We start from the raw sequence: 60948 nt of genomic DNA on the forward strand, positions 1-60948 counted from the left end.
TCTATTAAAGAATGAGTTTTTAAGCCTCGTCATTACGGTAAAGAAAAATATATCGTTGATATTTACAAAGAGCATTATAAAGACCTTTCATCACGTTCCTTCTTCTTACAAGGGATAAAATATTAGGAAGTAGCTAAATAAGAAGGAATGGCTAAATAAAAATGACCTCAATTTGAAAAAGGATTCAATCCTGATTCTTTCATTGTGGTAGGTCAAGAAATACTAGCCAAAAACCAGCCAATTATTACAACATCACTTAACTGTTAGCAAAAATTGTTAATTAATCAATTTCTATTTGTTTAGTTGTTACAACAAATGTTTACATATTATTGTTTACTTTCAAAACATGGAATTCAACAAATTTCTTATTAAATAACTGTTTGCACGTGATTCACGCCTGAACCGTTGTCAGCAAGTATGTAACTACGTATTAATCACGTTTGAACGTAACATCGCTTTGTAGGAATCAATTGATTCTTGTTTTAGGAATATATTTACTGTTTTCTTTTTACATTTTATCACTCACTAAGGGTTCAAAGTTTATCAGTTATTCTTCGCCTACTAGGTGGAGCAATTTTAATAAATAGGAAAATTACAAATTCGTTAATCTTCCGTACGTATAGTCGGGTGGTTGAGGTCACTACCAACAATGCGTGTCGTGTAACGGGTTTGATCACGGCGTAAGACAAACGTTTGTGTGATGCACGAATTTTTGTCCTGAGTCTAGGTGCCTCTGTGCATGTTTAGGAAACCCCCACGACACAAGCTTTAAATTCCATAGTGCGAGAGTCGTTTAAAAAAATGAAAAAAATCAAATCTGAGTAACTAGCATTGGATAATTGCGCGTACCTATACAATTGTTTCTCTCTTCATATTTTCGGATAAAAAGCGTATGTAATAAGACTGTATTCTGAGAGGTCTGTCAAAAGACAAAAGGCAATCAATAGTGAAGAAAGTTTCTTCTTTCACTTTTTCTCATTGATTCATTGTAATTAGTTACTTACATTTAGGACACAATAGTATTTTGTCATATTCTTTATTTGCATCTCTACCCTCAAGTTAAAATTTACCCATGGAAATAAAATGGTAGGAAAGTATCTCCGTGTATTTGTTCTGCTAACTGATGTTATTTGTTCTGTGAATCAGGTAGTTGGATATCATATGCCCATAATATCACCTATCTTGTGCACCTCCTTGACTTTCAAAGCCGTAGTGATGTGAAACAGTCGATCGATTGAATCAAATGAGTCAGAGGATGAGTAATCGATAACAGTGCAACTCGATCTGACTTCCGGAATGATTGGCGAGCCAATTAATTTAGCCTTGTTGTAATCAAGTGGATGATTACATTTATATTTAAGTGTTTAACAGACTCCGGTGATCTTAAATTGACGCTTCTGTGCAAGTGAATAGTATTTAGTCACTAAAAAATATATTCTTCGCGTACATTTTTTTTTTTTGATAAGAATGTCTAGTGTAGGAAAATCAAAGTCACACATTTAAAACTAAGGTACAAAAAATAAAATTAAAAGCTAAGATAGAGTTATATTTTCGCTGTCAATTGTAGAAAAAGAGCTACCGAGGTTTTGTGTCTAAGAGCTGCGTAATATTTCCGTCAGACATTTTTTTAACAGTTTCTACATTTTCTCTCCTTTTTACTTATTTTGCCCAACTTTAAATTCTCTTTTTTCTGGCTTATAAATCTAAAGTCCCAGTAAAAGTACCATTCGTGTTTAAACTGAAGCTTAATTCAACAGAATGTAAACCGCAAAAGAGGGAAGAGAAACAAGGAGATCGGATTAGAGAGAGATCAAATGTTTGAGTTGTGCCGGTGAGGCGGCCCTGCAGACGAACATAGACTTCTAAGTGACTAGATAAGGCAAATGCTTTTTTGTTTTTCAAAAATGGTTTAAAAGAGGGGAAATCTTGAAAAATTAAAATCTCTTGTTGTGATTTAAATTCCGTGTTTTTTTCGTTTCTATGCATGGACATAATCATTTTTTGATTCTGTTTGTGGGTTTCCCATACAATGTCAATTTCGTATAATCTTTTTCGTACTTTAAAAGGATGTAGTCCAACTTTGCTTGATCAACTTCTATCATATTAACTGGAATTGGATTTAAATCCCTTACATAAAAAAATATTTTTGACTTACTGAATTTTGACTTTAGTACTTTAAAACTCACCTAAGTGAATTTACATAAAATTCAATAATGCAGGGTGGTTTCCTTTAAACATAGTAAGGCTTGCCTTGTCTATAACCACTAATGTCTGTGAATTTGACTAATATTTGTGGCCCTCGTCGTTACCAGACAGACCACAAATACGTGTACCTATGGGACTACGGGAGTTTACCTACTCTTCAGGTACTTCAATAGTAAGTTTATAACTCGGCAAGTCCCTTATTACTTGAGAGATAAGGTCGAGTTTTGTAAAGCTTCGTTTCCACTAATTGCTTTTTGAATAGATATTTTTAATTTTTTAGAAGTAAATTATTTGGCATGTAATTCTGTGATGTTAAGCATGTAAAACTGAGGCTATACAAAAGGAAATTACAGTAAAATATCGTTTTGTCCTGAGCCAAATTTCAAAAGAAATCTTTTCATGTCAGTTTCATTAGAAAGCCTTACGTACTTTCATCTCTTTTTGCCTTCAGGAATCAAGCTCTGTCGTCATACACACCCAAATCGACAGTGTTTTTTTATGACAAATAAACAAATTTCCAATTGCAATAATGAAATTGTTAACAACGACAAAATAATCCAACATTTCAATAATAGAACAATAACTATCTCACAAAATCTTCCTACGACACCAAACAAACAAACATCCCTAGCAACAATAGCAGCAGAACAATTGTGTTTACTAAGAGTTAACAAAAGGTGTCCGAATGACCTTCACACTTCGGCAGATTCATCTGTGATTCAGTGTCTATTTGTTTATTCCCTTCTATCAATTGAATATTCACGTGTATAGTTACTCTACATAGTTAGACATAGTCGATGTTTTCAGAATTTTCCTTCTTATTTTACGTCGATTTTAAAACAGATCATCATCATGGGCCTGGCCTTTTCCCATGTATGTTGGGGTCGGCTTTCAGTATAACCGGAATCAGCTAAGTACCAGTGTTTTACAGGCCTATCTGACCTTCTCAACCCAGTTTTCTGGGCAACACGATACTCCTTGGTTAAACTAGTTTTCATACTTTCAAGCTTCTGACTACCTGTAACGACTATCAAAGATGTAGGAATAACAGCCGGGACCCACAATTTAAGGTGCCTTCCAAAACACGGAACTCGTTATGACAAGGATGCGCATCCATCTAGGGACCAACTGCGCCAAGCTCATATATTATAAGTATTTCTTCAAGCCAGCACCTCTATATTTAAGGACCGGGTGCCTTGGCGTAAATTGGGAGTCCTATCTCATGAGGTGATAGTGTGAGTTGATTGACTAAACTGATCGTAGCATCGCAAACATTTGATAAAACACACGGAACTACATACTATAGTTAGAGCCCAGTTTCCCACGTGTTTGGTATCGATTGACTCTTCCCAATCGGGAATTCCCTTTGATTACATTCCTAGCATCGCATACTACTTTGTAACGCGTGTTTACCTGGCAAATGTTGACTAGGGAGTAGACATAACATAGTACGCAGCATTTCCTGAGAGCTTGCTGACTCACGTCTCGCGTAGTACTGATAAGGTATGTAAATACATGTCACAAGGGCTCAAAGAAAGAATAATAGATAGTGTAGATGTTACCGTATTATAAGTCGTCGTTATATTCTACTATTTCTGGTGTAGAAGTATACAAGTTAACCTAATTCCTTACTCACTATAAGATCTTATTTAATAATAAAACTAGCTGTCCCAGCAAACGTTGGGCTTCCATACAAAAGAGGTCTAGGGAACGAAAAAGAAACAAGAGGTATCAAAAATAAATATGCGATTCTGAGACCCACCCAATTATGTAAACAAAATTTCATGAAAACCGTTGAAGCCGTTTCAAATGTTTTTATGGGTCACTATTCATGTTTTATCAAAATCGGTCCAGCCCTTTTTAATAGTTGTAAATTGCATTGCCATCGGGTTTGAAGCTACTCTGAAAATTTCAGCCTGCTAGCTTATCGGGAAGTGCCTCAAAATTGAGTTGCAAAAATCGAACCGGAACGACAAACAAACAAACAAGAAAGTGAGTGGAAAAAATAGCTAAAAAAATGTTGTTTTTTCCACATGACCTAGTTCTTAGCGAATGGTTGTCAACAGAACTATTAATGTTTACAGTTTCCTGAAGGAAAAACTCAACAACATTGGATTTTACGACGGACTTACATTCTTTATACCTGCATACTGAACAAGAGAAAATAAAAATACTCTATTCCATTCTATTAAAAAACTTGACTTCATGTATCGACTCATTGTGGAGACGGAACGCGGCGGTTTGATTTACGACCAGTGACAGTCTGATCAAACCTGAACTGCCGTCCTTGCCCAAGGAGGTCTACCAGATGCCTCTTGAAAAAGGGAGAGCTGAAAATTGGCTAAATCCTCATTCATGATAATTCGAAGAGTGATTTAAAGTACTGTCAGAAATAACGTAGTTAAAATAAGCTATGTGTGCAAATAATAAAATTTTATTATATTTTTGCATGATAGCTGTGCAAGTCATGTATAATACTTAGATGTAGTGTGCAATAAAATACTATTTATTAAGAACTTATTTAGAGTGATTATCTTTTCTTTTCATCAGCTAACAAAACTATAAAACACACTTAGCTTAAACTTGCCTTCCCTAGCATTTTACCTAAAGTCTATTTTCTAGAAACAGTAGATAATTACCATTAATGAAGTAATTAATTCAACGCATGTGGGTCGCAACCCACTTAAGTTAGATTTTTATTATCTAAGTTTAACCTTTATCATGATTATCAAGGTATTGATGGCTATCACCAATTTGCCTCGATAATACACTACTGGTAACAGTAACATTTTTTGTTTTTATAGTCTGTTGGGACAGCAAAACCGAACTTAAAGAGAGAGATCTGGAGGATTACTCCTGACTTCTGACTCCTAAGATTGGAGTTCTATTTCAATCAAATTGGTTTCAAAGTATCATTACAGGCCCGGATCGAAAGAGGAATCAAACTCTAACCATAATTAAAAATAAAACCAAGCTAGTATCGGTGAAAGTATGCTGAAAGTCTTTTCCCATCGACGCGGACGGTAGAGAAATAGCAATTATTTCAACCAACAGCTGCAATTGGCAGTTACATTATTTTATGTATCTTGCAGAGCTTATTATCTTGCGAGTTTTAATCTCCCGTCGCCAAACGATTTATTATAAGTTTAATGAGTCTGTACAGGCTATAGAATCTTACATAGCTCCTGAAGTAATTAAATGATTTTAGTTCAATTCAATCATATGCTAGTGTTCATAGACATGTTTAATAAAAATCCGTCGAACCATTTAAAAGTTGTGGGTCGAAAAGTTTTACTGCCGAAGGTATTTATCAGATTTTAATTTTATTCCTCGATCTATAAATGCAACTGCAACTTCCATAACGACTATTATTTTCATACATCATGATTGTAAAAGATAACAGAAACACTATATTTATTATACTTACAATGGACATTGTGGCAGCTCTCGTCATCACGAAGACCCATCTTATTCTTCACACGTTTGTTTCTCGAAATCAAAACAATCAGAAAACCTACCATCACCTTTTGTACTATGTCTCTTGCAGGTGTGGGAGCGAGAGAGCGTGATACACATCTTAGAGCGGTGTCTCTTTTCAACAGCTAAAGATGGCCGTGCTAGGTGATGGTAGACCTCCTGATTCGTGTCTCCGAGTCGTGAGGGTTTTTTATAAAGTATTGTTTTATTACACCATTATGTTGTTTTGTCTTAATAAGATTGTGGTTAATATCCAGATATGTACAGGTTGTTATTTAGATTTAATTTTTGAATATTTTGTACAATTTGAAAATAGGTTTTTTAGCGATGGTTCTTGACAACATATTTGTGAATCGATTCAAAGTATTTACATTTTCTGTTAACGGTTGGAAGAAAGAATTTTTCTATAATATAATTTATGCTTTACTAGATTTTGTATCTCTGAAAACCTTATCTGTATTCAAAATGAAAACGGTATTCGTCACGGTTACCAGGTAGATAATCGTACAAAAATAAATTTTAAGGGCCCGCCATTAAACAATTAAGAACATATTTAAATACTTTATTAAGTTACGGATCAACTTTGTTTGGAGAAGAAAACTAGAATATTTGTGTTTGCGATATATAAGCTCATAGACTAATCTTTCAGAAATTTGACGTACGTGTATCTACGTAGTTATGTGAAATTCATAGATTATGTTTCATAGCTGACATAGACTAGAGAAACAAACAGAAGAACCTTTTTAATGGAAAGGAGAATTTTCCTTTATTCGGATATTAAATCATCAAAGGAGGCCTGAAGGGAGTGTCAGACTTCTACTGACTAAAACCTATCCATGTTCCTTCCTTTGCCCTTCGTGTGTTACCCTTTAGAGGTAACCCTTTCGGACAATCCCGCTACGACGGCAGGCAAGAGAATTTCACCCCCCCCCCCATAACATATTAAATTATTTCTTTTTTATAATGCGACGACCAAGTCGGTGAAAATAAGGAATAAAACTAATGAGTCAGGGTTTTTTGCCTTCAAAGATGTTTTTATTTAATATAGGAAAAATGTTTGGTTGAAATTTTATTCATTACATTATAATTATCTGTAACCCAATTTTCTATTAAGATAAAATAAAACAAGTTCAGTTTTGATAAGGACCTACTTTTCTATTTCATTATGTTCAAGAACATATTAATATTTCATTATGTTCTTGAACAACGGTGAAATGAAGTCATAAGCACAGCATGTTAATTAAATAGAAAAGTAGGTCCTTATCAAAACTGAACTTATTTTATTTTATCTTAATAGAAAATTTTGTTACAGATAATTATAATGTAATGAATAAAATTTCTGAAAGGTTTCTAGTGAACTGTGAACACTCCAGCTAATAGGACTTCAATATAATTGTATTATCTTTTTAATATAAACTCTTAAGTAAATAAAGTTTAGATTAATTTAATTCAACAATCCTTCAGCAGTAAAAGTTAAAACTGCAAAGTTTATGAGCAAATAAACTAGAGCAATGTTTAATGACTCCTTAATACCATGATAAGATTAATTTAAATATCCAGGCGAATCCGTGTGACGACACTAGTCGGTATTACAATATAAAGTTCACGGAACGCACCGCTCTACCAAACTATAGTCAACAATCGACCTCTATAGTATTTTATATTGTCATAATCGACTCGCACGTGGTGTCGAGCGCGCGTCGGTCCCATCACTAAACACGTCAAAAATTGGCGCGAAACGTTATTTTATTTTTAAAGTATTCTTTTCTTGAATTTGAAAATTGAACGTTGAGTTTTTTTGTTGTTGTTGTTTGTAAAATGTTGATTTAGTTTAATGGAAAGGAGTTTTTAAAGGTTTTAGTGATTAAAAGTGTTTTTAGTGAAAATGAAAACTTTTTTGTTTATTTTTTTGGCGGGCTACGCTGTGAGATGCGATGATTCGAAGTAAGTATTAATGAAATAAAAATGTTGTTCGTTGTTATAAAATAATTTTTAAAATATGAAATGAAATAATAAGCGTAAAAAAATAGAAAAAACGAAAACAAAGTTCAATATAGGTAATAAAATGCTAATAAAAAAGATTTTTATTAGAATTTGTCGAGCATGTGAGAATTAAAGTTTTCCTATAAAATATTTTTATTCCACCGAATTAAAAAAAGTCTTTAACAAAATTAATAAAATTTTCGATAAGATACTTACGAAAAAATAACAAATTAAAATATTTATCGAAATAAATACGAATGCCCTACTAAAATACTATTTGTTTACAAATTCTGAGAATACGACTCGTAGTTGTATCGTTCTCGTACGTATCAATGGATACCTATATCAACATATCGTTTATCAGTCGGTAAGTACTAGGTACAGTAGGTACCTATTTATCACATTCCAAGTATTTGTTTACTATAAACACTTCATTGACTAAACAATAAGGTTTGTTTATATTTCTATTTATAAACTGGCTGCAACTATACAAAAAAAAAAGAAACAATAAGGCAAAAAATTAACTTTTTAAATCCTCCGATGTGTTTTTTTAAGTATTATAAATTCAACGATCGCTAAATTATATTTATTTTATTTTTTCAAAAACTTTTCTCCGCGAGAAATGCGGTACTTAAATTAATTGCTGAATTTTATTTTATTTTTGTTGTGGATACATTTCATCATGGAAAATAAAAAAAAATATGCCACAACTTAAAGATTTATTTTATATAGATTTAGGAAGGACAAGTCAATTATTCTATTAAAAAATCTATAAGTACCAATAAGTACAAATAATACATCTGATAACAACAAAGACGTAAATCTCCGAGAAAAAACAAATGACACATAAAATTAATTCTAGCTAAAATCATTAGGTAGGTATCCCTTCATCGTAATAACGTTCGCTCATGAAATAATTCTAATTAACTAATACGCAATCACAATAACTTGACGTAACGCTGTCACAGAGGCATTTGCCGCGACTGCGGTTTTACAAACGTGATTATGTTGACTAAATATCACGTAAACAAACATTATTTCCTTTTTAGTTCAGCCTGTTGTATGGAAGTACAAAGTAAATGGAGAAAAATTGTAATTATAGTAATAATGGCAGGTGCTCCGTCTCATTGTAGCTATCCCGAGAATAAAAAAAGAAGAAGAAATTATGTATTATTTTTTAAACGCATTGACGTTTGTGCAAAAACGCATACAGCATAATATACTAAATATTTTAAGTAATAATATGTGGAAGGCTTCTTTACCAAAGTGACAATCACTAATAGATTTAATTTAACTATATAGCTGTGAAGCAATGACAACTAAAAAATAAAACGCGCCTGAACAATGGGACATTAAATCATTAGGACTTTAAAAAAGTACATTATAACCAGCAATAAGTATAGATACTTCTTCGATTTTAAAAAGCAGGATTCCGCTTTAATGTGATAATCGATAAAAAAGCGGGCAGAGCCGCAGACAAACTGCTAGTCGTTTTTTCAAAGGATTCACTTGCAACATTACATCACATAGTGCCTCAAAACGTGTATTATCATTATTTAACTCAAACAAGAAAAATATCCCCTCTATATTATAATCTTCGTTTCTCGGAAAGACTTAAACGAAATCCTGACACCATACCATTACGTCTTAGAGTAAATCTTTAACTGTTGTAGAAAAGAGACGGAGAATTACAAAGCCTAGCACGGCATCCCGCTCTGACATCCATAAAAATCTTACTTCGGTAGCTCCTGGTAGGCCCTCAGTAAACCTAGCTGACGTTCCCTACGTTGTGGCCGTTTGGTCAATATGTTTACCGAATCATATTAAATGGATAACAGTTATAAATAGGACACCATGGCGCAATGGCGACGAACTATGTCACCACGAAATATAGTTATAGCATCTGTTTATCACATGTTTTTATTATTTTATATTTCATGTTTAACATCACTGAATTTCTCATAGATGTTCACTGAACCTACGGGTCTTGATTGAATTGAAACTTTATTGAAATTGTTTTAAATTTACTTGTAAATAGTTGTAAAGATAGCTTTATACTCTATCTGGGCTCTTTACAAAACCTTCCACATTTTTCAAAATTAACCAAAAAAAAGTTAAAACAATGAGTTTGCTTATTAGATTTTTAGTGAAAAATATAATCCTGATCGTATTTTAGTAAAGAAAATCTATAACGAAAGAAAAAACCTTTTCATTTGAATTTCTTGCCGCTCAGGTGTAGTAAAAGTTTCTCTCCCCTTTTTCGTACAACCATGTCGTGAGACATGATAACTTTTAAATCAAATAAACCGTCAGTAGTTCAGTACTCACGCGAGAATATTGAAGGTGTCCCGACTGGTTACAAAACGACTTTTTAATCTAAATCGTGAACTCATTAAGTTGTTTTTCCACCCGATGTAGAGACTCCGAGATCACTACGAATCAAATGAGATCAACCAGAGTCTTTGAAGTTTTATACTGGGCCCCTGTGACCATCTCCATATTCTGGTTCCAGCATAAGTCCAGTTAAATTTTAAGATTTTTTTGCATTTTCACGCAATTTATGTATGCGCTCAAAATTTCAGCTATACCAGAAACCAGAAAGTGGGTTAATTTTAACTTGCCAGATTTTCCTGTAGGTGAAGAATAATTGTAAACTTGTAAAAAATTGCCGCAACCCACGCATTTCTTGTAGAACTGCAGGCTTCGTATCACCTCTATTTCCAGAAAATACAGGCTGCTATTTATGATCGATTTTTTAATACGACACTCGCACTTAGGAATTTCAATGTTGTGCCACGGGAATTTTATAAAATACATAAAATTATCAGGCTCAGAACAAGCATTTAAGGATCACCAAAATAATGCTTTTCCTAAGCGGGGATCAAATCCGCCACACATCGCGCGCAGTTGATAATGCGTGGTGGCTTGCACCACTGGTTTGCAGACTTAAGTCAGTTTGTCTGTAGTACATTTATACCACATAGCAATACCATCACTCATACATTTTATACAGCCCAAGCTTTTATTAAGAAACATATTTATCTAAATTGCTTATTTTATTCACGCTTTTAAACCGTAATAGAGTCTGTACTCGTTTTTCATTCAGGGAATGACGTATACGAAAAAAAGACTTAGTTGCTCAGCTAATATAATAGTATTACCGTCAATGTAAGAATCGTACGCCAAAAGGGGTACCCAACACCAGTTGATAATTACCTGTCGGACTGTCAGCCAACAAAAATATGTGAGTAATGAGAGAATCTAGTAATGTATTGCGTGAGATATAACGGCTCTTTAAGCAACAGATGCCATAATACAGAAAACACTATTAGCCTGAGTCTTTGAGACTTACAAATTAGTTGACAATTGTCAATATACAGTTGCCATCCAATTATTGACGAAAGCAAAAGTTATTTGACACCTTTATATATTTCTGGCTCTACACTTATTGCACAGGCGTATGAAAGATGTACAGCCTATTCTCAGATCTAACGAATAGAATAGCTTCATATAAATCGGTTGTTTCGAAAAAGTTACGTTAAGATAAACACTAGAAAGTACTAAGACTGCCTTTGACACATCACTAGTATTGAGTTGTATTACTTGTACCTAATTAAGAGACAAAAACTACTTAGAAGAGTTTCTCCATACTAGTAAACCATAGAAAAAAATGTGGGAAGGAATGTACCCAATCAAAATGCAAATGTATAAAGTATGTCAAATAAATCCCATGGCGTCTTTTTATGTGGAATGGATTGCATGAACCGTAAACTATAAATTATCATTATCAAAATTACGGAACGGGTAGGAATTTTGGGAATACATTAAAAACACCGTTCAAAAAGCGACATTTTAATGGCCCTACACTAAAATGTAGTTATGTACTTTGATATTTTTACTTAATTATAAATTCAATTTTATTAATTTGTACGATTTGGACTCGTTTTTATTATTCATGAGATGAGGCCTTTGCCCAGAAATAGAACAGATAGAGATCTGTTTTTAACTTAACTTACTTTTGTTTTTGAATAATTATATATAAGATATAAAAAATAAGAACACCCTTCAATCTCTTAATAGTTTTAATAACAGATACAATAACGAACCAACATACAGAGACAACTAAAAAATCTCTGATTCGGACTAGACGATGTTTACAAATGTCATATCAAGTTGCACAATATCAAAGTAATTAAAGAGACGAATTGTCTAGATACGTCATACAACTATAGTTCAACTCTAGCTAAGCAAAAAACAGATATTACATCAATTATTTCTTTAAACTTGCGTGTATGACGGACTGTCATTCAAATTAAAACAAAACTAGCATAATTCTCAAAATAAGATATAAAATATTAGGTTTCAAAACTTACTTCCTCGCCTTCAAATAAAAGTACAGTAAGAAAATCCACGTTGCAGGACTAGTGATGTATACTTCCTTGTTCATTGTACAGTTGATCTCACAGGTACACAATTACACATACTCATGACGTATACTTCACACACAAGACTTCTTTGTCTGACTGTATTGGCAATGTGGCGGAATTTATTTTTATTATGGAGTCAACGGCCCGTGAGTGCTCATTGAGAAAGAAAGCGGTCAAGTTCGAGAGGTAATCAATACTGCACTCGTTTTATTTTAAAGATTTACTATCTTATGGTTACTTGAGGCATGTTAATAAAAATAGATCTTTGAAATGTATAAACGCGTTTAACTCTTGAACCACCAAACAGACTGTATGATTAATAATTTGTATTCGTTATTGGTAGAATAAAGTTAGTGTTGTATACCAAAAAATAGGGATAGAAGAATGCAAAGTGCACATTTAATGCAAAGTTTGCCAGGTCACCTAGTTCATTGTAAAAGTGATTAAAGAAAGCCTATTTGCAAAAAGCGATATGCAAAACATGCATGGAAATGTATAAAAATCCTCAGACAAGGCTCGTTCCCACATAAAATTAGAACCTTCATAATCAATTTAGCACATAATAATTTGACGAGAACTTTCTCGATAAATGTTGATACTGAAACCTAATTAAATTGTTATAACAACCCATCAATATACTATTTAGACCTCTAGGTTTAGTTCACACTTTTGTTACCAAATAATTTGCCATAGGTACATCATCTAATGCAAAAAGTTTCCTCCAATAAACTCAGACATATTTAAATATGTCACCATTATTATTCCATGGCCATTTGACGGAATATGAGTTTCACCACAGGGTTATGACGTCAAAACAAAAGAACCACATCATTGAGTCATTTTATAAGTCGTCAAAACGGGAATGAGTAAGATTCCTTATAATATAATTGAAGGCTATATTGCGTATAGTTATCAAAATTATGGTAAAAACAAAAATATATTTTATGCGCCTGGTGGTTAGAACTACGTATATGAATACAAAATGTAAGGAAAACTGAAAAATATATAATGAATCACTTCAATTTTATTCATTGAAAAACATTTTATGTCAATAGATTAAATATCTAGAAAATTTATTATTAATAAGGCTCTTCATTCAGAAAGTCCTTTTTAAGTTATCGCGGTCTAATGAGCCATTTCTTAATTGTACCTCAGAAAAAAATCCTCCGCCTTCCGTATCCAATACTCAATCATTTATTGCATTCCAACTCATTAGAGCAAAGAAACTAGCTTTTAAACAAATAAATCAATCACATCAAAATCCAGTTCTTAAACTACCAAGTTATGGAAATATTCTTCACTCTTAAAAATAACCATTTCGTGTACGATTGGAAAAATACTGGCAATACTGGAAAAATACATCCGTATAAGTAGGCTAACAAAATATAAATGTGAAATAAATAAAACAACAAAATATAAATATAAAAAATAAGCTCGTATCAAATTAATATCCCTAGCAGTCGATGTTGAACCTCGATTTACATTTGTCGATATTGCTGCAACAAAATACATCACTATGAAAAAACATCGAAATAGTATAGGTATGTGTCACAATCCTTGGCTGTTTTCAGACAGATACTGTCGCTGACAGATAAACGGAAAGCTTTTACGTTACAGGCCCCCTATACTGTCATTTAATTAAGGACTCTAGTCTCGGTTATATAGAGCTTGTTTTTCAGCGTGTTTCTAACATCGAATCAGGATTAGTCGGCTCGTTACAGCAGCGCTCCCTGCCCTTAACCTTCTATTATAATCTAATCTGATTACACATTGTCCGGCTTCATTGATTGACGGGGACTCTCATTATTTACATTCACAACGAATTAAAACTAACTCGATTGCTATAAATAGTAAATAGTAGCAGTGAGTTTCTTTATGCCCATGATTATTCTGCATGTGTGTGGTACCGCGACAAAATGATTCACTTTTTTTTTTCGTCAGGAGCCTTTTTTTAACAGTAAGCTCCTGATAATCTTCTAAATGCTTTAAATTCAGAACTTTTCTGATCTCCTCATGTCAAATATCTATTACTTCTTCATCTAATGCAGTTATTAAGTATACCTATTTTAGAGTTAATACTGAATAGCTTTTCGCATTAAAATATTGTCAGTCATACAAAAATAATTATGTAGCCAAGAGTCGCAGGTTTGCGTCCTGGCTGTATACGCCAATTGTGTCTCTTACTCGTGTCTTCTTGACAATTATTCTCTTAGTTAGGACTTTGCAACCAAAATTTGGTAACTTATCCATACAAATTGAACCTGTAACAATTTGCAAAACATGCCAGCTCACTCAACCTCTAAACAACAACAGCAAACAGTAAACAAAAACAAAAAAACTCTCAATCATTTGTAAACATTATCAGACAAAACAATGCAAAATTATTCTTTAAACACACTACAGAAATGTCAATCTTATGACTACACAGTTAAGGTTAAAAATACCCTTCTAAAGTGCAGTCCTCATTTAATTCTGAATACGCTAATCGAATTTGACTTTTAAAACATGGCATATAAAGTTGAAATTTAAATGTGAGATCTGTGTTCTAGTTTCGCTAAGTGATTTGTCTCGCGTTGCCTAGCAACGCATAAACAAGGATTTTCTTTGTGTTCTGACTTTCAAGTGACACTATCAATTTCCGGCTTTCTTTGTTCTGATTACAGTGCTGAATAATATGTGGCAGTTTCTACATTTCATCGTGTTATTTTATGCGAGAGATAAAAACTGTGATTGATTATAAATTGACCAATAAAAATTACCAAACCTTTTAAGAGTTCAGGGACCCATAAAAGTTATAGGCAAGCATTTAAATGAGATAATAGGGATGATGACATTTTTTTTTTGCAGTGTCCGTCTTGTAGTTTTTTGTATAATAATGGATACGTATTTTTTAATTTGTCCCGCAAACATAAATTTACCAAATTACAGTGAATGAAACTTACGCGTGACGTCACGATTGAGTATAAATTTTACTCTATCGTAACGTCACAAGCCCGGTCTCCTAAACTTTAAAGCAGTTAATCTTTGTCAATTCTAGTTTTTCTGAAAAGGGAAAAAATACGTGTCTCATACTTTTCAATTATCTAACTGAGGGACGAATGAGATTTTTTTATACCCAGTCATCATCCCTATTATTAAGGTAGAGACAAAACTAGAAACTAGTCTGGTTATGTTCTCCATATAGATTCGGTAATTGTGATATCGAACCAAACCATTATCAAGTAGCGATTGATTTTTATCAACGAACATCGATCGAGTGTACTAGTAAAAGATTGCGAGGATATTTGAAAGTATAAATGTTTGCTAATTTTTCTGAAACTGTTAGACCAATTTTGATGGAATTTGATTTGAAGTTCATCGACCATTTTAATCCGGAGTAACAACGCGGGGGATAGCTAGTCTTACCGTCTTAGATAAGATAGTGAGCAACAGTAAATTTTAAAATGACTATTTGAAACCAAAAAGGTCTTAAACTGCCAACCTGTTTGGTCCCCACCACGGTAACAAAAGCCTAACGAATATAATTCATAAGTCATCAATTATAGTTAGTTCCCGTGTCTACACTCGAAGCGAGAAAAAATAAACTAATAAATCACTACCTATACGAATAGTCGCTTTATCTGTCTCGCGTAGGGTTGGCACTGCGTAGATGATGTATTTATTTTTATACACTTACACATACGAGGGTGCTTTGAGTTCGACATTACTGTCAGTGGCATCATTTAAAGTAACCAAAGATGTTTTTTTTGTGAATACAAAATTAGTCATGAGTGGTCTTGACTATTTGATAAAAAATGTTCTAAGATAGTCTCCATAAAAGGCGCCCGAGGTTTCTTTATTTTTTAAATATATGCCGTACTATTGACCGGTTTCATAAACAGTTTAATTTAACTCCTTCCTTATTGCCTGCTTTGCACATAAAGAAACAAGTTTTTAATGTGATTGACCAATTAACAAGGACGGTAACGAAGTCGCTTGTCCATTTATGCAAAACCCTATTAAAATAATACTTGATTGGAGTGTGTGACAGCCCTACGGCCGACTCCATTGTCAAGGCCAACAAAGCTATGTCGTCCACGCCCATACATCACAGATTGCCGTCAGCTTTGTATATCTGTGTGTCACGATACTTATTATACTTATATCATTTGTGTACATACATTTAAGGTCATAGCAATAAGCATCGAACAAAAAAGTCTCAGACTAAAAGAATTTGTTTTACCTAGTACCTGTTCTGTTGTTCTATTTTCGCCCCTGTTTTGCCATTGCTGGACAATCACTGTACTCTCTACGCATGTTCCTACTACTTGCAAAGCTATCTTTTGATTCACAAATTAAACAAAAATTGTGACAGCATTACAGCAAGCAACAATCCATGCCTATAAAGTGTTCTAAAAAAAACTTCTTAATAATCCTACAACCGGCAGTTTGGCGTCCTCCTAAAGCAGTCTTAAGATAAATCCTTTCTTAGCAACTCGAGAAAACAATCAAAGAGATCTAAAAATCCTTATCGCACTTTCACAGTAAACATTGCTCTTATCTTATCAGCTAACATAGCATTTGAATTTATTTTTATTAAACAATCGGAGCGTTTAACAATAGTTTTATTTTTAGTTCACGTCACCACGCCATACCCACGTATGCGTGGGTCACGGGTTCGATCCCCGCGTAGGACAAGGAATTGTGTAATCCACGAATGCTTGCCCTCAGTCTGAGTGACTGTGTGCATGTGACTCGATCGTTTTTGAAACACGCTGCTACACAAGGATTAAATACCTCAATTCGGAACTCAGGATTAAAAAAAAAAGTTAAAAAGTCCATATTTTAGTACACATTAACAATGGCTTAAAATAATAAATTAGTGGCAATAACGGCAGCAAATATTGATTTAAGATATCTAGATACTACGACAGTGCGGTATCTTTGAAACATGGTTCTGCACTCCAATGAAGGCGTGGAGAACTAGATAGCATTTTATGTGCTACTTAATCTTCACTTATATTTCTAGGTATAAAAAAGGACATCTAAAATGTTCTTTTTGAGTTTCGTGCCATTGAAAACCCTTACTAGATCAATTCGGTTTTTTTTTCTTTATAATTGGTGACAAGTTACGTGCAATTTTAATTTTGATGCGATGTCAAAGAAAACTATTTACTGAGCTAGTTTAACTGTTAGATTTGTTTTTAATGGATATAGTTATAAAGTCTGAATTCACTTAAAGTATGTTGATTATTAGATGTATGTCTGGTTTAAATGTGATAATATACGCGAAAAAAATTATTAAGATAAGAAAAAAAACTCCTTTTTGTTTATAATCCTAACAAACAAAGGATTCCTTATAAAACTTTTAAATACATCAAATCTATAAGACCTCCTTTCAGTAATACAGTGGTGCTTACAAGTGGTTCGGTCAATTAACACCCGTAATGAGTCGGGTTAAGGCTCTACTGACCTACTAACGTCAATCGATAGAGTGCATACACCTATGTGTTGTACACTGTATACGTTTTACATTGAAACTGGATTCCTGCTAGCAACTCGAAACACTTTGTAGAGCGGCATCTCAATTCCATAGTTATAACAGTATTATTTTAAGAGGTGGTGCTTTCCTCTAAATATTCTGTGAGATGTGACCATCAAGTTTAAACGTTTTTGTCCCCAATGGGAAATCAAAAAACTGGCCAACATCCCATGTTCCTCCCTCTGTCCTTTGTGTACCGAGGCTGCCGTTTCCTGCCTCCGAGCCCTGTTGCCCTCCCCCTGAGCTTGGTGACATCTCTTTGAAGCGTTCTCGGAACACGAATGCGCGGTCCGGCACTCCTAGGAACATCCCTACTTTGCAGGGAAGAACAGCTGAAATTATACAAATATTGCAGTCATTCACTTTTAGAAAAAATTGTGATTTCGAAATCAAAAGTCATGAATGGTTTTGATGAATCCATGGTTGTTTTTGATGTGGCTTAGCGTTCACAAGTAATAAGCTCATTTTACATAGAATCACTTGTAATTAGTATATCACTAATTACTTTTAACAAGACCATGTAACATGTAGCAGTTAGTTCAGAGTAAAGTTGACCACTAAAGTGTCAATGTTAACTTAACTGTTGTCGGCGCTGTTGAAGTTATTTGGGACACTAGAGTGTTTGCTAGCACGTGTTGTTTGCGTTGAACTGACACGATTAAAACGGGTCAACAATTAGAATTTTATATTAAATGATTTATTTAATAAGTTGTTTTTAAATCGCTTATTTCACTTTATCTATAAAACCGTCAACAAAATCGGTCACGCAATCACCCAGGGTTCTGATGAAACAAACATAAATATATCTTAACACCGACAAATTGAGGTCCTGCTCCTTTTATAGTCGCGTAATTAAGGCATTGAACAGCTAGACTCATTTCGATTTTTCTAGAATCAACCTATCCTCTCTAAAAGCCATATTGGGTTTAATCTTTTTTTTCCCGAGGAAATACTCAAGGACTTCCTCTGCCCTGCGGCATGGTATGCCAGACTCTTACCGGCTAAAACCACCGGAGTGCTTCACCCTTCCCTTGTAACTGAGACCACCGAAACGCGAAGCAAACTACAAAAAATATTGAGTCTGACCTAACTCAACTATACCATTGACTAAAACGCATTCACTCTGTACTCCAAATAACCGACTCAAATAACTGTTTATTTGGACCAGTGACGTCACAATCCATGCCTAAACAACAACACTCATTCTCTTTTTGTAGCACTTAACAATGTTTACCAACATATCATATTACAATAAAGCATTTAGAGACCTTTGAAGTGTCAAGTCAGTTCCGTACGGGTGTCGACCTTGTTTCAGTTGTAGGTATAATAATAGATATTACATAATATTGTTGTAGTTAGTGTGTAGGCGATAATTGATCTTCATTGTGCAGGTGATTTGCAGAAAACCAATAATTAATACAATTTTCAAGTAAGTCTAAAAACTATCTGAAGAATCTTCAAAAACAGACATTTTATTTATTTTTTCCTTTTCACTATATACATATCTGAATTTTACAAAATCATTAAAAGTTCGTATGATACACAACGATAAAGTCCTCTAAAATCCTCAAACCTTTCACATTGCCTAAAATACGAGATTTATTTTCTAGGCAAACATTCAGCAGTAATCACAGACACGAGCCCATCGTATCCAGACCTGTTAACCTAATTACTATGATTCCAGTCTATACCTGCCGCCATACCGCCTTCGTGACTCCATCAACCGATATTCGTGCTTTATAGCCTCCCTAATGTTGGATCGACATGCTATTTCGTAACATCTTTTTCATTAAAACTATTGAGATTTATTTTGTTTACTGAATGTGTAACGATAAAGTGTGGTCTTTCGGTCCGGTTCAGGTATAAAACTGCATGGATAGCCGAGTGGTATAGGAAATGCTAAACGAACTATGCGCGACGCGTCGCAGGTTCGATCCCCGCATAGGACAAGTGTTTTTGTGATTCACAAATGTTTGTTCTGAGTGACTGCGCTTGACTTGAATGTTTATGAAACTTCCCGTGATACAAGGATTAAACTAATTAATGCGGGAGGCGAATTTAAGAAAACCTCAATCTTTTTCAATAATAAATCACCTTATTTTCTAAAGCCCCAAAAAGACCTCTTGTGAGAATTAGCATGGAAAGTCCAAAAATAATATTACTTACTTGAGAAAAGTTTGACAAGTGAAATTAAAAGTTGCTAATAATTACTGTTTCAATTGAGAATTCCCATATTTGTCACCTTGTATCGAACTAAGCGTTTCTAGTCAGAACTTCTGAGTCTCTATTAATTGGTGACGCTCGTCAATCAAAACAATAACAATAGCCAACTAAATCACGATTAATTTTAATAAACAGATGTTAAGTGAATTCTCCTTTTCATTATGTGATTACTTTTGATAGACCTCATAGTATATGATTAAAGTTTTACTCGAGATTGTCCTTCCGATCATGAACCCAATTAATGAAATCCCATTTAAACTGGACTTAGTTTTGTTTTTCTAGCCGAATAAGATCAATAAGTTTGTCTGGATAATCCTGTTTTTGCGTTGGCTTATAGTCATTCCAAACTTATTTTTCCTTTCCCAAGGATCGTGCTCATCACACAATCATTCGTCCTGGGTAAGAATCGAACCCACAACCTCTTTTACCGCACTCTGGTTTCTTACCAACTGGACAGTTCTACCGCTGAAGGTCTCTTCACATCATACCTATACAGATGTATCAGATGCTCAGGTCACTGCTAATTGGTATTATTTCTCGTATTACGTCACTTCACACGTTTTAATTGATCGTGATTGTTACTCAGATACTTTACGGATTCTAGAAGCAATTTTTTGCTAAGTTTGAGCCTATTTTACTAGTGTACTGTTCTATTTTAGATTTCTAGAGTATTTTTTTTCCAAGTTACTATTTTATTTTTTTATCAACCACTTCTTATATTTGTAACAGTGTACAGCACAACAAATGTAAAGGGCTACATCATATCGCCTTCTCTGTTTCACTCATCAAGTTTGTATACTTTGATCTCGCTTTAACAAACTTTTATCTCTTATCCGAAGCACCAAGAAGTGCCTGAAGCGTCCAAATTACCTTTCTAGCCACGAACCGCCTCGCTCAAATATGTAGTTGTCTTTCGCTCAGTCCTGTCAAAGACTTGTCGAATAGATTCATCTTTCAGTCATTTTAATAATATTTTACTCATTTCTAAGACTGTCTGAAGATCGACCACTAATACTATTTTTATTATGATTGTGAAAGTCAGACAGATTAATACACGATGTAGAGGTATTTCCCTTTATAACCGCAATAAAATTACTTTTTGACCTGATGGTAGGAAATCTTCATACAATGGAGCGCTTTCTTCCAAAGCGATTGTTAAAATATCTCTTGGCTAGTGCGACTAGTTTTTTTATGTTCACACATACAGATTCATTTGAAGTTTCATATTACGTAACGTCACAAGAAGTTTCGCGTGTCAAGACAACATTAATACATTACTAATTGACTTTTTGCATGTCATGTGAAGTTTTGGTATGTTTATGTATAATCATGAAATTGTCTTGAATGGATCTCTCATCTCGTAGTTACACTTCCGATTAATGAGCAGTTTATTTTTTAGAAAGTACGTTTTTAACGGCTTAATAGAAGAAAATTGTTTTAGAGAGCAAACAATACTTTTACTTATTTGAATATTTTTTTAATAAACACTTTCATACTGTATTTAATATGTACTATGTATATCATTTTGACAATTTAATATATATAACATTTTATAAGACACTCTGATAATAAGGACTCTAGTTTAATTTTTAAGGTAGCCATCCACTCGAATGAAATCAAAACTAGAATCTCCAAACATATCCAGTAACATCAAGTAAATATCACCAAAAACGGCAAGTGACTGACCTTTTTTTTTGGTAAGGCGGGGGAATCCTCGTGGACACTCTCGGGGTAGGAAATGGGCAGTGTCAGACTTTTACTGACTAAACCTGAACCGCCGTGCTACGTCATGGCAAGTGACTGACCTGCAATTTGAATTACACCGCGGTGGGCGGAAACCTTAATTTTTAATGCGTTCATCGTAATTGAGGATTTATTTATTTATTTATTTAGGCACATCAACAACATAAACACAAACATAAAAATAAACATTACACGAATCTTAAAACTAGTGTTTACATCAATTATAGACGTGCACAACAATTACAAAAAAAAAGAAAGAAAGTCTTCACAGTATTCACAGGTACAATATTGCTATATAAAAAGGAGTAAAATTAAACAACTTTGAAAAGTAGAAGACATTAAGTAGTAACAATAATAATAATAAAAAAAAGTACAGTAATAATAATAAAAAACATGAAAAAAAACATCATCAAAAACAATTACTTATTACTATCAAGTAACTTTAGCCTGAGTTGCGCGGGGTGGTCGTGAAAGATATCTAAGTCGAGGTTTCTCCAAATGCCATTGTATGTTGACATCAGCCTTGCTATTGGAGAGTTCAAGCCTAAGTTAGTTCTGTAGCGGGGAATAGTAAAAATTGCACTTAGCTTTCTTCGAGAATTTACTTTTGGGACGTTAATACTAATTCGGTCAAGAAGACCCAGGTACGAAGAAGAACCTTTAATGATGTCTTGCAGGAGAAGCATATCCATCATTCGTCTACGGCGTTGTAAAGAACACATCCCAAAAAATATCAGTCTGTCGAAATATGAACATCTGCTGCTAATACCAGGCGCGAAAAACGCGAGATGTCTGGTAAAAGATCTCTGGATAGACTCTATTCTATCTGAATGAACTACGTAGCGTGGGTTCCAAATAACGCTGCCAAACTCAAGCACGCTACGCACTAGAGCATTAAATAGAACTATTTTGGAGACCATACTCCTAAAGCCCTTGGTGTTACGTTTAATGAACCCCATCATTTTAGCAGCCCTGCTGACTATGTTATCGTACTGTGGGATGAAGCTTAACTTTGAGTCAAGAATTACTCCAAGGTCACGGACTTGTGAAACCAGTTCAATTTTTTCGTGGTTGATATGAAACCACGTCTCTATTACCTTTCTCTTTCTTGTAAAACGCACATGTTGACATTTTAAGGCATTTAGCATCATCCCATTAATACGACACCATTCATAAATACTGTCTAAGTCAGCCTGTATAAGTTTCATGTCCTCTGAGGAGTCAATCTGCTTCGAAATTTTCATATCGTCAGCAAATAGGAAACAGCGACAATAGCGAACATGATGAGTAATGTCGTTTATAAATAACAAAAACAAAATCGGCCCCAAATGCGATCCTTGTGGCACTCCAGAAGTGGCAATATATGACTTAGACTCGAAGCCGCTGAGCACTACCGACTGCTGGCGATTATCTAAGTATGATTCAAACCATTTTAGTATTGAACCACATATACTGTATTGGTTCTGTAGTTTAGAAATTAGTATTTTATGGTTCACGAGGTCAAATGCGCTGGCAAAGTCAGTGTAGACTGAGTCTACTTGTTTATTACTATCAATTGCCTCCATAATAGGAGTTATATACGAGACGAGATTTGTAATAACAGATTTTTTCTCCTGGAAGCCATGCTGTTCAATCCCTATTTGCGATCGAGTGTGCTTCGTTAGTACAGGACACAGGATACTCTCAAAAACTTTTGAAAAGGTAGATAGTATGGATATAGGTCGATAATTTCTAACGTTGCTATTATCACCTTTCTTTAAAATAGGGACGATGCGAGCGCGTTTCCATAAGTTGGGAAAGAGACCACTTTCAAGGGACTTATTGAATATTTCCTTTAGTGGATAGGTAAGTTGTAAAGCGCACTTTTTAATGAAATAAGGTGAGATTCCATCGGGGCCAGCCCCTTTGTTAGAATTTAGTCGTTTTAAGCAATTTAGAACATCTTTCTCTTGAAAACGTAAATAGGCTAATTTAGAGCATGTTAAAGATGTCTCAGAGTTATCGTCAGAACAATTTGGAGGCAGTGCAACGCTTCCAACTCTCGTATAGACCAAACTGAAATGATTCGCAAACAGATTGGCAATATCAGAACCACTTGATGAGTATTGCTTGTTGTCGTTATGCATTACTGAGGGTAGCTTACTGGAAGGGGTTTTTTTGTGTTTTATGAAACTCCAAAAGGCTTTAGGATTCTTTTTTAAACTACTTTCTATGGCACTTATGTAACTTTTGTAACAATCTCGCAGAAGTCTGTCGCCTATTTTTCTAAGATTCTCATATTCAAGTCTATCTCTGGGATTGTTAAATTTGCGACATTTATGTCTTAATTTATCCTTTTGTTTTAACAACCTAATCAAGTCACGCGTAAACCAGACAGGATATCTGCAACTCCTAGGCTTGCGTCTAGGAACATGCTCGTTAATAATTATGCCAATTTCGTCGTAAAATTTTAAAACCATGTCGTCAACATTTCTACAACAATCAAACACTCTCGACCAATCGACGCTACTCAGGCTGCAAGAAACTTTGTTATAGTCGGCTTTATAAAAATTAAAATCCGTTCTGGGGACACTACTTAATCTAGGGACGGGTTTAAGGTCTAACAATATTTGAAGTGGAGGGTGATAAGGATCAATTTTACTAAGTTTATCAGCTTTAGCTACTTTACAACTTATATTAGTCAATACTAAATCCAATATTTTGTTGTTATGATTGGCAATAGAGTTATATTGTTGTAATCCTGTCATATTTATAAAATCAGTGAATATAGAAGCTAGACGAGTATTATAATTATCTGCATTTGAAATATCATTATTGTTAGGAATTAAATAAGATAGGCTATCATCTTTGGTCCAATTAATTGCACTTAAATTAAAATCACCTATCAGACAGATGCTGTCAACTAAGTCAGTTATCTTATTTACATTATCCATAAAGGCGCTAAGATTGTCTGTCTTAATAGGCGGCGGTAAATAGACAACACAAATTGCAATTTTTGAACGTTTGTTATTCTGCATGACATCCAGACAGATCCACATATCCTCACAGTCGCTTTCCCACTCATGCGACCTGTACGATGGAATTGATCGTGATACGGCAACTAAGACACCGCCTCCATCAGTTTTGGAAGTTTGAGATAGATCTCGGTCTCTGCGGTAGACAACATATCGACTATCTATGATTTCACTGTCTAGTATATTTGAATTTAGCCAAGTTTCGCTAAACGTAATAATATGGTGGTTACAAAGTAGAATGCTATTGTACACTTCAGTAGTCTTCGTACGTATACCACGCAGATTCTGGTAGTAGATGTCAAGATTATCGAATGATATATTTACTTCTTGTGACCATTCTAAGATAGCTTTAATCTATTTAAGTAATGCCAAAGTCTCTAAGCTGCGAACGTATATTGCTTGGCTTGTCTCATTTTTCTTAGCGTAAATTCGACCATCACGAACCCAGACGAATTTGAATTCTGCCTCCCTGGCCTTTTGTCTCGTTGCTGCATGTAGGTGTTTGTTATGAGGGCTTAAGTGCTCGGATACAAATATGGGTTCACGTTTACCACCTATTCCGAGATGTCTGGTTGACAGCTTGTCATCTACATGTCCTTTGTTGAATTTAGAGACGGCAGCGAGCAAGGTGTCACGCATCAATCGGGTTCGTAATTTAAGCACTACCGCTTTTGGGCGATCACTGTCTTTATTAAGTTTAGCGACACGTGTGACGTGTTGTATGTCATCTTTAGTAATAGGACATTCCACAGATTGACCGAGCTGCAACATAACGCTAGGTAGGTTTTCAGACCGATTTTCGGGTATTCCATTTATCTCGACATTGCACTCCCTCATATTTTGTTCGACGGTATTTAGTCTTGTCGACAAGTCAGTAACTGTAGAACGTAGCTCAATATTTTCCTTCTCCAGCTTTTCTATGATCTGCACCTTTTCATCAAGTTTTTTCTTCATTTCCTCTAAAAGTGTATTGTTAAATGAAAGAGACTTATCAAAGCTATTAATGTTTTCATTTATGTTAGCAAGCTGTTCCGCAACAAGTTTACCAATCGCAGTCTTGAATGCAATCCCAATTTCATCTCTTATGATGTCGCGCAATACCTCTTGAGTCACAAGTCCGCCTGAGCCATGTGAAACATCACAGAGTTCACGTTCGATCCCTGTATTTCGGCGAAATGTTACATTCTCGTCGTCTTGTTGCTGAGTCAACGGAGAGGAAGGTGTTGAAATAGGTGTATTGTATGATGTTGTGCCCTCAGTATTATGGCATGTACAGCATTTCCAAGTTTGCCTGTGTTCGTTCATCATTAAGTCGTAGCGATTTTTCGATACTTTAGCACATTTGAGATCGTATGTTTTAGAACATTGACAGCATTTCATTAAATCTTTGTTCTTAATTTTGCTGTGACAACCTGAACACTGCGGTCGACTTGGTGAACGCATCATTTTAAAAACTTACTAATTTACACAGCACTATTATCGTTGCTCAAAAGTATAGTCAATTTGTACCTGGAACGCAAACGTGCGGTGTATTTGCTAAGCGTTGGTAGCACTGACGATCACTGCGCGGGCGTCTGGTGCACGGCGCTTTAGCGCTTATGCTCACTACACAACCGTGCGAATCCTGTGCACCTTGCACATTAATGTCAATGAGAATGCACTTCTTGAAAATTTACGATTTATATTGTTTATTCAATTTATCACTGTTTTACTAAATAATAACAATTTTATCCGGTACACTGAATCTACTTTGAAAATAATAATATGGTTTAGCGTTAACTATTAGATTACTATCGAAGAATTAAATTAATTTGCAAAAGAACTGTGGATACTGTGTTGACAAGGCAGCGTTCCATTTAATTTTTGAGGATAATTTATTTAAATCAAAACCGGATATTAGTCAGACTGATAACTGGATGACAAGTTGAATAATTGTTCAAACAGTGACAAATGACTGGGGGCAAGTCACCAGTTAATGAAGTAAGGCGATTTTAGTCTTGGAAGGGAGATAACGTGGCTCTCTACGCCTTTTTTGAAAGTTGGGGGAATGCACATGGACACCTGCTTCCTCGGGGGGCAGGTAGTGTCAGTCTCTTACTGACTAAACCTGAACCGCCGTGCTACGTCATCCGCGGTTGTGTGTCGGTGTATGGCAATGCGTTGCAATCCTTCATACACCGACTGCGGGCGCTCTATGCCTAGTACGCACTACGCAGTAGTGCTTTCTCTTTCATATACTTTAAAATAATGTATGGTGGTGAAAGCATGAGTTTTTTGTTTGTTAATTACAGTACTAGTATATATACTTAGTCAATTAGCTAAGTTCGCCTGCATGGATAGCGTAGTGGTTCATATCACCACGCCAAACTAACTGAGCACGACGATGTCGAACCCTTGTGGTTTAGAAAACTCTTGTCTTGAGCCTGGATGTCTTTGTACATGTGTCTTGTGAAATTCCTCACGACACAAAGATTAAATGACTTAATGAATATAAAGAGACAATAGGTTCTTCAATATTTACGTCCATCAGAACCTCCTCAATACTGCCTTGAACTATACAACCTGCTTGTGAACTTTAACTGCATAATTATTGAACCGCACCACTAATAGGTACCTTATTAAATAATTGATAACAACTAGGTCACACTGTAGCTACCATACAATTTTATCGGCCGTTGACATTGTATTATACTAGTTTTAGCACGCGAGTTTGGTTGAGGCTAAAAAGATTTTACGAATGACTGATAAATTCATAAATTTAAAAAATATTACGATGCAGTACTATAAAGGCCCCGATATGTTATGTTTTAATTTTGCTTGGCCTGTGCCTGAATATGGCGACCCTAAATCATTTGTGACACCCTGTAATACTCATATTTCGCAAACATAGAATAGCTATTGTATTTTTCTAAAGCGCCTCAAGCCGCAAGGAAATTAAACTTTGTATCCCGGGGAGTTTCACAAACATACAAATCATGTGTACAAAGTCATCCAGAGATAAATGAATGAACCATTTGTCTGTTAAAACATATGACGACCTCCGTGGTCGAGTGGCGTACGCACCGGTTTCAAGGTGTCGCTAGCTCTGAGTTCCCGGGTTCGATCCCCGGTCGGGTCAATGTAAAAATTCACATTTCTACATTGTCTCGGGTCTGGGTGTTTGTGGTACCTCCGTTGTATCTGAATTCCATAACACAAGTGCTTTAGCAACTTACTTTGGGTTCAGAACAATGCATGTGATGTTGTCCGCATTTATTTATTATAGTTCCCTTTAAAAAAACAAGTTTCTGTAAAAAATTAAATCATCACATTTATATGGCCTAATCAAAGTCAAGTATTGCTGGTATAAAATAAAAGATGCCGTAACAATCCAACAAATGTTTCATATCTAAACTAAATAACAATATGTTCTCAACAGTTTACAATTACAACATTTATATTAAAACAGCAAATACAAACAAACAAAAACTAGGTCTGTGTGTAATAATATCAATATTTATCAATTAATAATGAGTAGGTCATGACTCAACGGTAACGTAAATAAGGCGGATGAATGAACAGTTGCTGTTGCTTATTTGCGTTTTATTGTAAGCTGTACGGTCTCGAATTTCCTCGTTCAATTGTTTTACGATTATGTAATTAGCAGAACAAGCAGAATGGATATTGTTGTAGGAGTGAGACGGGTTTACGTTTAATGAAGCGCGTTGTCCTGCTTTCTCAATGGCGACAGTCTTGTTTTGGTAATGGGTACAAGCACGGGTCAGAAATATGATTTGTATATTCTTATGGTTGATTTATTAGCAAGGAATTATTTCGGTATATAATTAATAGATTGGATTTCATGCAGCAATTTCCTAATATTTATCTAAATTAAAAGCTCTTAAAATCGATTTTTATATGAATGTATATGACTTTAAGATGCAATGGATTTTTTCATAGAGATTAAAGTATTTTACATTTCAGTTACGTGAGACTCCATATATATTGACTGGTAGGACGAGACGAATTAAAAAAAAATGGTCACTCATTAAATTTCTGACACAAATAGCGATTTCCATCCATCGTTTTGATCTCATAAAACTAAAATCTTTTGTCCCGCCTATCAATGCTATTGTTGAAGTGAGAGCGTTAATTTTCCTTAGTACTCTCTCTGTTCTATAACGGCAAAATTCCCGACCTAGGATTATTCAAAACCATTCACTAAACCACCCCTCCTTGTTCCAGTTACTACGTCGTCCAAATGCCAGAACGAACCTCCACAAAGGAGTTCAAAGTATACTGGAACGTGCCCACCATGCAGTGCACATCGAAGAAGATTCCCTTCGACGACCTGGATACCTACGGCATCATACAGAACACCGGGGACAGCTTCAGAGGGGACAAGATCGCCATACTGTATGACCCGGGAGCATTCCCCGCTTTGCTAGAGAACAGCACGACCGGGGAGATTAAGTACAGAAATGGTGGAGTGCCCCAAGAAGGGGATCTGATCGTACATCTGAATACATTCCAGAATGTTCTCGAACAGAGTGTGCCCGATAGGAATTTTAATGGTGAGTGCTTTTTGACTTTACCTTATTTGACATTATTAATAGGTTTTGTCTTTGTTCGTACTATTTTCTTTTGTTTTTGGAAAACCACTCCCGCCGTAAAGAATTTAATCCCTGTGTAGCAGGGTGTTTCATAAACATTCAAATCACGTGCACAAAGACACCCAGACTCAGAACAAGCATTCATGGGTCACACTAATGCTTGTCCCACGCAGGTATCGAACCCGTGTGTGACACGTCGCGCACAGTGGGCTTGGTGTCGTGCAACCACTCGGCTATAAGTGCAGTATTATTTGCATCCCTTGTGTAGTCTTTAGCAGTTACTTGTTTCGCTGAAGTTTGCTCACACGCTTCTGACCAATAATATGTCCCGGGCAGCTGATGGGTATCTTACGATACTAGTAGTCGTAGTGGACATTGGTCTATATATTATCATTATCAAAAGATAATGGTGCAGGTTCTATATGCATTACCTATAATAACCGCCGAAGACCTGGATCAAGGTCCTGGTGTTAACTTCCTAGGCTATCAAGGCTTTCCGTATGAGCACTAGTCTCAATGTATGCGGGTGACCCCGGAATAATTAGAGTTATTAAATAGGTTACCTAGAACTCTATAATTAAAACTTTATTTGATGCGGGCTAATTAACCTATTTTACGTTAATTAAACATTGGCCAAATACTACAATATATTAAAAAAAAAAACTAGTAAAGTGCGTTCCGTGCAAATAAGTATCCTATTACAAAAATAATTTGTTTTCCCCAAATATATGATCGTACCTAAAAACCGTCGCTTTACAAAGATTTTCCTTTTGCTGCTATTACGGTTCATGTGACGCAGCCTGGTGACAGACAGATGGACAGACAGCATCGCCTTAGTAATATAGTTCCATCATTTATCAAAATGATGGTGATACAAAAAAATAAAATTCAAGTGTTATTCGACTTACTAATAAAACCATTATTAGAATTCACTCAACGTATGACACAATGTCGCAATCTGAATATTTTCACGGAACTCTTCGACATCGAAACATTAAAATACCACACACGGCGTTAACAGTAGTGACGAACTTTGTTTTTACTAATAATTAATATATTGAAAATATTTAATATAATATTTTTGTAATATTTGAAAGAGAAAATAACGTATGGAATGTCATATCAATGTTTAAAAACAGCATACAAGACGCATCATTGTCCAGCGAAAAAAAATATACAGGGAAAAAGAAAAATTAAAAAATCATTTTCATTTATAAGCAGAAAATAAAATTCTGAACCTTTTGACCAGTTGAGGGATTGATATTTAACATTTTCTTCCCTTTCTTTCTTCGACATGAAGATAAATAGAGAAAGGTGTTTAGACTAAAAAAAAACAGAAATATGTCGTTTTGCTAAAAGAAAAAATAACAATATTTCAGTATCAATGCGTCCACCTCTCAACCTTTTTTGACATCTATAAAAATAATCAATTTGAAAATTACTCTAAGAATTCACCATCATCATATTTATCTCTACTGTATCTAAATGACATAAATAGTGAGCAGGCTGCCATATTGGATCTATAAACAGCCCTTGACGCTGTCCTAGAGGGGCGAACCAAGGCATAATGTAATTACTTTTGCGCAAGGCTGGAAATTATCGGTGCAGCGTGCAGCAAAACTTGATGTTTAAAAAATAAATGAAGCAAGTGAACTGTAATATTATGTTAAGAGAAAAGTAAATTGGATTTTATCATAACTGCGATTTAATTAAAAATGTAGAAGACAGGCAGATGTGTACAATTCTCATGTTGAAAAGGAAATAGCATGACAGAGATTTCAGAATTGTTTATGTTTCTTGACGATATCTTTCCACTGCAAACAGTAATGCCTACTAATAACAAACGGTTAAAAAAGGAGGCGGTTTAAGTTAAATAAAGGAAAAGCGAGCCAAAAGAACTAAATGTTATCTTTTATATAAAAAGTCCGATCCCGCTTAGCAACAGTGAAATCAGTAATATAATACAATAATGATAAACCCAACATTTCCTCCTTCACTCCTAAGACATTGACCTTTTGTCCCTGAAATTAATCAAACATAAATCATAATTATTTAACACCAGTAATATATCATTGCAGTACAATAAAAGTATTTAAACTAAAAGCCATTAAAACTACACAAAGCCATCTCATCTTCTTAAACATGTCATAAATTAAACTCTGATATAAGAGCTTCATTAAATATCATCGCACCTAAGTCTTAAACAATTAAACAAATCCAGATGAAATCTTAAAACTGCAAATAAAGTAATTCGAAAAGCAAATAGTAATAGCTGACATGAGATTATTATGTGGTCGTAAAATGCAGTTTAATTTTAATATGTTATTAAGCTGCATTAATATGGATAATTCAAGTAGAGATAGCTATTTCGGGAGCAATAAAATGTTGTCGACATGTCACCTTTTACAGTTGTAAAATGATTTACAGATTGCACTTTAATCTCTGGTATATGATACTACATTTTAAGATGAATTATAGTCAGATGTCATGTGACGGGTCTGCTTAGGCAAAGGTTAATCTTCTTTTTTTTCAAATCGTTTTTTTTTTTTGTCGTTTATTAGTTAGTTGCTGGATTCTGAACACTACGCTAATATAAAAGCTTACAGTATTATTTTAAAGTCGGAAGATTGGTTCGAATTGAAATATACCTCGAACTTCTTTTATCCTACTTTCAAAGACTTAACTTCTGGCACTTTCAAACAACATCAAAATAAAAGAAACTTACACTTATGATTTGATTTGTCCTCTTTCAATCAATTTATAAGATAACAAACAGATCTTGGGTTAATATGTACTCACATACTTTTTAACCACGATAAACTCGCAAGGCACCATTAATTTATTACCAAAAGTAATTTAACCTTGTTCCTATATCACTTATGATTTTAATTTAATAATTTCAGGTATAGGCATCATAGACTTCGAGTCATGGCGGCCGGTGCTTCGGCAGAACTTCGGTACGCTGACGCCCTACAAGGACGTGTCGTACGAGATTGAGAAGAAGAGGCACTGGTGGTGGAAGAAGCAGTGGATTGAGGAAGAGGTGAGAGGTTCTAGACATTACTTTCATTTAACATGCAACCTGGCAATGATGATGAAGACCTATCTCGTCAGACTCGAATGTTAACGATGATATGAATTGCTCAAAATTGGAAAGCATGGATGCAGTGGTATACCTTACTACCCTAATTATTACTTTGCACGAGGTTTTGTTTATTCGATCACTGCAGAATATTAAGGTGGTTCACTGTGACCCACAAATTCTTGCTCCTAGTCTAGGTGTATTCGTGCATCTGGTTAGAATGTTTGAGGAACGCCTGCGATATTATTATAACCAGATCACCTATTTCACCACACCATTTAAAATCAACGAAACTTCCTCAAACAACAGCTTTAACAATGAAATCATCACGCGGGCAACACATCGGCCCTTCAATTAGTCCGCGTCCCAATTAACGAGATACGATGGAGCAATCCCGAGTTACGTAATTGTTCTGGTGCCAATTAAAATTATACGCCGGAGTGGAAACTACCAATGTTAGAGGAAACCGCGTCGTGATAAATCTGTTGACGGGAATGGTGTGCTATACCTACCGGTTAATGTTTGTGCTGAATGTGGGATTCTAGTTGTCACAGAGCATTTTGGAGTAAACTATTTCTTCAATTATGACAAGGGACCATCCGAAAATGATTGATTTTTTGTTCCAAAGACACAAAGAATTAAAAAGAAATGCTGTAGAAGTTGAAATAATATTGAAATTGTGTTTTTATTTTTCTTGAAATAAGTTTTCCTTGCGCAAAAGCGATATAAGGGAGTTTTACACCGCGAAGAGTATTTTGTTTTATTTTAAATAACATCAAGGTAAATTGCCTTCCAACTTAAGCCAAAAAGTACATTAAAATAATTTTATTATTTGTATAAGTTTATTTAATTGCGTGTTACTTAAATGTTACTTTTGATAATAGCCCAAAAACGTATATCTCTTCTCTTTTCTCAATAAAATCTATAACACATACATAGATACGAGCTCAGTCACATCAAAGTTCAACCACATATTATGATGAATAAGAATAAAACTTTCGTAGTATTCTTTATTTACACCGCACTCATCCATCAGCTGTCAACAGGAGGTATTCAGGTCGATCGGCACCGGACTGTCATCAATCTGTCAATCTGGTATGTTTTTAATTAGCTCTGACCGCCTGCAAACTGCAACACAGTAAGGAGGCAAAAACTGTAATTTTATTAACTTTTTTGATTGATTATCTTATGAACATAAGGAGTTTTTGATTGAAAGTAATTTAATTAAAAAGCTGCTTACTGCACTTAAAAATGCCCAGATAAAAGCCTCTTTAAAAAGCGTCAACTCCTCTCAAATTGTTTTAACACCAAGTAACAAGTATAAATAGATTGACTTACAAAAGAAAACACATTTAAAGCTCCATAAACTACAATTTTATCTACTGCCATTAAATCTCGATGTAAATATAAACTGATAAAAAAATCACTTTTCTGCCTTCTATCAGCCTGGAAAAATCAAAAACTTTCACATATCTTTAAGTACCAATAGAACATAAAAGACAAATTCCTAAATTCCTCATTCCATTTGATCCCCGCTTGCACATTGCATAATCCTTGACTAATCACTGAGTCGCACCGCCGCGGTCTAATTATAATGGACACTGCACTTCCTCTTCTCACAGCTAGGATTCCATGAACTATGTGACGACGTGTGGTACTGCTCGCATTGGTATGTTCCAGCAATTTAAATTGCTCTCCGACCTATATATTTTCATTAGGATGGTGAAACAATTGTCGAAGAGTTAAATTTGAAGTTCGGGAAATAAATTTACCATTTTTTGTTTCGTGTGTCATCAGTGGCCATAAAAGAAAATTAGTTACAATTCGTAGAAGCTCAAATAGCCCATCGTTCTTAAACCTAATGAAAGAAATTGAATATCACTTCTATGTGTCACTAATTTACACATGAAAGAGATGTAGCACGATATTTCAACGGCGATTAATGTTCCCGTATTTGGCTATACTTCCCATTCAAACTTTTATACCTGCAAAAAGTGCTTTAAACTTCCATAGACGCAAAAAGTAGCTGACCGGGCTCAATACTGTAAGTTGATGCCCAGCAATGGACTCAAACTACCTCAGTATAATGACGTTATTCCATTCAAAGTAAATAATACAAATAAAACAATCGTATTTCCGATTCCAGGCGAAGCGTCGTTTCGAGAAGTCTGGCCGCGACTTCATGCAGGCGACCATAGCATTAGCGAAGAAGATGCGTCCGCTCGCGTTGTGGGGGTACTACGGGTTCCCGTACTGCTTCAACATGGCGGACAACAACAGGCAGGAGGCGTGCGCTGATAAAGTGCCGCAGGAGAATAATGCGTGAGTGATGCCAGATAATTTCGAGTATAATTGTTATCTTCTTTGAAGCTCAAGAAATGTTGTCATGGGAGAAACATTTTTGAAACCGTTCAGCTGAATTCATTTTTTGTAGAATTTTATTTGGTTTTGGACATGAATACATCTGGGAAAGTATTTTTTTGCGCGTTTGGTGTTCATTCATGTTATTTGGGTGGTAAACAATACACAATAACTGCTTAATACGCGGAAATTCAAATCCAAGCTAGAGAGATGGAAGGAATGTGTGAATTAATAAAACCCAGTTTCGAGGACACGTATCCTATCCTAGGTCACATTGTACTGACTATTCAAAGAAAGTCGATGGCAGGCGCTACATATTAGACGTGCAAAGGAGCATATTATGATGAGGTATATGACAATGTGACAAAAATATAACGGTTTACGGAAAACATTTCCAGTATAAGCTGGTTGTGGAAGGAGAGCACAGTGCTCCTGCCGTCGGTGTACAGCTCGTCATCCATGTCGGCGGGGCAGCTGGCCGCGCTCATCCGGGGCCGCGTGCGCGAGGCCGCGCGGCTGCGCGCGCCGCGCACTCCCATACTGCCCTACTTCTGGTACCGGTATAGAGACGCCGGCTTCTTTAATGAGGTATGATCATTCTTCAACAAGGCCTATAAGTAGCGTGACTTGATTGTAAGGTTAAGCCATCAAAAGTAATGTATATTATGAGGTATATTCAATCAATTGACAGGGTCATTTTAAAATTTTAAGCTGATTGTTGGTGCCTGAAAAAGATCGACTCAGCAACTCGCACCCGTTGGCACCGCCCTCTTGTGTCAGATATGAATAACATAATAAATAGTTATCAGAAGTACTTATCACATTTACCTTCATTTATTATTTTCTGTATTAACATCCTTTATTTTTTTAATTTATAAAAATCAGCAAGACACAGAAGCAGCTATCAAAGATTACCTAGACACCAAATCGGCAATTTGGAGATTTTTTTTATATTTTAGTTAAAATAACATTAAACTAAACGTTCCAAGTTTGTTCAACTCAATTCCTCTTTTTTCAGACTGAATTAAAATTGGCTCTCAGCACGTTTTACAAATCAAACGCCTCCGGCTTCATAATCTGGGGTAGCTCCAGTGACGTCAACACGGTCGCCAAATGTAACAATCTTAAAGATTACGTCACAAACATCTTAGGACCTGCTGTAGCCAAATACACTAAACCCATCGTGAGACAAGATGAAGAAGTAGAAGAAACATACAACCTTATTTTTAACAATGAATCACAATATGATCCAGAATACACTTGGATCCCACCAGTGAATTACACGCAAAATATAGAACATATGGTTACTCAAGAACTAAAAGATAAAAATGAAACCACGGTTCTAGATACAGACACAGAGAGTATTCTAGTTGATATGATTTTAAATAAGATTGCTAATTATTGCGTCGATGGCTGTGATAAGCATAAAGTGAACAAGACTGTTACGGGTGATAATAGTACTACTAGTGAAGCTCCTGTTGCGCTGGTTACTGAAGATCCTTTCAAAAATGTTACTAAAGTCGTAGTTACTGGTAAGAATACTACATAGATTAAAAACTAGTTACACCAAACCCTTATTTTAAAAGGACGTTCATTTGATAGCGGCTTGTTTTAAAATGATTCAGTTAAGTTTTGTGATGTTTCGAATCAACCAATCAACTTAATTTGTTATTTTTATATTTACAAAAACATATAATGCATCACCTATTATCCATGTCATGTTTTCAGAACCAACCACAACAGATGAAGAAATGTATGAATACGATACGACAGGTGACGGCACTGGAAAAGACTTCTATGATGGTAACGACTACGGTGAAACCAGCTCTATACGTACAGAAGGAACTAGCACTACACAAACAACAGAGAGTAGTACCACAAGTGTAAATACAGAAGATACTAGTACTACTCCTAAAGAAGAAGAAAAAACAACTCTTAGTATTAGTGCAGAAGAAAGCAGTACTTATGGTACAAATACACCAGAACCCAGTACTTATACTGAGAGTACAAAAGGTACTTCTACATTAGAAGTTAGTACAATAGAGCTTAATAACGATACCACAAGTACAACTGAAAATAATTTAGACAATACAAGTACTGATCAAAGTAGTACTATAGATGATAACGTTACACGAAGTACAGTAGAATCTAGTACTACACAAAGTACGGAAGACTACAAAACTGAAAGTACTAGTCTAAGAGCAGATGATAGTATAACGAGTACAATTGAAGCAGTCAGCTCGAATACAGAAGAATCTAGTACAATTTATCCTACGTTAGGAGCGGAGATCTCGACAGATGTCACTAATAGTATTGATAGTACCAAGGGTACTAATGGTGATGGTACGACCGTGGCGCCGGTGCTAACTGAACAGGTTGTTGTTTCCGTTGTTTAAGGTTTGTTAACTGTTGTTTTAATTTTATGTTTTCGACAACTATCTACTAAAATATTTGGAAAAATAACTAGATCTATTCAAGAAAGAAATCAGTTAGAATTTGATACTGTAGATGCCCTGTTTGGTATTGCTTAGAGGATTATAGAGACCAGTAGGCGTTTGAGAGAGTCACTAAGCAAAGTATTGTGTTTTGATGCGGTCGTAAAAATGAATGGCCAATCATTAGTATTCCTATTTTATATCATCTCTATGCCGAAGTTCATGCATTTACTACTCAAGCCCAATGAGTCTGTCTCATTAGTAGATAGTTGTTACTAATAAAAGATTTACTAATTTTGTTAATTTAATTGATTTTGTTTCACCATTTAATCCTGCATTTTGTTGTACTTAATTTGCTTGTATTGTTACTTATTTTTATTTATTAAGTTTTGTGCTGTAATAACATCTAATTTAGCACTTTTTGTAACAGCATTCTTTAAATTTATTGTTGTTTTTACTATTAATTGTACTAATATGCTTAGAATAAGGTCGAAAAGATATTTTTTTTAAATAATAGAAAGTAATTTTGAGAAAAGATAAGGTTATTTTAGTTAGCATTTAAACATGATATTATAATCACTATTGCACGTCTGTCACAATTCCAGTGTTAAGTAAATGGAGAAAATCAGATCACTACATCAGTGAATATCGCATCAGTGTATTTTTTTGACAATTTTAAATACTGAATTCATAGTATTTGTCGTATTTTACGGGATCATCTGGTAACTTAATTTCAGTCTCAACATGAGCTTCACATTCTTTAATCAGCACTTGCCATATTTTCGATCTTATTCCCACTAACATAAAGATTACTATCTTTACTAACTACTGGCACTTACGTACTGTCTGCAACTAACTCTACTCGTTCTAACACTCCTTCATCTTCGCTTGCTGTTGTCTCGTTATCTACAACTGTGTTTATGTCTAGGTGTTGGGGTCTGTCTCCAGAGCTATCACCAGTAAGCCGATTGCGTGTTCCTTGTTCTATTTCTACTCCATCACCAAATGTCTGTGCGTTTTGTTTGGGAATTGTTGAGGTGGCGGCTAATGACTGACGTTTTTCAACTGATTATGATGATGAATTTGAACATGTGTCGTTAAATTGTCAAACTCCTTGTTTGAATACCTATTGAATTTTGAGGAATGTAAAAAAATATTTAAAAAACCGTAAATACTTTAAGAAAAAATTACGTTATGTGTCAAATTAAGCCTTATGTTGGTTTTAGAGCTCTTGGTTCAAAAAACTATTTTTAACCGATGTTAAACGTATTCGACGGCATCAAAGAAAATTTACTTTAGAGTCCGGGCACTGGTGTTGTCCACTGGCAGTATTGCAATAGGTGCAATAGGTATTTAAACAGATCATTAGCGACAAGAATAATATTCCTAAAATAATTTAACGAAGCAGGTTTTCACAATCGGGAGTGTAAAGTGTACGATCTGTGAAGAAAAAAAAAATTTCACTTCTTACGGTAATCAAATTAATCTCTACACATTTTTTATTGTTTTAAAAGAACTCCCGTATAAGGAATTTAATCATTGTGCCTTGGGGGGTTCAGATGCTCAGAATAAAGCCGGAAACCCGCGACACGTCGCGCACTGTAGGTTCAACCACTCGGTTATTCATGCAGTCCACCTTTTTCGCAGTAAATTTATTGACCTAAATAAATTGAAGATTTTTTATAATAGAGACTTAAAAACTGAGACGTAAACAGTCTGTCGTCTATTCGCTAGACAAAGTGATATGTCTCTAGCTCTTAACCTTGACCGAATCGTTCCAACATATGGAAATGAAGTATGGAAATGTTTTTTCCAGGCAGTTGAGCGATTTGTATCACAGTTATCGCTTGCCTTGTCTGGAAGCCAGTTTATTCTGTGACATTTATGTTATTGTATCTATAAAATAAATTTCTTTAATACATGTCTTCTTACTATCACCATTTTGTGTCAGCGTTCATTTTAACTAACTTAACTAAACAGGTTAATCTCTCGACTAAATGACATTTTGAAATAAAAAAGCAAAATCAAATTTAGTCAATCCGTTTGAGAGCTACGATGGCGCAGACAATCACACGAAGCCCACTTGTGCCCATCGTATGTGCTATTTCTTCTATATAAATAAAGCGTCAGTCGTTAGCTGTGTACATTTGTGACTAATCATTTTATCTGTGATATGTTTTAGTATAATTTTGTTATATTTTTTGTGAATATTGTCAATCTTGTCATTGATAAGAATATAGATATATTTTATGAAATTTGTGTAGTTTTACTTCTCATTGCCGTGTCCAACATTAAAAACTATGAGATCTCTTATAAAGTTTATCTTTATACTTTCATTTTGATCAAATACAAGTCTACTCATCATCATTCCTTGCCCTTATCCCAATTATTCCATACTTTTCTATATGACGTCATCTCAAAAGAAACACTCTGGGCACCCATATCGTCTTTAATACAATCCATCCATAATTTCCTTGTTCATCCTCTTACCTTATTTCTATTCAAATCCATACTTAATTTACTGAAATTGTCTAAAAAAATCATTCACCTGATCAAAGGTATAACCTGCGACATGTTTACCACCTAAGCCTACATTGTGGAATGCAATAAAGTATTGAGTATTGAGAATTAAGTGTAGCCTCATTTCTAAAACAATAGAAATATTCTTTACCAACAAAAACAAAACAACATCATTTACACGTCATTGGCAAACCTACTTGTGACATCTCTTTCTATTCCTGGCCCGAAGCCGTCGGCAACGCGAGTGCAACCGAAGTCTTTCCTTCCGGGAGAGCTGGCATTCTTGTGTCAACGCTTGGCAGGCGAGCCAGACAGTCGCCGGCGCTATGCACTTAAATAGACATACTTAAATACCAAGTGTGTTGGACATTGATAAAGTATTATCGTGTTACCTGCATTTGATGAAACATTGAAATCTATACAGTTATTTTAAAAATTGTATACTGTTTTTAGAATTAATCAAACTGTCTGGAAATGATAGTCACATACGTGCACTGTACGCCAAGCAAGGTCAGATACGATGTGGCAAGTACCTAGGTATGATTGAAACATTTGGGTAGTTGGCCCTTTAGTGTATAAAATAATGCTCTCATTTGAAATAAATTGTAAGATCCATAGATAAGTTAATTTAGTACCGAAATCTTGAAAAAAGTCCGCACAACCTCTGAACTGATTTCTTGTTCTACTAAAAGATTTATATTATTTCACGTTACTTATGTCAAAAGTTTGTACCCATTGCTAATCAATAAAAAAACTTTAAAATCCTCAATTCACATGCTTTATTAAGACAAAAAATTGATACAAACATTAAGAAACACACAGAAATTAACTAACAAACTGAATACATAAACGAAACAAATCCTTAAGATATAACAAATCTACTAGAACATGCCAATACAACTAGAAGTACCCAACGCACTCTAATACGCCTAACGTGTCCAAAATCAACCGCTAATGACGGCAAAACAGTAGTTCTTGAAGAGTAAAGGCATCTCATCATCAGAGATAAAGTTCCTATCGGGCCTGACGCTGGCGAAATTGTTGTACTTGGGCTCGGCGATGAAGTTGTAACCAGATTCGGAACACTCCTTGATCCTGATGCAGTCTTTGTGAAGCTCGGTGATGGTGTATCCGGTGATGATGAAGGGAATCTTCAGTTTGAGGACGACGTTGATAGTTGAAGGCCAGGGATCCTTTCCGTTGTACACTGAGGATCTTTGGATGCTGGGGTTGAAGGCACATACTGCAAATAGTAAATATGTATGTCTATAGTTCAAATGGTTATCTCTTGGTAACTTGGTAGCTTGGTATCCAAGCCCAATTATTAATTTATTTGCTGTCTCGAATGGCATCAGGAAATTGAATTGACATTTTTCACAAGTAAGAAATTCACATGCCAAAACGTATGAACAAATAACTTGGCGATCAGACAGAATTTTTAGGCGAACTGATGCCTTGCCATTATATATTGACGTTTTCTCATGCGTAAATGAAGAAACACTAATATAAATCAAGAAATATGTTTTTGACTCTGAATTCTTTAAACATCTACGCACGGATTGATTTTGCTTATGAGCAGGATATATAATATATAATATCATATTTATATAAGTTTTGATTTCTATATATGAGTCTTTATAGCTCTAGTTTGACATGATCTTACCAATATCAGGATGGGAGAAGTCCTCGCTAGCCTTGTACTCGGCATACGTCCTCTTGTCTTGGAAGCTGAAGACAACGCGGCGCTTGTTCTGACGACAGTTCTCACACAACCTAGGAAAATAATGGCTGTTATCATAGGATAGCAAAACCTAGATCCATGCGTGCCTAATGATCCAAACAATACTACAAGAAAGAGATGGTATTATTACGATGAAGAGCAAACTAAGAGTATATTCTGTTTTATTTCCAATGCAATTTTATCAGGGTTCGCTTTTGATAATGAAATACTATCGAAATAATTTGACATTCAGTTTTTAACACATTTTAACGGAAGTTTTGACGCTCTCAGTTTCACTCCCTATTAAGACCCAATTGTGGATGAAAAAGTAAGTGTATTATGAAAAAAATAATACGGATCCAAAAACTATGGTAACAACTACAAACACTTGATTTCAAATTTTCCATTCAAAGAAATAAAGTCCATTGTTACTTGATCTTCCCCAACAATTCCAATGGTAAGTTCGAAGGGTTCAAGTTATAGTTGATGAGCACGACCCTCAGCTCCTGTAGGTCTGGTCTAAGGTGGAGGAAGAAGACTTCCCACTTGTTGAGGGCGTCGGCTTCGAACTGCAGCTCAGCACCCACCACGTGGATAGTGAAGGAGTTCGACTGAAAAAGATAAGCGAGTTTTTAGAACTTTTTTTACTAGCTGATGCCGCGGGACATAACAATGATGACCGATAATGATCCCTCGGGACACATTGATAAAAACTACCCTCTGTGATAATCTTGGTTTTAAACAATCTATGTACCATGTTTTGTCTAAATCCATCCAAACATCCTTATATACAAACTTTCTCGTCTATAAAATTAGTAAAATTTAATTTCTTTGCTTAAATGTGGGAGCTTGATAGTTATTTTTAAAGCTCATATCAAAGGGGTTGGGTTGAATTGTTACAATTAGTACAGAGTTTTTCATTTCAAACACAAAATTATCAATCATCTCGAAATTAAAACTTTTAAATAACTTCATAGAATTTGAGGTTACCAAGAAACATGTTCTTATCTCCTCTCCATTTAATGGACTTCTATTTCATATGTTAAACGACATGTTTCTTAGCCTTACCTTAAACACGCCGTTAGAGAGAGTCCCAAGCTTGTTCTTACACAGTTGATAGCAATACGCGGCTGTCAGCGGCGCAGTGGCCAGCTGTGTGAGGGCTGCGTATTGGATGTCATTCATATCTGGGACGAACAATTTAAATTTTAATAAAGAATATACAATTTTAAAGATATACTCTACAGGTAGGGCCTTCTTCGCTCGACTTTGGAAGGAGTGAAGATGTATTTTTTGACGCTTTGTAAATAATGTAATAGTATAATGTTTATTGTGTACCCATATTAACTGTTATATGTTTTTATTAAATGTTTTTTATATACGTATAAGATATGGTTTTCATAAAAAAAAGAAAAATAGGCCTTAAATACAGGTAGATCATTCGGATAAAGAAAGGATAACATTAGCACGACACAATTTTGTTTTTGAAGGTGCTATTTAGCCTACACCCGTACCGATATTTAGTAATCCATCCCATAACTTGTCACTTAAGGCACTAGAGTAATAAGTACTATTTAATGTTAAACTTTAATATTATTACCTACCAGCTTCGATTTCAAAGAATCAATTCCCAACGACCGCGACGCAGAAGCGAAACGCATCAAAAGAATGCAAATACAATCACACATACTTCAAAGCAAATTCAACTCCAACTCAAAGAACTTAAAGTCAAAAATTCTTTAAAGTTAGGAAACTAAGTCAAGTGGATTCGCTCTGGCTCTCCATTGAGGAATTAACCCTTGTTCACTAAGATTTACATAAAACGAAGATAATTAAGTGCATAATAAGTGAATGTCAAGAGCTTGTTAGCATGTACAATGTTGGGAGAAGGTACATCATGAATAATCCAGTAGTCATTAGTTATTTTAATTTCAACTTGGGTGCATGCTTTTAAAGGGAAAAAGTGAAATGTAAAGTGGTATTTTTGGTTTCTCTATTTTAGTTTAGTTCGGCCACCGTTTTGCTCAAAAGATATAAATACTTTTTGAAATTTATATTTTTCTTCATGGTTTTTATTTCCGACGACTTTCATTACGAATATTGGAAAGATGAACTGATGTATTCGATTCTAACGTGCAAACTTAAGTTTTTGATAAGAATATTTTTATAAGAACAAATATGCACAAATTACTTCAAACGAAAACTGGTTCAAACTTGATGATTTTATAGAACCACATGGCAGCTATTTAATGTTAAATAAAAAAGGATTGAAAAAAAACGATTCATCCACTCCGAAGTACTGAGGTACCAAGCATAAAAAACAAAATAGAGGCGAATTGAGAACTCTCTTCTTTATGAAGTCAGTTGTAAATAGGTTTGTGTCTCAACTCCCGATTTCAAGATATTTTCTCAAATAGAACAGTGCCCAAGTAACAAATAACGCACATAGATATATTGCCATGATAAATGAGATTTACTGCTCCACATGAATATGTTTCGGTGAAATATATTTGTGTTTAGTTTCCTTGTTATTTTAGAACTGCAATAATTCTGCGCTTGATTTGTTTGGTGGCAATAATGATACATATTTTGAAGCTGAGATCATAGCACAAAAATAACCTCTAGAATGTGTTAACCAAGTAAAAAATCGTAAGAGGCAGAAATCTTAAAAATAATTTGAAAAAAAAAATCCGAACATATGTTATTATGACTTTAGCAAAACTTTGCATCTTTCTAAGGGTAACAAACTTGTGTACATAATTGCAAAATATATTAGCAGTATGCGCTATGTATTAGTCTACATATATTTAACACAAACAAAACCGTGATTTTCACAATTACACTAAGCGGAATGTTAAAATGAAACATACTCGTAGTAACACATTTAATCTGGCTGTTGATTCTAATCTGTAATAATCAAGTTTAAAAGTTTCAGCTAAATGAAATCAGAGTACCATCTCACACACAAAAGGAATTATTAATTTCAACGTCAGAAACATGAGCCCACTCTCATTTTTAATCAGAATCACTCAGTTGCAGTAGTGATTTGCAAAATTGCAAATCATATTGGCCCCTCTAAAGGGGCTGACTTCATTATACAAAAATCTAGGTCAAAGAGGGCTGTGCCACCCTCAGCTACCGACGATGAATAAAATTTGAATCTTTTTTTACTCTTTATTTTGCACCCCTTTCTATTTTCTCTTTTAGAATTCATGCTTTGTAATTATTGTGTTCTGTTTGATGCAAAACATGTGGAGAATTGAATCGGTATTCCCAGGGTAAGGATAGGCGTATCAAGAGATATCTGAGTATGTTAGGGTAATAGCGAAAAATACGATTATTTATAGTTTTTTTTTTTAAATCTTGTGATTTTTACTGTACCAAGGACGCCAATACGATATATAAATATTAATTTACTCTCTCATCCCAAAATTTTACTAAAGACTCATTCTATGAATTGAGTGATTATATCCAAAGTTTGTTTTTCCAAATACTATATTTTTTGGTCATATCTATAACTCTTTTGTGTACAAACTCACCAATTTTCTCCTCATACATGGACGCGAGGACCTCATTAATCTTCTCCGGGATTTGCTGCGGTTCCTTCAAAACTCTGGTGGGGAGCTTCGGCTCCAACCGGCCCTGGGTCTGCTGGTAGCTCACCAGCTTCTCATACAGGGAGTAGGACTTGCACCAGCGGGCGTGAGTGTTGGGAAAGTGGTCAGCGTTGTCCGAGCAATACGACATCTGTGGTCGAAATAATTGCGTTAGTTTTGAAAGAGCTGTAGACAAACTAGGATTAGATTTTTTGGTAGAGAGTAAACTGTTATCCTGCGCCATAAAAACTAGAGTAACCAAAAACTTTTTCACGGTATATCCTATAAACTTTATTGATGTTGCAATCGACGTTTTTGCCAATCAGAGGTCTCTTAATTCTTCAACTGAATTCGGCTTATGAAAAACAGAGAACTTGATGTGAGTCAATAAACTAAGCATATCCTTTGTTGGTTTCCTGCCGTATCTCCAGAAGTTGACTCACCTGTCCGCACTCCTGGCAGTCGCTCAGCTTGTTCTGCCTCCACTCCCTGCAAGGCACGTGGGCGCAGACCCTCGGGTATAGTAGGGCCTCCTGCTCCCACGGCACCAACCTTCGCTTCAGCACCTTCTCACATGAAACTATCATCTGCATCCTGATCAGACGGTAGTCATGCCCGGTCAGGTTCTTTGCGTCGGCGTAGATGTGTTTTTGATCTGTTAAGAACATTATATGATCATTTAAAAGTAGTAAATTCTTGATACCAAACTAAGAGGTCTCTGATAGCTCACCCTTCAGGTGAACGATGGTTGAGACAGCGAAGCACAACGCCTGATGCTGCGGCCAATCTTCATCCTTATGCTTATTACTGCAGTAGAACAGCAAGTTGCAAAAACTACAAGGAACGCGACATCCACTCAAAGCCTTCTTACAAACATGACAAGCGCTCTGAAGAAAAACTTTCCTAAAACTATACTTGTAAACAAAATCATCATTATCATTAATCTTATAATCCTTACTAAAGTCTTTCATTTTATTGTTCGTCTGGGTATTCTTGGACTGTTTCCTTTCAACTTCCACAGAATCTTTTATCTTTACTTTGGCAGTGATTTCATTTGGTATTTTATCTTTTTCCTTTTTGTAATCCCTTCTATTCGATGGTACAGGAATATCGTGGTGACTTAGCAAGTTTTTTGGCGGCGAAACAGTTTTTTTTTCTTCATCCGGTGCTATTATGTTAATTTTTGGGTTATTTTGTTCCTGAGATTCCTTGACTATGATTTCAAAGGTTTTGTTTACGTCATCAACGCTTGACGTTAGGGCATCTTCAAAATTTTCAATCGGTTCATAGTCTGAATGAATGTCTTCTTGGGTTGTAGAATCTAAGCCACCTGACTGTTGTTTTCCCTTTTGTTTTGTTTCACCTTTGTTTTGATTATCACTTTTATTTTCAGTTTTGGACTCAGTCTTTTCTTCCTTCTTTGGCTCTTGTGTTGTCTGAGATTGTGTAGTTGTTGATGTACTTGATGTGCTGCTACTCTGTGGTGTGGCCGTCATTGGAGTTTCTTGCTTGCCTTTCTTCTTCTTATTTTTCCCTTTCTGATCTTTCCTTGCAGGACACACTGGGGGTACGTCTGCTGGTGATTCTATAATTTGCTCTTTTGCTTTTAATTCTTTTTCATCGTCCTTAACGTTTTCAGGTGTCGCTACTGCAGATGGCTTTATTTCCGGTGCTGGTAATGGAATGGGACTTTTGGGTCTTTCGATAATCTTTTGTTCTTCAGTCAAAGTTTTTTTAGCAGTAAATGAAGTATCAACTGGCTGAGGTTCTACAGACTTTTCTTTTACTATAGCCGTAGGTTCCACTGGTGGTTCATCAATAAAAGGTATAAACAAATTGTCTGGCTTTTTATCCGCTTTTACTTCGTGTTTTTTCTGCTTCTTTGATGACTTTTTGCTTTGATCTGCCGCAGTCTTTTTTTCTTCGGCCATAATCTGTTGTAATGTAGCCATGGCCGGTTTACTCGTTTCTTCGGGTGCTGGTGTAATTTCAGCCACTCCTAATGGTATAATGGAACTTTCTTTAGTATCAGTCTTTTTATCGACATCTTGACAAACACTGGACACTGGCGGTGTGTCAAATAAAATATTAGAAATTCGTTCTGATTGTTGTTTGGTTGCTTCAAATTGTTTTTCAAGAGTATCCTCGCTTTTCTCTATCGATGTTAGTTCAGCTAAAGACCTTTCTATAGATAGTCTTAATTCCTCCATATCTTGATTAACTTCCATCATCTTTGATTTCAGATCTGTTTTCTCTTCTCTCGGGGGTGAAGCCTCCGTGGATTTTGCTGTTTCAGGGGACTTAATACTCGAATCAATATTAGCAGGTGCTTTAATGTCAGGTGTGAGTATGGATCCTAGCGTCACTGGCTGTACTGGAAATATTTCCCTTATAACAGTGTTGTTGTTAGGATCGATTAGCTGTTGACTTGTAGCACGTGGATAAGTTATATCTGGGACTGCATCGGATGGGGTTAATTCAGGCTCACCTGGTTTGATGCTACTGATTTCTATATCATACATCTTTGTTATATTAGAAGCGTCAATACTTTCTGACAAACTTTGTTGGGTAGTTTCCTCGGGTGTACTAGTTTCTTTAAGAACTTCTTCAGGTTTTGGAGAGACAGACAACTCTTCAATTTGCGTATCTGTCCTTTTTGGAGGCTTAGGAGATTTTTTTCGTTTTTTTCCTTTATCAGTCTTCTGTTTATCATCAGTCTTTTGTGTATCTTCTTTGGTGAATTCCTTTTCTTCAGCTACATTTTCAGGGGTTAACAATACTTTTCCTTGAAATTCAGCTTGTTCAGGAGGTTTAATAATTTCTTTTGCTTCAACCTTTGGTATCGGCGTTGTTGGTCTTTCACATTTTTCACTCACAATATTAAAACCTAGTTGTTCCGCTTGCGGTGTTAATATTTCACTGATAACAGGTAATGGCTCCTTCAAAACATCTTCTTTTACATCTGATTGTTTAATGTCTGGACTCTTTTGTTCTTGTATATCAAGTGATTTTGGCATTTTAGAAGCCTTTTTCCTTTTTTTACCCATTGCTTTCTCTGCGAGCAACTCGAACTCTTGAGCAATTAGTTTTTCATCTTCATCAGGGGGTAGTAAAGGAATATCTGTAATATCGGGCAACGGCGTCTCAGCCTCAATTTTCACATCTTTCTCTTGTACAGGCACTTCTTGTTCAGTTCGTTCAATTATTGGCGCTCGACTCGGTACTTCTTCAATTTTCATTGTTTCTGGAATAAGTTCGGAAATACTTGTTTCTGGCAACAAAGGTTCTTGCATTTCTTGTTTTCCCTTACGCTTCTTTTCTACAGGCTTTGCAATTTTCGCTTTAGGCTTTGGACTCTCTTTGTCAAGTGGTTTAGGTGCTTCTGTTAAGGCAGTTTCTTTAGGCATATCTTCTTGAGCAGCCACAGCAATTTCTTGTATTGATTGTGGAGTTATTTCTTGTTGGGGTTTTTCTACATCTACTGATGGTAAAGTATGTTCTGCAATAGGTTTATCTATCTTCGGGCTTTCTTCGGGCTTTTGAGTTTGTTTTTTATCTTTCTTGTTCTTCTTTTTACCTTTGCCGTCCAGCATAGGTGCTTCTTTGTCCTGCTCTTCAAGCTTAGCAGGTGTTGGTTGATCAGATTTTATCTCTAATTTACTCACTTCTGGCTGCGTAGCTTCCAATGAAATAATATTATCCTGACCTTTTTCTTCTACTTTGGGTTCTACAGTTTCGTCTTTATCGTCCAGAATCTTCTGGAAAGCAGAAGTACATGAAATTTCTTCTTTGTCAGACCGTTCTGAATCGTTACGCTTCTTTTTGTTTTTCTTCTTTTTCGCTGGTTTTACTTCTGGCTCTACTGATTCTGTTTTTAGAAACTCCTGTTTAGCATCTTCTTTCTCTTCTTGTTTAATTTCAGAAGGAAGATTTTGAACTTCTTCTTCGGGCGGAATAGGTTCTTCAGATTTCTGTTCTGCATTTTTCTTTTTATTCTTCTTTTTACGAGTTGTCGGTGTTATTGGAAGTAAATCTTCTGGTTTGTCTTCTTCTGGAACATCAGATTTCTCCGGAGGTTGCTCTTTATCACCTTCTTTGGATATTTCTTCGAAATCATCGAAGTCGTCATCTTTGCCTTTTTTCTTCTTACCTCTGTTCCGTTTAGGTTTTTTCGGTGAATCTTCATCCTTCGTTTCGATAGCGGGTTTGATATTTTCACTCACAATTTCCGGCACTCTCTCGGGGGCACTTTCAACTTTTTCTTCCGGGATTTGGACATTATCACTAACAGTCGGCACATCTTCTTTTTTATCACCAATCACCAACTCCTCAATTTTATCCCCACTAGGCACCTCTTTCTCATCCTGCGAAGGACTCGGATTAGGAACTTTCCCTTTTTTATGTTTCCCCTTTTTATTCATTTCCGCAAGGGATTCACGACTAACTTTTACGGGGAAATCGGAGTGACTGAGCTTCTAAATACAGATTTTATCTGACCGATATGTTGGGCCGCATTTCTAGTCACAAATGTCCACCTGAAATTACTAAATGTCAGTTGGTTATGGAACACAGGAGTTTGAGCTTTATTTTGTATTGCTTAAAGTATTGTTTTATTTGTTCTAGTTTTAAAATTGTGCATGCTCCCAGTCATAAGGAAGAGACTGGTGCCAAAAGTGCATGTATATGTTACGTAGAGACGTTCTATAAATACGCGAAATATATTCCAATTGATTTTCGATACTCCGATCATTTGACAATTTGACATATTGACGTTTGAGATCAACAAAAGAAAATGAGAACGATCAATCATGTCTAATAAATTACAAAGTAATATTAATTGTATTGTTTTGGATACCGAAATAGCGAGCATTGTTTCGTTGGATGCAATTACGCATACTTTTATAACGTAAAAATGATGAAGGTATTGTATTATAACATGAGTTTACTATCATTATTTTGTAATTTTTAAGGGGAACAATTCCGCCATACTTAATTTTTACTTTAACCATTGACCAACCACCTCACAAAAGTGCTAATTTCTTAGTGTTCTTGTAACATTTCTCATTGCTCCTCTGCTCCTGTTGACATTAGCGTGATAGTATGTATCCTATAGCCTTCCTCAATCAATGAGGTAATTAAACACTGAAGTATTATTTAAATTGGACCCATAGTTAACGACGATAGCGACTCCAAGCAAACAAACAAACTCTTCAGCTTAATTCCATAAGTATAGATGACACATATCCTTTACATTTAAAGCACAATATAAACGAAAAAACAGCTATTCACTTACAATAGATACTTGGACAACAAAACCAAGTATTGTATAAAAAAACTCTCAATACAATAATACAATAGGAATCGCGAAACTCCAATATCATTGTATTGTCACAATCAATCCTTTACTCTGACCTACATAAATCTTTTATGGGTCCCTAGTTACTTGGGAACAACTGTCATATGGTATACTATTCGACCCACATGCACAACATACAATATAAAAATACATTCAATTCTAAACCTTATTCCTATAAAAATGAAAGCTAGTACGAATTTCGTAAACTACGATTTTAAAACTATTTTATGAACGCAGTTCTTACTTGAAATGTTAAGCGAATTTGAACTTTGTGTCTTGAATGCAAGAATTAAGGTTGTGTTTGACGATGGTGTAAGGTAGTTTGGTGTTTGCCCCTTTTACAAATGCTAATTCAAGGCGTACAACCCCAAGTAAAAAGGCCGGGAGCTGTATTTTTTATTATTATGCCGTATTATTTTTGCTTGCCACTTTATTTATATTTTGTCCCCATTTTAGAGATGTGTTTTTAATGAATTGAACAATATTATACTCGTCTTAATTTTAATTTTGTCATAGATTTGGTTTAAATATCAATTGTTCCGTTTTAATTTTATGCTAATAACGTTTTAATAATGGCAGATGTACAATATCCAAAGAGCTTTCAACTTACTGACCAAAAAATAAAATTAATGTCCTGTTTCAATCAACTACGAACGAGAAACAACCCAATCTCTAGACCTGACAATAACAAATTCAAAGTCATACATTTGTCGATTTTCATACAAAATAATATTACTATACTCACCCAGTAAACACAAATACAAACAACGTGTACAATATGTAAAAACACAAACTTCACCAGCCGAATATACAAAGAGGCTTGCAAAATAAAACATTTATCATTTCACAGCAACTCTCGTTAAAGATGAATTATTCAACATCTCATCAGAGCGAGAGCGAAAGTATGAAATATTAGCTTTACCCGTAGCTTCACTTGAATATTACTTCTTTCGTCAAATAAAAAATAAGCTATGACCTCTTTAGAGCTAATACGAATAGAAAATGTTTTAGGCCTCATTAGCTTCTGAGATTTTGATTGATTACGCAACCGGTTTGACAAGAATTATTATACGCAAAAAAAACTGTTCATCGATACAATTAGATCGAAGATTGATTTCGTGCATTTTGGGAAGAATTTTCCAGCAGTGGACGAATTTTGGCTGATGATGATGATATAATACCATTAATACAATGAAAAATTCAAGGAGCTCCTGGCTAAGCTATAACCGCATAAGTGAATTGTTCACAGATTAAGCTACGCTTGACGAGGTCGGTCCATAAATGGGTGACCATCTTTGTCATAACGAGTTCCATGTCATGAAAAGTCTGACGACCAGTCTAACCAAGGTGTAACGTGTTGCCTAGGTAACTGGGTTGAGGAGGTCAGATAGGCAGTCGCTCCTTGTAAAACAGTGGTACTTAGCCGAATCCGGTTAGACTGGAAGCCGACCCCAACATAGAAAAGGCTAGGCCGATGAAAACCATGAAAAATTCAAACCTCAGACTGGAAAATAATCATATTATTATATGCATTTTGCAAATATAATCGGAGAGCATTGCATTCCTCTCCATCACAAGTTTTCCAGCCACTTGCACAATGCTGTCTACCCATTTTGTTACTGAGCTTCTTCTTTTCCTTTGCCTAAAGGTCCGGACAACAAGTCAATCTTTTACATAAAAAATATATAAAAAGGATGAAAATGATGCTATATATTAATTCGTCTAGTATGGAACGTATATTGGCTTCCAAAAGTGAATGCGTAAAGTAAAAGGGGTTGACGCAGATTATGATAAAATACGAGCAATCTTGTGGAAGGGTTCCTTATTACCCAGTAAAGGGAACTGGGTCGAGGAGGTCAAACTTTGACAGCTTACTTGATACATGGAAGTGTCATAAAAATGATGTAAGCATACTCAAATCATTTTTTTTAACAGTTAAATGCAGATTACTTTAGCACAAGTTCAAACCAAAATTCATTAATTCAAATTAGGCTACTAAGTAGCACTTTCTGAAGGTCAGATTACATTGGACAGCACCCAGTTTCGCCTACCCTTTATTGTTGTTAAATTAAGAATTATTATTTGTCAAGATTTTAAGAACTTCCAGCCAAGCTAAGGGTTAATATTTACTATGTTATTAGCCATCACTAAGAGCATCGACTAAGAGCGATAATAAAACAATAATAAAAAAACAACATAAATATCAGTCAAGCAGTTACCGATTAATATGGTTATTATTAGTAACATAGTTACATGAAAATATCTAACAAAATTGAGTGTAACCGAAAGTGACGTATCCAGTGACTTAAAGCATAGGTGAGGCAACTGCAGTAATAATCGAATCCAAAACAAAGTATTTGACGTAGCGAAAAAGAAAAACCATCTTTCAAACCCAACAAGACCTGTCACATAAACTATTTCCGAACAATATTTCGCAATCCCAACTCCCGGCCTACATCCGAGCGACGCGCGCGACAGAGACGACAGACAAAACTAATTACAATGCGTGCAAAGGACAGCATACTAGAACTACTCAAACTTCTCGAGTGCGAGCGAGAGGGAATAGTAGTCGAAACTAATTATATTGCGCGCATGACGAAGCGATTAGTATGGAGTGCGATTTATTGTCGCGGAATGCAACAGCTGTTGCGATTTTTTTGTTGTGTTTTGATATCGTAATGAAATATGACGGTCTTTGGGAATCGTTGAAACGAAATAAGCTGGATTTATCCTTTATCGAATTAATCGCAAGAAAATGTTTTTTTAAACAATACCATTATTGACACGGTAGCTAATTTCAATACTTGTACGTTAATTATTCTGCAAAATGCCATTCTCACATCAAAGGACAATAATAATTGTATGTATGTTTATTCTGCGGAAATATTCGCGGCTCCAGCTAATATTTAAATGTAAAACAGAGTCTGTCTCTACACTAGTATCTTTATCAAGTACTCTCACACATGGCGTGTGCTCGGGACAGCGGCTGCACAGAGTAGTGTACAATTGATTCATCATAAAAGGTTTATGTATACGGTATTGCGTGCGATTATATGTGCAAACAATTCTAATTCACATGATACTACGATGTTTATTTAATCATTGTTGAAACGCATCGACTTCTAAATTATTAGGACTTATAATAATGTGTTATTAACTTCTGAAAATTATTGAAATAAAAATGTCCTATTTCAACATAATAATCAATGAATATAGCTATCAAAAGTATGTGTTTTAACATAACTGAACAGAAACGACGATTATATCAGATAAGAAGTAAAAACTTATTTACAAAATATGTTATTTAGGTATGATCTGTACACTTTTAATATTATAAAGCACTTCGCTAAATAAGTAACGTTTCCTCTGTACCTACACTACTCTGTGACATGCAAATAATGAAGGGTCCATTCCATGTCCGACTGAATTATTCTGTCGTGTCATAAAAACCGTGTTCGTAAAGATTACAATGTGGATTGCGTGCCGTTCCCTTAATGGCTGGCTTAGATTCGATTCCCGTGCGACGGATTTTTGTAATGTAACACGCTTTTGTATAACAAAGGGGTGAAGGGTGATTTTTGGATCGCGTGTCTCGAATGTATTTTGGGATTACGTGAAAATCGTGTTAAGTGTGCTTTAACGTAATCTGAAACTGAAGAGACGTATTTATTTTAATGTTAAAAGTAGGGCACGAATTGTTTTTGATGTAACATATTGTAATAGTAATTAATTAGAAAAAAAAATCATTCTATATGATGTAGTATGATTGAGTATGAAGAATAAATGTTTAGACGATATTTCTGGAAAGGAAAGGCGCCATTTATTAGTAAGTCATTTTTTTCGTCGGTCATGCTCCGACCTCGGGTCTCGGTATCCTAATTTGAATACACATACAGCGATTTTAAAGTGAAGGGTCTTTTGAAAACACGATGTCAGTGATATACTTTAATAATCATTTCTGTGTGTTTAAAAAATATATTTTTGAGAAAATCATTGAATTCTCATAGAAAAATGGTCTTCTCTGTATCACTCGTTATCAACTTTGTCATAATTATGCTGTTAAAAATTATTGGAAATTTTCAAGATTTAATTCTTAGTGAAAGTTTAACTTGCGAAGAAACGATGCAATTGCAGAAATAATTTGTAGAGTGCCTATTAAGTATAAGGGAACAAGATGATCAAGGACCCTTATTTCAATTTTCAGTTTACTACGGGTTACTAACGCGCGCCATTTGCTCGGGAACCGAAGTCGCTTATGCTGAGCTGACGAAACGGTAGGCAAGCAAGTCGGTCGTGGTCTCTTCGTCAGTCGTTACTTTTTGTAATGAAAATTACTATAAAAATCATTACATGGCATTTAACGACATTTAAATAATTATAGCAGGTAGTATTGTAAGTACATATGTATATCCAACTGTAATCCTTACAAGACCACATATCTGTACTAAAGCTCTTCTTTATTCAAGGGTGAAATGAATATCTTATCAATGTATCCGTGTTGATGAATTTTATATAGGTCGGATGCGGGAAAGCTTCACATTTCAGCTATCCGTATGTTGAAGACATGTTTAGTAATCGCACAGTGAAATTGAAGGGCGTTGTGATATGTCGTCTATATATGTTGATAGTGATGTTACTGATTTAACTTTGTCTGCAAAACCGTCACGTTGTTAAGTATAATTTTAATTACACTCATCGGCCTACTTTATGGTCGCCTACCAGACTAACCGGATTCAGCTAAGTACCAGTGATTTACAAGGAGCGACTATCTAGCTTCTTTTCGATTCTTCTCCATAGGAATGAAATTTTTGAACCGTCTACCTAAAATCTTTTCTGTAACATTTGAAGTGAATATAGATTCTTATACATGAGAATATTTTGGAAAGAAATTGGAACGCCAGATCGGATTCAAACTCCTAGCTCAACTCACTAACATTTGAAACTTTATTGCATACTTCATTTGAAAATGCAATCATAAAGATTCTAGACGTCGATTATTTGAGTCTAGATTGAAAACTATCCGACCTACTTCCAGATTTAGAGTACGCGTAAACAATGGTTGCGGAGTGCTGGTTAAATTTATACACCGCAAGATCTGTTACTCTTAGTACAATGACCTATTAGCGTGGTATCTTATTACTTACTAACTCTTTATACATATATCTATAAATGATTGTAGAATGTTAAGTCATTACACCTACTCACTTTGGCTTTCTTGGTCGGTAATGTATGATTCCAAAAATTTCAGCCTAAGCCCAATATGAAGTAGTATGGAAACATATTTACACAGCCCTCCGTATCTCTCCTTCACCGCTTCCTAAGTGCGCTGGTTCAATATCAAATCGAATTCTTACTCTTTTTCAATATGAAGACCCTTCGTCGATGGAAATTTACAAGCCAGTTTGTTAAAATATAGGTATAGCTAATTAATTTATATTTGATTATTGAAGTGCTTGTAACAGACAACTTTGAAGCTCTACTTTAAATAACTAAACTGAAACGATTAATTATTGTGGCGCAAGAACATCATCTAAAAAAGTTACGAAACCTCCACTTTCAAATTACAATTAATGTCTCCACAAAGTAGGTTTACATCAAAAGTGGTTCCATACAACCTATACGTCCTTTGATTTATATGACACAAGTCTGGCAACACGTTTAACGTAAGCCTAACGTAACATAGATGGGGTGCAATAGAACAAACACTACCCCCCCCCGCCCCGCGAACGTCAATAAATTGATCCTATGCACTCTCCCCCCTCCCGCACCCCTCTCGCATCTACCTCACAGCCTGGTGAATCTATCATCTATCGGCTTAGCACTGTGAATGTTTGGTGAATAGAATAGTGATGGAATTACTGCGTAATGCCCCTTAGTAGATTAATTGAAAATGTTATTTGTGTACATTTTAATGCAATTTGTATACCAGTACTAGTCTCCAGAGAATTTTATATTTTTTGTGTAATACACATGCAGGTCTGTTAAGAACTTCGAAAGCAAAAAATACCTTTACACATCACTATCTCACAGTTGTGTCTCACTGCTCGTGTATACATTATTTTAAAACCGCTACCGCATTAAGACGTTTAATCCTTCTGTCGCAAGGGCTTTGCCAGACACCAGTCGCAAACGCAAAGACGCCCAGACTTAGAACAAGCGTTAATGCCATTTGGTTTTAGCGTTATGACATTTAACACTTGACTATCCGAGCAATGAAAAACAAATTGTAAAATTCGGTTCAGACCAAAACAAGACGAGCAATATCGATAAATACGCTATACTAAAACGTTGCATCATTTAAATAAGTATCGTGCTCGATTTATAAAATTAATTAATTCTCAAATAATAAACCAAACAGACATTTGGTCTCATATTCCAGTTTAATTTGACTAGTTATGTATCAGCGCAGCTCAGTGCTGAGTTTAACGTTCCTATAAAAGCCTAAAAAATGGGAAAAAATATAAAACCGTGTGTATGTATACTGGTTAACAGAAAGAGGCTACAAGTAGTAGGTATATAGAAGGAAAAACTCAGTTAAAAAAATCTAAAATAATACTGAAATATATCATCATCATCATCAGCCTTTCGCAGTCCACTGCTGGACATAGGCCTCTCCAAGTGCACGCCACTGAAATATATCAGGCGTTTATTTATTTAATACGCATTTGCATAAAACATCAGACCACCAATTATTATTAGAGTCTCTATTATAACATTGATTATTTTTTTATGTGGCTAAAGAAGGAGTTAACCACAATATAAAACTGCCAAAGAATATATAAAACCCAACCGGCCAATTTGTTAAAAGGAATAAAAACAAAAAACGATAAACATCTATCTTACTTACACAGTACAATTTTCGGGAGTCCCCTTAATCTTGCCGGGAGTAGGTTGGCGGGGTCCTTGCCCTGCATTCAAAGAGAGGTGACAAAGCAATATACTGCCCTAAAACATTACTGATTCAAGATGATATACTTATTTTTAGAGTGAATATAAAATGAACAGATTTTTATAATTGATATTAAGTTGAAGACGGCTTTTAATAATGAAGGTTTTCAATTTAATCAAAACATGGCCCTAATTAATTTTTCTACTTTGATATAAGAAAAAAATGTACAAAATGCTATGTTTTAAATCGTCTTCAAGTAAGTTATATTTTCCATGTATTATGTACATATGTTAAAACTTAACTTTTGAAAGATAAACGCTACATCCAAACTGACAGTTCAGTGTAATATCTGTAACAACTGAATATTAAATGTTATATAACATTATAACCAAATTACATAACAAACGATCCAACGAACCTTACAAAATAACACTTATAACATGCGAAAATCACAAATCCGTATTAGGTAAACGCAGCCAGCTGATGTCGTTGACCTGTATCCAGTGACAAGTGACTGCGCGTGCGCGGGCCCCGCCGTCCCCACTGGGAGGAAAGGGGGCAAGAGCAGGTGGGGCAACGGGGGCCGGGGCCCGCAAGGGGGCAAGTAGGGTGCCATAGACGCACGATACGGTTAATTATAATTTTTGGTGGTTGTATTGTGAATATACCTGTCGTACGGATGGCTGGGGATATTGAAAGCAATGTAGAGTTTTAAATTAATGTAGACTTGTTAGGAAATAGAATTGACTTTAGATTTATTTTATATTCTTATCGTCAGTCAGTTTGCTCTTTACAAATATTGTAGAAACTTCTTTTCATTCCATGATTATTTACATATTTGAATGAAGAGTCCTTGCTATGTGAAAGCTTCTAGAAAACAAAAAAAATATATGCTCGTAAATTTTGAATTTAATTAGGTCAGTCTTGTTTGGCTACCAAAACCATGTTTATTTCCTTGATTAAAATGAGATCATCTAACGTCTTATAATAAAGAAAGTAAATGAGTATTTGGAAGTTTTTTTTTCCTTCAACCCTAAGACTAGCGATGATTGAAATAAATACTTTCGCTTAAATTTTAATTTAGAATCTGCTAGACAGAAACAACAGTCACAGCCTATCCCTGATTCTTCTAATATTCTTTACTGACGTTTATTTGAACGCTGCCTTGATGACAAATAGGTTTTAAAGGCGTCTCAAAATTAAGACGCGTTCGAATATTTGATGGTAAGTCTATGTTTTGTCTAATCACAGTCACCTTACACAAAGGCGGTACAATTCACACGGAAATACTATTTATAGATAGTATAGTGGAAACAAATTGCCACCCTTAAGACAACGTAAATGTACAACCGGTAGCACCCTCCCCAAGTTCCAAGTCCAATGAACAACTGACCTTAACTCTACTCTGTAGAGTTCAAATTGAAACAACCGTTACCAAAAACTTTATTGAATAAAGCGATACAGCATCACAGCGCAAATGAAGCTATAAACTGTAAGATTTAAGGTTTATTTTCTCTTGCAAGTCAAAAAGTAATAGCTAATATTTCCGGCTAAACTTTACCATTGAAAATAGAACTTTAGTTATCAAGCCCAAAGTGTATATTTCCGTGAATCTGACAAAATACATTTAGAATTACAGCTACGGACAGTTTTGCAAGCGTGGCGCGAGAGATTTGATATCGTTTTTTGCTGGGACTTGTCAGTTCTATAATATTGTGGATGTAGGTTTGTTCTTTACTTATGTAGACTGAAATACTAGCGCAATACTTAATTATGTACCTCGGAACATTTATACGACGACCAACACAAAACATGTTTTGTAAAGGAAGTTCAAATAACTTGTTATAAAAACTTTATAAACTAAAGATTTAGTTTATATTTTATATGGATATTTATCCATACATCTATGGATATTTATTACGTTTTCGCGTAAAAACTAGTAAACAAAACGCTGTGAAATCTGTACTCTACAATTTAAATTACACACTAGTAGAGTCATTTTTTTTATTCATTTTGGCATGATTTTTCATTTTAATTCTCTTATATTTTTTTCCGACGAAGATAATCATAATTTAATTAAGATAAAAACTCTTTACTGTAACATACCACAAAAACAATCACTCTACATGAATCAATCATATCACAAACAATCCACCCCTCACCGAAGTAGGTTCTAAATAATTCCCGGCTTAAAAGCACACGAAACCAAGCGAAAGGTCAGTTAGCCCCACAACGATTACATAACGATTTAAAACTATACGAGTTTACACGCTAACCTAGGGAACCTAGGTAGCGTATAATCCTAAGTACTTTTGCCTGAAAATCTAGATTAAATCTAAAAACTTCACCGCTACGCTAATTTAGATTTTTATGGTACGGTTGTGCATTTCTTGGTAGTAATTTAAGTGGTGCTTACTGGGGTGTATTAAAAGAAATAGGTTTTACACTCTGACGATCATACACAAGATCTTTTTGATAATGAAGAATGTCTGTTTTTGAAGTGTCTGTTTTACCCTTTAGTACTCATGTTTATAGAACAATACGATAAACTCTATTTTATTGTAGAAAATTTTTCAAAAAACTTTCTGCCTATTAGTTTATTATATTATATTCGGTAATACTAATAATAACTACTTACTAGATCTCGCCCAAAGACTACGACATGACATGCACCAGCTTTACAAGAAAAATTCAAAGACCACACAACCATCAAAAGTTAAATAAAAGACATCAAGAAAAAGCAATGAGGAAAAAATATAACCTTTTTCGACAGAATTTAGTACAATGAAGGTGTTACAATAAAACCCTCCACCCCACTCCAACCTCTTTTTAATTTAAGTTAAAAATAAATAAAATCGGGTAAAATAATATCTCTATTGCTCTATACACACATTTTTACGTAACGTTAAAAAGGGTGATAATTCCGCCGCTATCGTTTGGCGAAGGTGAATAATAAGCCTTTGTGAACCAAAGAGCCTCCGGTCCTAAATATTAGCATTTAAATTGCCCAGAGCCCGCTAGGGCTGACGAACAACACAAAATAGCTATTTACTTTAAAGATTATGTGTAAATAATCATGATTTATTTAAATTTATTTTGACATCCCCGTTTTCGTTATAAAATGCGAGTTTGTGTAAATAGTGAGTTTGGGTTTTAATTTGACGAGGGTTTGGGGAGAAAAACCTAACTCGCACTGTGAGTCTGTTAGTTAATGTAAAAGTATGGTGTGTTTCTTTTTCAAAACTAATCAATGACCCAACTGCTATTGGTGAAACCAGAAATTGTCTGATAGTGATTCAATAGGTCCTTCCAAAACGCTGAGAATGTGACACTTAAATTATAAATGCAAGCGATAAAAAAGATGAATGAATTAGAGTAAAATCAAGTAACAATCCATAAAAGAGGTATTCGAAATACAAAAACAAATAAATCAACACAACGTTAATGGACGTTTTAATTTCACAAATTAAAGGACTTTTAATTAATTTACAAACAATTGCTTATCCCAAACATGTAGACATTAACACTTTGTTTTAATGAACAATGTGAAGAGGGTTAAACAGTTTGATTAAGGTTAAGTGACGGCGGTTGCGGTTGAGACAAAGCGCGGTAACCACAGACGCGTAGCGAGTAAAGTTACATGTAACTAAAAAAAACCTATTACTATTTAAATTGCTTAAACAGACTGCCGACATACCTATTGTATCTCTTATATGAGTGGATGTAACCATTTAGAAAAGATGGATTTAGATAGGTGATAGAATATTCTTTATTGCACACCACATAAGTACAGGATTGGATACA

The 60948-nt window shown here is 35.1% G+C and overlaps 2 protein-coding genes across 2 annotated transcripts; one reads left to right on the top strand and one right to left on the bottom strand.

The window, feature by feature from the left end:
* The first annotated feature begins 7265 nt into the window (after positions 1 to 7265).
* Positions 7266 to 39318, top strand: LOC113499184 (hyaluronidase-1-like). The gene is made up of 7 exons (XM_026879556.1): positions 7266 to 7626; positions 28818 to 29146; positions 32089 to 32228; positions 34414 to 34589; positions 35027 to 35216; positions 35647 to 36160; positions 36357 to 39318. The coding sequence occupies exons 1-7, from the start codon at positions 7568 to 7570 to the stop codon at positions 37022 to 37024; spliced, it is 2076 nt and encodes a 691-aa protein (XP_026735357.1). The 5' UTR covers positions 7266 to 7567; the 3' UTR covers positions 37025 to 39318.
* A 1025-nt stretch (positions 39319 to 40343) lies between these two features.
* On the bottom strand, positions 40344 to 49394 carry LOC113499183 (titin-like). The gene is made up of 7 exons (XM_026879554.1): positions 45630 to 49394; positions 45343 to 45554; positions 44843 to 45050; positions 42372 to 42490; positions 41736 to 41914; positions 41247 to 41356; positions 40344 to 40826 (listed from the first exon to the last, which is right to left on the bottom strand). Exons 1-7 carry the CDS (start codon positions 49318 to 49320, stop codon positions 40528 to 40530), a joined length of 4818 nt encoding a protein of 1605 aa, XP_026735355.1. The 5' UTR covers positions 49321 to 49394; the 3' UTR covers positions 40344 to 40527.
* Between the last annotated feature and the right edge of the window lie 11554 nt (positions 49395 to 60948).

This window comes from Trichoplusia ni, chromosome 12, assembly GCF_003590095.1.
Source record: "Trichoplusia ni isolate ovarian cell line Hi5 chromosome 12, tn1, whole genome shotgun sequence".
Taxonomy (NCBI): Eukaryota; Metazoa; Arthropoda; class Insecta; order Lepidoptera; family Noctuidae; genus Trichoplusia; species Trichoplusia ni.

Coding starts and splice junctions, on each gene's coding strand:
- LOC113499184 (XM_026879556.1), top strand. CDS start 7,568: ATGAAAACTTTTTTGTTTATTTTTTTGGCGGGCTACGCTGTGAGATGC. Junction 7,627..28,817: donor GTGAGATGCGATGATTCGAA/GTAAGTATTAAT, acceptor TCCTTGTTCCAG/TTACTACGTCGTCCAAATGC. Junction 32,229..34,413: donor AGCAGTGGATTGAGGAAGAG/GTGAGAGGTTCT, acceptor TTCCGATTCCAG/GCGAAGCGTCGTTTCGAGAA.
- LOC113499183 (XM_026879554.1), bottom strand. CDS start 49,320: ATGAATAAAAAGGGGAAACATAAAAAAGGGAAAGTTCCTAATCCGAGT. Junction 45,555..45,629: donor AACCATCGTTCACCTGAAGG/GTGAGCTATCAG, acceptor TGTTCTTAACAG/ATCAAAAACACATCTACGCC. Junction 40,827..41,246: donor CTTCTCCCATCCTGATATTG/GTAAGATCATGT, acceptor TACTATTTGCAG/TATGTGCCTTCAACCCCAGC.